Source organism: Engystomops pustulosus, chromosome 5, assembly GCF_040894005.1.
Source record: "Engystomops pustulosus chromosome 5, aEngPut4.maternal, whole genome shotgun sequence".
Lineage (NCBI taxonomy): Eukaryota > Metazoa > Chordata > Amphibia > Anura > Leptodactylidae > Engystomops > Engystomops pustulosus.
The window spans coordinates 180,215,713-180,287,801 of NC_092415.1; the positions used below are offsets into that span (position 1 = coordinate 180,215,713).

The 72,089-nt window shown below is 39.9% G+C and overlaps 1 protein-coding gene across 1 annotated transcript; it reads right to left on the reverse strand.

Annotated features, from left to right (window-relative positions):
* Positions 1-33,601: 33,601 nt before the first annotated feature.
* Positions 33,602-45,662, reverse strand: MNX1 (motor neuron and pancreas homeobox 1). The gene is made up of 3 exons (XM_072154841.1): positions 45,100-45,662; positions 40,859-41,019; positions 33,602-34,374 (listed from the first exon to the last, which is right to left on the reverse strand). The coding sequence occupies exons 1-3, from the start codon at positions 45,575-45,577 to the stop codon at positions 34,015-34,017; spliced, it is 999 nt and encodes a 332-aa protein (XP_072010942.1). The 5' UTR covers positions 45,578-45,662; the 3' UTR covers positions 33,602-34,014.
* Between the last annotated feature and the right edge of the window lie 26,427 nt (positions 45,663-72,089).

Here is a 72,089-nt window from a genome sequence, read left to right on the forward strand (position 1 = left end):
AACAGCGAGCCAGTGATGGAGGAATGCGCTAACATGCCTGGGTCAGGAGAATGGGAGCATTGCTTTTCCAGACTTTACGACAAGACCTATCCAAAAAAAAAAAGTTATATGTTTTCTCTTTTCTGAATATTAACAATGGTTAGGGAACATTCTGAAAGGGGATAAAGGACCTTTGGGCTTTGTGTACCATATAGAGAATAGCTGTGTCACCATCTGGGCACAACTGGAAGAGAATGTTCAGCTGTATCATTTTTGGGTTCAACATTCTCTAGTAATTAATCTCTAATTATATCTTAAGAATTTTGAGAAAATTCCTGTTCTAGAACTCCAAATCCCCTGCAAGCAAATTAGTAAATAATAAAAATCCTGGCTATCAGACACTCCAATAGGGGGAGCTGTTTCCTTTGTGTTTAGACATTTAACTTTAACTAGAGTTTATTATGTGATCAATTAGAATATTCCTCACTTTTCTTTTTTCATTTGTCTCTGGATCTGGTCTTTAGAGACTTCTGTACTATAATTGAGTCTACTGATGTGTCACCTACCACAGACATCAGATTTTGTATGATTGAATAGACAACACAGACTAATAGGTTTAAATAAGTTCACAGCTACCTGATGGTATACTGATGGTAAGCTTTTTTTTAGTTTTTTTAGAGTTGAGTAACAGAGATTTGGAAATAAAATTTATGTATAAGAAAGCCAAGATTATTGTTTATAAAATGAGGATAGTCTCGTGTTCAAAGTTGATGCTACGGAGCCTGAAATTCAAAAGCTAAAATCATTCTTATCCTTTTGCTCTACAGTGTATATTATACATTTTTCATGAAAAATTGGAGAATCTGCTCAAAGAGGTTAAACTGAACATTGAAATTTCAAATACAATGAAAAAAAAACCCCCAAATAGTCGTTTAATTTGAAGCTTCTGGTCCGCAGTACCAAACTTGTAAAGGGAACCTGTCATCTTGCAATCTTGTTTCAGGCTATATTTAGCAGATCCTACTTGGGTTACTCCTCACTCTCATTTGTATTAACTTTGTAAACTGATAGACAGATCTTCACAAATCGGAAGAAGTGATGTACCGTCAATCATATTATCAGTTCTAATTTTGGGCTAAAACAAACAAGACTGAAGAGTTAGGATGGATGCAGAGAGTCCCTGCTTCCCAGCGGAACAATAAGTTCTCGGTACAGCGTGGTTGTCCCACAATATGATGATGAGTTTCAATAGCCTCTTTTTTGTTTATTTCCAAAATGGTTTTGTTGTGCAGCTGAATAATTGTTTCTTTAACATTACCTGGCTCCCTGCCAGCAGCTTGTGGTGAGTCAGGTGGGGGGAGTCCATTTAAAGAAAAAATTGCTTGCGGCATAATAGAGCTGACAAAATTGGGGGGAGGGGACAGGGGAAAGGCTGTGGGAGGGGGAAGGAAATATGTTTGGAGGAGGAAGAGGAGGCATCGAGGAGAAAGCGACCTATGCCGTTTGAACTGCCCCTTCCCAGGACCTCCAAGGTAAAGATAAAGAAACTATTAAAAAGCACTGAAATTATTTAGATGGACAACAAAGGCTTTTTTTAAATCGACATGCCAGAGGCTATTGCAACCTGTCATCATGTAAAATTTACCTTCCGGATGACAGGTTCCCTTTAACTGTTGTGTTATTTTCAGTAGTGGTCTCCTTACTTGGAGCTGAGTCTTTTGGGCCTAGATACAACAAAATCACTACACATTACTCCTATGATATATTTGGGAAATGCAAAAAAAAAATCATCTACTTTTTGTAAAAGACTTTTAATATAGCAATTCTACCTCTTATACATAATGAGGCCATTTACATAGCACAAAGTACAAATTAGGGCTCTGAAGCCTTCCAGACACCCGGCTACTGAAATGTATATCTGTAGTTATAGGGCGATTTCAAGAACAAGACGTGTTTTTGTTTATATGGTGACTCTTTTATAAGGCACAGCTGTGATTTCTATGAGGAAGTAAGACAGCCTTTATAGGGAGGAATAAGAGGATTAAATCATGTCATGAAACATGTGGGGAAATGATCACATATTCTTATGATTATCTTAGAAGCTGGCACATTCTGTATGTTGTAGATGAAACAAGGGTAAAGATTTTAATTTTTCTAGTTAATAGAAATACAGTCCGGCAGATTATCTGCATAGCAATGTCACATGAGCTATTATACACCAGCACGGGCGACCACATCCTCTTAGGGAAATGTGAAACAAGTTTGCCCATAAATAACTTTAGGAAAGGTTTTTCTACATTGAACAGAGTCTTGTGGCCAAATCAATGGCTTTCACATTGATACCTGCAGGGCCGGCACCAGCGCAGGGCATACCTGGGCAAATGGCGGGGCCCAGAGCTTCTGGGGGGGGGGCACTAAGGCTGTACATAAGGAATCCATAGGGGGTAAGTGGGGATTTATATAGTGAATCCACAGGGATTGAAACCATTTGGGATTGTATATACAATTAGGGGACTGTTTGGGATGATAAATTAGGGAATATTTTTGGGAACAGGAGGCTTTTTTAGTTTCGGAATTTTTAATGCCGCCACATGAGTCCGCTGCAAAGGGCCCACTGAAGTTCTGTCGCCCAGGGGCCTACTGAAACCTGGGGCAGACACTGGATTAAAAATCTAATACCTGTTCTTTTTCACTTTTACGTAAAACACTGAAGCAAAATACTGATGAAACACTGACGTGTGATAGTGGACAGAGAAATAAAATACCTTCACAGTATCTGTGATCAAATTGATAAGATAGCCATAGATAAATGAATCTGCCAAAATCTCGATTAGATTTTCAAAAGGAAAGGGTAAATTTGCTCTGAAAATTTGCGTGCTGTTTTTAACAAAATCTGTACAGCAAATTAACAACAATCCAGTTTATTTTCCACATTGTATGGATATATTTCTTAAAAAAATGGGGTCTTTGCTATATTAAAGGTCAACAGTCAAAACCTTTAACACCACTAAACTACCAGCATCCTCAGGTAGCAATCGAAATATCTTTTTTTGTCATCATTTTTGTTAAAACTCAACCATTTACTTATAAAAAAGCACCTCCAAAGTCATATGCAAATAAGCTGAAAAGAGTCATTTTTTGCATAACATAAGTCACTTTTAGAGGCTGGAGGAGGACCACTACTTTAGACGCACCTATCTGGGGCTTTGTTGTATTTAGAACTATATTAAAGTGGATAATCTAATCTTTCAGTAACATCAGGCTTAAGTTTGGAACTACAGAGATACAGACAGTAAAAGATCTAGGTGAGATACAGGCAGTTACGTACAAGATAGGTTCTGTAGGTTTGTTCTTAAGATGAATTTGAATGTAAGTTGGAACTGTATATTTTATCATTGTGACCCCAGGCAGAATTTTTTTGGTCTGGATTTTAAAAATGTTGGATTGTCATAAGAACCAGGATTAATAATAAAGCTTAACACAGACACCTTTGATAACTGTTACAGCTGTTTATTGTAGCCTAAGGGTAAAGTACAGTAATTTAACAATATCCAGAGGTCCGTTTGTAACTAGGGGTCGTCTGTAAGTCGGGTGTTCTTAAGTAGGGGACTGGCTGTATACTGTTCCCATTCCCAACTATGTCATTAACTGCCTGTATCTCTGGTTCTGTTCCTTGCAGAACCACAAGCCTGTTGTAATATGACACTCACAGCTAGTTCTATGCTCCTCTTCCAGTTTTTAAAAGTGACTCTTCTCAGCTCATTTGCATATGACTTGGGAGGCCGTTTTTTTGTTCTATAAGTAAATGAGAGGGATTTATCATAAAAGGGGGAATTCTAGAAAAGATACACTCACCGGCCACTTTATTAGGTACAATCAGCCAATCACATGGCGGCAACTCAGTGCATTTAGGCATGTAGACATGGTCAAGACAATCTCCTGCAGTTCATACTGAGCATCAGTATGGGTAAGAAAGGTGATTTGAGTGCCTTTGAACGTGGCATGGTTGTTGGTGCCAGAAGGGCTGGTCTGAGTATTTCAGAAACTGCGGATCTACTGGGATTTTCACGCACAACCATCTCTAGGGTTTACAGAGAATGGCCCGAAAAAGAAAAAACATCCAGTGAGCGGCAGTTCTGTGGGCGGAAATGCCTTGTTGATGCCAGAGGTCAGAGGAGAATGGGCAGACTGGTTCGAGCTGATAGAAAGGCAACAGTGACTCAAATCGACACCCGTTACAACCAAGGTAGGCAGAAGAGCATCTCTGAACGCACAGTACGTCGAACTTTGAGGCAGATGGGCTACAGCAGCAGAAGACCACACCGGGTGCCACTCCTTTCAGCTAAGACCAGGAAACTGAGGCTACAATTTGCACAAGCTCATCGAAATTGGACAGTAGAAGATTGGAAAAACGTTGCCTGGTCTGATGAGTCTCGATTTCTGCTGCGACATTCAGATGGTAGGGTCAGAATTTGGCGTCAACAACATGAAAGCATGGATCCATCCTGCCTTGTATCAACGATTCAGGCTGGTGGTGGTGGTGTCATGGTGTGGGGAATATTTTCTTGGCACTCTTTGGGCCCCTTGGTACCAATTGAGCATCGTTGCAACGCCACAGCCTACCTGAGTATTGTTGCTGACCATGTCCATCCCTTTATGACCACAATGTACCCAACATCTGATGGCTACTTTCAGCAGGATAATGCGCCATGTCATAAAGCTTGAATCATCTCAGACTGGTTTCTTGAACATGACAATGAGGTCACTGTACTCAAATGGCCTCCACAGTCACCAGATCTCAATCCAATAGAGCATCTTTGGGATGTGGTGGAACGGGAGATTCGCATCATGGATGTGCAGCCGACAAATCTGCGGCAACTGTGTGATGCCATCATGCCATCATATGGACCAAAATCTCTGAGGAATGCTTCCAGCACCTTGTTGAATCTATGCCACGAAGAATTGAGGCAGTTCCGAAGGCAAAAGGGGGTCCAACCCGTTACTAGCATGGTGTACCTAATAAAGTGGCCGGTGAGTGTATATTATACCCTACCTGAGGGGGGCTGGTAGTTTAGTGGTGTTAAAGCAAATTTATGATATAAATTCTGGAGAAAAATTGATATTCACTGTGGATTTTAACTTTTACTGTTCAAAGGGTGAACTTTCTGGCCCCACCAAATTCCTAAAGAAATGTAACTACAATTATGTACTATTACCTTTTGGAAATCCAGCAGATGAATTATGTGAGGAAATGCTCCCTTCATCTATCAGTGATGAGTTTGGAAACATTTCTCTTTGTAGATTTGGGATAAGGACTTTCACACATTGGAACCTAAATTAGAAAATGTGGTGGGGTAAAACCAGTGTGTCAACATGGGACAACAATGTCTTCAAACAGTCCAGGCAATTCTAGTCGACCTCAGAGGTGTTTAACAACTAATTGTAGTGGATTGTTCATACGCTGACACTTTATCCTGTGCGTCCTGATACCTCGGGTTTTGTGCTTCCAATTACATTCCTGTCTAAATAAAGAAACGTCTTTCTAATGGATTGACCGCTCCCCTGACCTTGGAGTGTAAAGTTTCCCACACACCACTGCTAGGCCGAGTGACCTTGTAATCCTGGGGAAAAGACCAGGTGAATCCTTAGATTAACATTTGGGGCATGTTGACAATCCTCATTGAGGCAGAAAGGCAATTGACTTGCTCTGGAATGAGCCCCAGCTTCCCGGGAGATAATATACCAAGGAACCTTTGTTTCTGCACAGCTGGGTAAACTACAGTCACCTCAATTAAAGCACAATCAATAATTGATATTTCTAAATAAAAGTCTACTGTAAGACTATTCTATTGGGGTGTAAAGTACTTACCCTACTTGGAGGTCCACTGTACACAAGTATTAAGGGTTAAAGGACCACAGCAAGTTTGTATCAGGATAAGATGTAGGATCAGAAAATAGGAATACACCCTTATTACAAAAATGTAATCAATTCTCAATGTATATGCAACATCCCCCACCGGGGCCTAGCCCTTGAGGTGCGGCCTGGAGACAGCCTGGGCCCGCGGTACCGGAGTGGCTGGCGGTTGCGGCCTAAGCACGCTATTGTCACGGTGCTTGGTACGGGGGGAACCGGAGGGCTGTCCTACAGCCTGGCAGGTCTCCAGCAGGGTGGTGTTGGCAAGAAATGATGAGGGAGAGGCTGCTATAGCGGATCTCCCTGGGGCAACCCCTTAATGTCCCGAGTGTAAGTCTCTGGGTGATGGACAGGGTGCCCGGTGATGAAGGCAGCCGTATTAGCAGGGACCAGACGGAGGCAGAAGTTGAAGCAAACAACTTACAGTTTATTGCAACCGGCAGGAACTGCAGAAAACGTGCCTTTAACAGGTAGGTAGGGTGCCGAGATGTGAGTTGGAGGGAGCCTCAGGAGATAGTTCACCAGCCTGGAAGTAGAGGGCAGGCTGGGAGGCAGCTGTGTCCTGGTAGGAAGCTTCAGCTTGTCCTGTAGGGCTTCAGGTATCACCTTTAAAGGTAAGATGATACCCCTTTTCCTCACTACACTAACTCTAGTCTAATAGCTCCACTCTTCAGAGGCAGGGGCTAGGCTCTTCCTGCTCTGGTATGGGCTAGACTGAGATTTCTCACTCACTCACTACATAGACTGAGAGACTTCTCTCAGTCTAACTCTCTAAGAGTGCTCCAGAACATTCTGGGCCAGAGGTTTTATTACCTCCCTTTGGTCAGGTGGTGGCTGCTCCTCCAATCACATCTCAGCTTACAAAGGACAGGATGTAACACAGACATTGGTTGACATAATTACATCACAGATTAACATCTGCCTTGCCAGGCAGGATTAACCACTGCAATTTCCCCTTGATCCTATAAGGACCATGTAGTGTAATGTGGTGTTACCTACAGGTGGGACGTATTCGCAAGCACTACCTCGCCATTGCATCGGCGAGGGTGTTGCATACCCCGGGGGCAATTGAAAGAGCCGCCCTCGGCTCGACTACAGATGGTTAGGGGCACAGAGGGGGCTAAGGGCACTTCTGGGAAGTGCAGGCTATGTGAGGTGTAGGGACAAACCGCCCATGGTCCTGGAGACAGGCACCTGGGTTGGTGTCGGACTAAGACAGAAACAACATGTAGCTGTATGACAGTTGGTCGCTGACGCCATTAAACCGAACTGTACAGTAGGAAAGGTGTGGTGTCATGTCCTGTAATCCACTCCTTGCACCAAGGCCTGTATATTTGTTTAATCAACGCTTCTTCCCTGGCGGCAATTATATGGTGTCTATCTGCATTGCATGAGCATATGCGACACGAGTACCTCCTGACTGACAACCTTACCCATGTATGAGTGGCATCCAGGTGCTAGCTGTGTAACACCCCCGGTCCCCTAAAGACCCGCAGTTTACGGACTACCCCCATGTGCAAACCTCAGTTTGAGGGATCAGGTAGCGGTCAGTGTTTTACATAGAAAGACGGTCCGACACAGCCACACTACAACCTGAAAAGCCTATGAAAGGGTTAATGCAGACTACTGGCATATATGACAGTGTGCAAACAGGTAAATTCACATTGGCTCAGGAGCCCAATGGGTACACATCTTGAACGTTACAAACGTTACAGAGGTGGATAGGCTACTCAGGGTAGCAAGATAGTAAATGTCTCTTTTCCTGCAAAGAAAAGGCATAAAAAAGTGCAAACAGAATGTCCGTACCTAAAAGGAAGGCATTAAGTGCAATATAAAAATAAGTCAATGAAGTAGCAACTTTTCCTTGGAGTATCTGGCAAAAGTCTCACAGAAGGTCTCTAGTAACAAAGTCCATCTTCTGGGTACAGCCCTTGATGTGGGGAAAAGTGCACTAAGAAGCAAAGGGTCTCCTCCATGTGTAGAGGGAAAGAGTCCTTTGAAGAAATTCTCTGCGGTGGCAGAGGAAGGGTGCTATCATAGCACATAATCTCTTGACTGAGATAAATAAGGGTAAGAGTCTCAGGACAGTCTCTGGCTCTTTGGGGTAAATGGAGAAATATACAATATGTACATAGGGCATAGTACCTGTAGAGGGCGACAGCCCTTCAGGCCTTACTCCGCATCTTCGCTGGGTTCCACAGGGAAAGGATCCAGAGTCAATAAGGAATCCTGTGCTTCCTCAGCGGGAGTAGGTGCCGGCTGGGGACACCCGGTGGCAGCAGTGGATACTGCAGGTGCAGCAACATCCTCTGGACCTTCAGGGGGAGGAGCGCTGTCGCCCGGGGTGTCGGCTGTTCCAGCCGGGGGCTCAACTGAGCCAGGGACCACAGAGGGGTCCAGGAAGAAATAAATGGGAACCTGCGGCGGCGCCGCGGCTCCTTCCGGCTCCGGTTCTTCTGGGGCCGGGTCATCACCCCACTGGTAGGTGACAATTGGAGAAGAGGGCCTAGTGGAAGCCTCCGGACAAGGCTCACCAGCCGGGATGTCCTCACCCACGGAAGAGCCGCGGGACCTGGCTATGCTCCCAGCAGGGGAACCGGTGGGGGTGGCGCCCTGTATCATGCCCGGCCCATGGATGGCAATGGGACCCGTACTCACGATTACCGTGGATGGGGCATTCACATGGGTCACCGCCCGGGGACTCGCAGCCGAGGAAGAGGAGGTGTTCGGGGACTCCGGCCACTCGTCGTCCTCATACCAGTCATCCTGCGGGTAGTAGCGGTCCTCATCGGAGTCGGGGATCCGGATCACACCAGCCGCCCAGGGTCCACGCGGTCCTTCCTGCAGGGAGAACTCTATGCACTCGCCTGGCTTGAGGTTGTGCTGGCTCTCCGGCAGATCAGGCCTCTTGACGGACCGGCGGGGTATAAATACTTCCCGTCCGGTATAGTCCTGGGTAGCGAAGCCATAGCCCTTCCGCTTGTCGAAGAACCGGACCATGCCGGTGGTGCGATTCTTCTCGACCCAAGCTCCAGCTGTGGATCGGCCGGCCATATACCGCTGGGCCTCCTTTTCTCGGCGTCGCTGGTCCGAGACAGCGTCTCGGAGTCGCCGGCGGGCGGCCTCACCTCGGCCTCGAGGCTGCGGAGATGCCGGTGCTGGGGCTCGTGGCTCCGGTGCAGGCTCGGATCTCCTTGGGCGACAGGTAGGTGCCGGAACAGGAGCAGGAACCACCGGAGGGTCAGGAACCACCCTAGTGGGGCTAGCAGGCCGCGTAGCCGGAGGGGTAGGCCTCGGAGCAGGTGGAGCGGTCGTACTAGGCCCAGGCGTTGGCTCCGCAGGAGTCGGGGCCTCTCCACGTGGCGCCTCCACGTGGGCCCGCGCTACCGGGATGGCCGCCGGGATAGGGACCAGGATCCGCCCGGGAGGAATCGGGTAGTGCGTCACCGTCTGGTAGCAGGTCCGGGTGACGAAAGCCCGAGTAATTCCTCGATGCAGCCGATGTCCAGCGGAAGGTCGTCGGACGGGCTGTGCAGAGACGACCACCATCGTTTCAAAGACTTCGTAGAAGTCTGGTCGCTCCACAGGAGGGAAGGGCGGAGGACCCCACATGATGCAGTCCTCACCGCTCAACATCCACTTGAGAACTGGCGCTTCTCTGAGGCAGGGCAGGGCGTCCGCCTCGGGCCAGGGGGTGGAGTCTGAGTCCTTCCCGCCAAGAGCTGTGGCGGGCTCTAATTTTTCCTGCGCCACAGGAGGCGGGGTTCGCGCCATTCGCGCGTGGGTGGAGCTTTGTGCGTCATCTGGATTTCCCGCCAGTGAAGGTTTTGGCGGGCTTGAATTATTTGCTGCGCCACAGTTTCTGAGGTAAAAATCTTCAGGCGCGGCAGCGCCGGATGTAGCAGAGCGGGTACAGTTCTTGCCAGGATTAACCTCTGGAGTGCTGGAGCGACGCTCGGCAGCACGTGGCAGCAGTATAACGCAGTTCAGAAACACACAAGTCCTTAGGCCTAAACCCGGATGGCAGCAGGGTTAGGCAGCACAGTCTTTTTAATAATAAAGTACAGTCTTTAGTGCCAGGATAAGGCACAGAAGTAAATATCCTGTTCGTGACGCCACTTGCAACATCCCCCACCGGGGCCTAGCCCTTGAGGTGCGGCCTGGAGACAGCCTGGGCCCGCGGTACCGGAGTGGCTGGCGGTTGCGGCCTAAGCACGCTATTGTCACGGTGCTTGGTACGGGGGGAACCGGAGGGCTGTCCTACAGCCTGGCAGGTCTCCAGCAGGGTGGTGTTGGCAAGAAATGATGAGGGAGAGGCTGCTATAGCGGATCTCCCTGGGGCAACCCCTTAATGTCCCGAGTGTAAGTCTCTGGGTGATGGACAGGGTGCCCGGTGATGAAGGCAGCCGTATTAGCAGGGACCAGACGGAGGCAGAAGTTGAAGCAAACAACTTACAGTTTATTGCAACCGGCAGGAACTGCAGAAAACGTGCCTTTAACAGGTAGGTAGGGTGCCGAGATGTGAGTTGGAGGGAGCCTCAGGAGATAGTTCACCAGCCTGGAAGTAGAGGGCAGGCTGGGAGGCAGCTGTGTCCTGGTAGGAAGCTTCAGCTTGTCCTGTAGGGCTTCAGGTATCACCTTTAAAGGTAAGATGATACCCCTTTTCCTCACTACACTAACTCTAGTCTAATAGCTCCACTCTTCAGAGGCAGGGGCTAGGCTCTTCCTGCTCTGGTATGGGCTAGACTGAGATTTCTCACTCACTCACTACATAGACTGAGAGACTTCTCTCAGTCTAACTCTCTAAGAGTGCTCCAGAACATTCTGGGCCAGAGGTTTTATTACCTCCCTTTGGTCAGGTGGTGGCTGCTCCTCCAATCACATCTCAGCTTACAAAGGACAGGATGTAACACAGACATTGGTTGACATAATTACATCACAGATTAACATCTGCCTTGCCAGGCAGGATTAACCACTGCAATTTCCCCTTGATCCTATAAGGACCATGTAGTGTAATGTGGTGTTACCTACAGGTGGGACGTATTCGCAAGCACTACCTCGCCATTGCATCGGCGAGGGTGTTGCATATATTCCTTCCATTCCATCTAATAAACTCAAAACTCTCACTAGAGTGCAGCCTACGCGCACCAAGGAGGTTAAAGCTAATCATTTGAGGGATATTGCTCAGTTAATTCATTTCAATGATGTCCTATACTGCCCCCCAGGAATTTCCATGCACCATGGGAGTGTACAATCATTGTACTATTTCCACTTCCCGCAGCTCTCACCATGGCTAGTGTTAGGGAGCAGTTACCTGGGCATCTGCCTAGGGTCCCCAGTCCTAAAGGTATTGTTCCTTTAATACCCCTTGGTTGAATGTCAGGGTGAAGATGCTTTTCTCCTGTCTATATATCTATCATCTATATTTCCAGTTATTTCCAGTTATCTATCTCATATATATATATATATATATATATATATATATATATATATATATATTTCCTATCTGTAAATCTGTCCATCGAACCATTTATCAATATACCTTCTATCTACCTCCTATCTATTATCTATCAATCAATCAATCAATCAATCGATCTTCTATCTCTCTTCTACTGTATCTATCTATCTATCTATCTATCTATCTATCTATCTTCTATCATCTATCTATACATAATCTACTTTATATTTATACATTTCTAAATCTATCATCTATCTATAAATCTATATCATCATCAATCCCACTACAGTCTTTTCTATAACATTATCCTACAGTCCCATATTACAGATACTTACCTACTACTGTGTGTATCTACAAATTGTTATTATTGTGTAGGGATAAAGGAGCCTCTTACTGACTGTGACTGTTCATGAAATAGTTTTATGTTGCGGCCCCACTTTTAGTTTTGCCCAGGGCCCCACTCAATCTTAAAGTAGTTGTGTAATTTATAATATTCATCTTCTATCCACAGGATAGGGGGATAAATGTATAATCAGGGTCTTGGCTGTTGGACACCCTGTAATCAGCAAAATGGGAGTTTGCAAGTTCCCCTCATCTGCTCTGGACCTCCAGGTTTTGGCCTTCCTGTTAGCTGAACTAGAGTTTAATAGAAATGAATGGAGCAAAGGATTTCCAGCTCAACTAAGATAGGCAGGGCCCCATAGCAGACTTCTAAATGGGGCCCCTTTCCTGCTTAAAAAATATATTACACTCATATATACCCACACATTTCTATACCTTTATACATAAACATACAGTTCTTCACTCATACACACATTTATACATTCTTGCGCACATATACACACATATAGAGAATATATACATCACATATACACACACATAAATACAGTGCAATATGCAGACTACAGAATATATACACACATACAGTATATACACACCATACACCATATACACACACATACAGTGCCATATACAGACTACAGCATATATACACACATACAGTATGGAGACATTATACACCATATACACACACATACAGTGCCATATACAGACTACAGCATATATAAACACATACAGTATATAGACATTATACACCATATACACACACATACAGTGTCATATACAGACTACAGCATATATACACACACATACAGTATATTCACATGATACACCATATACACATTACATATACACACACATACAGTGCCATATACACATTACAGCAAATATACACACATACAGTATATACACACCATATATGTATAGAACATATATACATCACATATATATGTTTTATACATATTATGCTGTACAATGTGTACATCCTCCATTCTTTTGTGTCAGGTCGAATACCGGGGCGCCCTGACACTGTGGGCCCCATAGCGACTGCTATGGCTGCTACCACTGTAGTTAGACACCTACTGGGTACCAGCGTTGATTCCTCCGCTAAAGAGCCAACTTCACACATGCAAGTGAATAAGCAGGAACACAAGAAGAAAGTATATTAAATGACCTAGAACAGAAACATCTTTTTTTTAAAAAGATGTCAATTTATAGAAATGTTAATTATCAACATTCTGACATCCTAATTGTGACAGAGCATCTGTTATGTGTAGACGCTGTAATTGGCCGATAGGAAAGATATGACTTTACTAGACTCAGATGTATACTTTAATCCTACACATTGTGATTTCTCTACCTTGCATCCATTCAAGTGAAGTTTTGTCGGCTGGATTTTCACGTTCCTTTGACTAACACCTTTCCCTAATCTGCTTATACATCTGCATGGCCGGCAATTTGTAGCACATTTTCTTTCAATCACCTTCAATCTAATATATTCCATTTTTTTTCTTTTTTTCTCTTACTTCTGGGAACATCTGGTCGTTCTATAATGATTTATGAAGTGAAAGTGTTAACCGTGGCCCCCAGCTGGAGGAAAGACATGGCTTCAGAGTTTTTATTAGGTGGCCTATTATGGAAAATAAAGTTTAATCCAACCATAAAATTCTGTATCTGAAAAACATCCTTGCAGTTATGACCAGGGACAAAAGACACTTTCTAGCAAGTAACCAGAGATCTTATATTGCATTTGTATGTAACGGGTAAGGAGGAGGGGTATGTGGGGGCTTTTAAGCACAAAGAACAAGATAATATCAATTTTCCTCAACTATGGCGACTTGTGGTTTTTAATAGCAAATTATTTTTCATGTTAAAAAACGAAGCATCTGGCAAATGACAATATAGGCTGCTCAGAAATTGCTGTTATATTAATAAGCTTAAAGCGTAATTACATTTTTGATAAACTTATATAATACAATAATCTAAATGATAATAGTAAACTTTGTATATATATATATATATATATATATATATATATATATATATATGTATGTATACTATATATACATCATTATATCATCATAGAAATGTGTTCTTGTGTCCTTCTTTTTCCTCTGCCTTTCTTCCTTATTTAAGCAGTTTGTGTCAATCAACTTTCTGTCCTGTATCCACTGACAGCCGAGAAATATAAACTTATAAAGTTTCTAATGACTTAAAGAGGACCTGTCTCAGATTTTGCATCCTGACTTACAATGCCTGCTGATAAAGGGTTACAAGTCCTACCCATATTCACCAAAAATTAGCTGCCAGTGGGGCACTGTACCTTAATTACAGACATTTTTCTGAAATGCTAATTAGCATTTGTGACTCATGTCTGGTGTCTGTGACTCTTCTCTCTCTCAGGTTGGCAGTGAACTACACCCCAGTATTCTGACTGACAGCTCTGTGTCTCTTCAAATAACTCCTCTGCCTCCTTGTACTTAGGGGCTGTCTGCTAATATTCACCTACAGATATATAAAGCTCTATGTACAGATGGGAAATATTGTGTCAATTTATTTACACAGTGCCTTGTGTTACATTCTTGTCATGTGACCAGTGACATCATACCAGGTCCTTTAGCCTTCTAATAATAGCAAACTGTACACCATGTATGTGATAACATGAAATCACAGCAGCCTCCATGGAGGATGGAGAGGAGTAGAAGTCCATGGAGGCTGCTGTGACTTAATGTGGTCAGATACATGCATGGGGTACAGTTTGCTATTATTTAGAGGCTAAAGTACCAGAGATGATGTCACTTTGGCACATGACAGGAACTGGGACCAGTAAGGAGGCATAAGGCATGGGGAGGAGTAGATGATAGGGGCCGGCCGAGCAGGACACGAATGTGCCCCCCATCCAGCCTGTCAGCTGAAGGCAGAACCTGCAGGTAAGGCTTAGCTTATTGTTTGCAGAATTGTAGAAATACATGCACCCTCTGCATCTGTAGCTGAACTTGAGGAAAGGATGATAGAATGATGCTGTACATATTTTATAACATATTTTGGTAAACATTTATTTAGTTTTACTACTTGTTAAAAAACTTTAATCTGAAAAAGGACAAAAAAGCGTATTTTTTCACATTTGTAGTCATTTGAGGATGCGGTCACACGTCACGTTTACTGCATGCGTTTAAAAACGCATTGCTACAACTGAAGGGAGATTTGCCTAATTAAACAGCTGTTAACACCTGCGTTTACAAAATGCATGTGTTAACCGCAATGCTAACACATGTGTTAACATTGCGTTAACACCTGCATGCGTTAACCGCGGTGTTAACGCATGCATTAACAATGCATTAACGTGTGCGTTTTGTAAACGCAAGCGTTAACAGCTGTTTAATTAGGCAAATCTCCCTTCAGCTGTAGCAATGCGTTTTTAAACACATGCAGTAAACGCAACGTGTGACCGCACCCTCACCGGCTAATTTTATAAAACAAAAATACAGTATCTAATTAATGAAACTATCTTATCAAGTTAAAGTCTCACATGTCATGAATAAAAACAAAGTAAAAATTATTTTAATATGTAAAACTTTTTCAAAGATATTGTCATTGAAAGAAGCGCATAGCAGAACTTCAAAGATTGAGCTGGACATTCGGCCCCAAAGAGGAGCAATCTGTTGTCTTCCCTTTGAAACTCTTTTGTTCTGATCATGTCATGTTATATATTACAGAATTCTCCGTGTATGTGAGTGCTTGATCTTGCGACACATTTAGTTTTTTAAATTCCGCAGTTTTTCCGAATCCGTCGGGTTGTCCGAAGGCCACGCCCCCGATTTTTGTCGGGTGAAAGCCGGCGGCAATTGCACCAAAATCCAATTGCGTGTGCCAAAATCCCGGTGGAATTCAGTGCAAAACGGAATAATTCCGGAAACCCGACGAAAGTGCGGCTGTGGAGCCCTTAGTAAATGAGCCCCACAAAGTATTACACTGTAGTTAGGTCCTTCAGAGCAAAATATATTTATTGTACTCAATCTCCACATTTAGATAAGGATTCTAAACTTTTCTACCAACTCCAAATTCCTTTACAGAGTATTCAAAAATATTTTTATACACCAGGAAAACCCCATTTAATGAAGAGGCATTTGTAACTAAATTAAGATCACATTAACTAACGTAAATGTCGGATAACCGGATTCTTTTTATCAACCCTTCCAGCAAGATGTGTTGTACAGATCTGTCATTGTGATTACATCCGCTCTTAAACATAACCTTTAAATTCACACTTTGTATAAGAAGACTGTGAAAGCACCTACCCAGCTTTATGTGGCTTCAGAGGCTTCTCATCCAAATGAGACAGAAAATGTGAAAGCTATAAAACTGATACATTGGGGACGTTTTAAGAGCTCTCATTATATGTAAACCTCATTTTATATTTATCTAATGCTCCATTATCTCAATTAGCATTTAAACTTAATAAGATGCTTTAAATCAGGGAGAGGCACCGGTTGGCAAAGTATAATGGGCATTGTAGTTTTATAACAGCTGGATTGCCAAATCGTGCCCACCCTTGTATAAAGAGTGGAGAGACGGAGCTGGCTCTGGTTGACTCTTTTAGGGTGAACAGATGAAATTTCAGGCTTTATCGGCTGACATTATCCAATAATACTCAACAAATGTTTTTTCTATCATCACGTGGATCCTTCAGTTTTCCTTCCAACCTCTTGTAAATGACAAACGTTATGCACCTGACATTTATGGTACATTTTATATAAAGTGCCAAGGTTCTTAGCCGAGAATCTAATATGTGACTTTTTTCCTAAATAAAATGAACCAGACACGAACATTGCACAAAGATCACTTCCAATATACAGCGAAAACATGATCAGTTCTATGGGAAACCTTCCATCTATCTATCTATCTACAGTATATGTCTTTTTACTATTTGTCTATAACCAGATTACATTAATGTTAGCCAAACCCATTGTTTTTAGTAGGGCTTCCTCCCAATTTCCATTAAGAGCTCATGGACACTCGGTCAAGCTAACCAGGCATGTGTATGGGTGAACTTGGAGGCATAGCTCATTTGTATATCCAGTACAATAATAACTCAATCCATGTTAGCTGGATTTTGCTCATCAATCAAGTTACCTGATAGGGTATGATTAAAATATTCATAGCAAACACAGTGATGTCAGTGGTCTATGAGTCATGATGTCAAACTTCCCCCAGCAAATGCACAAACTGGAATCAGGGGATGAATGAATATCGGTAGCATTAATATTCCAGGATTATAGCTGGACTTGGAACAATGGTGAGTCTCCTCACACTGCTCTGTACTTAGATCTCTGACTTCAAACAGCTTCCCAGCCCATCCCCTCTGCTGTAATATCTAACTAGAAGCCCACTGCAGCTCTTATTCAGAGAGGAGGGGATGTGTTGAGTGAGGAGAGCCATTGCTCCAAGTCCAGCTACAATCCTGGAATATAAATGCAGTTCTGCTGCTATTAACAACAAAACTTTCTGCATGGGCTGTAGACACTACATATGTGCTGCCACATGGCTACTCACAATGAAATCACACTTAGATATATTTAGTGATTTTAGGATATATGTAAGAATAATTTTTAAAGATAACATTCAATATATACTGTATTTTTTGTTCATAATTCATAATAAAATATGTACACTAAAACATACAGACATAAGGAGCCTATTGGTGCCTCTGTGACATTGTATTAAGCTGTAATATTCTCATGTCCTAAGGCGTCTATGTGTTTTGGTAATGTTTTCCTTGACTTTCTAATATTTCTTATACCGTGCCTTCAACAATCTCCTATCCTAACAAATGTTATTGGGTAGAAACTCTGATTTCCATATCTGTTGACCCGAGGAGTGTTACATTAGAAAAAAGTGAGATCAAGCAGGGGCAGTAATTCATTAATGGAAATGAATTGTTCAATGAGGCCCTGAGTTAAAAAGGATGAGCAAGTGATTATATTTAAATTTGCTATAATTGATTTGGGGAAGAGCTGCGGTGACAAGAATGAATTGATCATTAAATTTATTAGAGAGATAAATTCCATGGCTATTAAGGCTTTGAATGGAAACACTTTGCTGACTGCACCAGAATATACAGGGCTAAGATATAAATTTAGGGGGGAAAAAAAGTCACTTTTAAAGAAAACCTACCATCATGGACCTACCTACAAAGGTACTATAATGTAGTGTGGATTAAAGCTTTTTTGGTGCCCCAGAACTTAATAAAACTTTAATCTGATGTATAGGCAAATTTTCTTAAGAGGCCACTGGGGGCGTAGAGTAGTTGCGTTGTGTACAGAGAGCTATGGCTACTCCACGTCCCAGTAGCCTCTTTCGATCCCTCCTACCCCAGTCTAAAGCACCTGTCTGAGAAGCTGGAGTTCTGTGCATGCGCAGTAACTTCTCAGATGAGGAGCTGGGCACCCTCGGCTTCGGAGACGGAGCTACTGCACATGCGCAGAACTCCAGCTTCTCAGACGAGTGTGCTGAAGACTGTGGTAGGAGGGATCGAAAAGAGGCTCGGCTACTTCACGCCCCAATAACCTCTTCAGAAAATTTGCATATACTTTAGATTAACGTTTTATTATGTTCTGGGGCACAGTATGTTTTATTACAAAAAGCATTGGGCTACACCACATAACATTAACCTGAAAACTGATCTACCTTAGTAGGTAGCTCCCTGATGGTAGGTTTCCTTTAAGATTCAGAAATGTTAAAGGGAAACTGTCACCAGATTTTACCCCATTAACCTTTCAGCCCCCTCAAGTAGGGTATGAAATTTCCTGCCTATATTTCCCTCTTTTATGTGAAATACCCCCCATTTACCTATAACAAATCTCATGTGAAAATTAGCAGAGAAGAGTCATGTTTTGCCTGAGATAAGTCAAGTTTAGAGGGGGCACTTTGTTCTTTTTCATAAAAATTACTTTGGAGCATCTTTTCATATATTATATATATATATATATATATATATATATATATATATATATATATATATATATATATATGCTAGCACTGTACTACCTCTATGTTATTTCCCCTAAAATGTATTAATAAAATGTATCACCCTTCACAGTCGGACACTGTACAATCAGTGTTGATAGCAGGAACACCCCACTCTCCCACCCACAACTGGTAAAACCCTGTTGTCAATTTATTCATAATGTTCTAGGGGGAATTACAAATAAATAGCAAAATATGCAGCTAGAAGCTATTTGAGAATTGTATAACCAAAACTGAGGAGGAATAGTATAGCAGTCTAGTCGCATTATGGTATACATGTAGAGTTACAAACAGCTGGTTACTCTGCCGTCAGACTTCCACTGATAGAATATTGATGGCCTATCACATATGGATCATTGACTCGATGTCCAAAAATGCATTAAAGGACATCTACCACCATGTTATCTGATTATACTCACCTCCTCATCCCATTCTGAATGGCAATAACCTTCTTTTGTCATCTTTTAGAATGACCGGGTTTCGTGGTAAAAGAACGTTATAAACTTTATAAACGAGAATAAATGTTGACGGCTCTCTTAGCATTGTATCATCGTGTCAATCACATAAGTGCATCAACTACTTATTGGCGGAGACATGAGGCACTTACCGGAGCACCTCAGGCTTATTTGCATAGTTTATAAAGTTTGTTTTTGACAAAACCAGGTCATTCTGAAAGATGACAAATGAAGGTTATTGTGTGGATGGGACTGAGAGGTAACTATAAAAATCCTCCATCAGGTTATCTGATGGTAAATGTCCTTTAAGCTAAAAATGTTTGTAACTTGGGAAAGATGATAAAGTTGGGAGTCAAACTGATTCTTTTGTAAAGTTTGGAGTCAACTAGAGAAAGCTGCTGCTAAAGCAAATAAAATCAAGAGAGGAATAGATTCTCATGATAAGGACATAGTTTTGCCCTTATACAAATCCCTGGTCAGACCACACATGGAATATTGGGGCAGATTTACTTACCCGGTCCATTCACGATCCAGCGGCGCGTTCTCTGCGCTGGATTCGGGTCTGGCCGGGATTTATTAAGGCAGTTCCTCCGACGTCCACCAGGTGGCGCTGCTGCGCTGAAGTTCCCCGCAATGCACTGGAATACACCGAGCCGGGCTGAGTGAAGGTAAGTGCAAGCTTCGCGACACATTTTTTTTTTAAATGCGGCGGTTTTTCCGAATCCGTCGGGTTTTCGTTCAGCCACGCCCCCCGATTTCCGTCGCGTGCATGCCAGCGCCGATGCGCCACAATCCGATCCCGTGCGCCAAAATCCCGGGGCAATTCAGGGGAAATCGGCGCAAATCGGAAATATACGGGTAACACGTTGGGAAATTGCGAATCGGGCCCTTAGTAAATGACCCCCATTGTGTACAGTTTTGGGCATTAGTGTATAAAAATGACATAGTAGGAATGGAACGGGTGCAGAGAAGAGCAATCAAGATTATTAGGGGAATGGGGGGACTAGAATACAATGACAGATTACAACATTTAGGATTTTCCAGTTTAGAAATTATTACAATGTACAAATACCTGAACGGACAGTACAAGGATCTCTCCAAAGATCTCTTTATACCTAGGCGTGTGACCAGGACAAGGGGGCATCCTCTACGCCTAGAGGAGAGGCGATTTTACCATCAACATAGACAAAGGTTCTTTACTGTAAGAGCAGTGAGACTGTGGAACTCTCTACCGCAGGAGGTTGTTATGGCGGACTCTATGTACATGTTCAAGAGAGGCCTGGATGCCTTTCTGGAGAGAAAAAGAAGTTTTTGTGATTGCCATAGATGCTTCTGCCGATTAATATCTCCACAAAAGGGGAACATTAAAATGGAAATGGAATAAAATATCAATAATATAGGAAGATATATATAAAAATTTCAAAAGTTCAAAGTCTGCTCTGAATCAATGTGGATTTTAGTTCAGATTTGGCAGCAGATTCTACAGAGTATTTCTCCTTTCTCATCAAGAGAGGAAGATTCTGCTGTGAAGCTACTGTCACTGGTTAAACTGGGTTTTCCAGATTTCCTATGGAGAGAAGAGCAGGGATGTCAAAAAGAAACTAAGTTTACCCTATTCCAGCTTCTGGTTCCTGGGGTCACAGGACTTGCTTAAGCCACATAGTGAAAGTGCACTTAAGCTCAGGTAGAGATGTCAAAGACCATTTGTGTTGGAAAGATGCAGGAACCAAGAGCCAGCACACAGGGTATGTGTTTCATCTGTGCCAGTGTTTTCTGCAGAATGTGGCTTAAAATGCGTAAAATTTCTCATTTTGTTTTACATCAATAGTGTGAACTGTGCTTTATGCTGCAGCTCTGCTCTGGTCCACTAATAGTTAACTTGCTGTAATGGACAGAGCCCTGCTCCAGTCATCACAGCTATTCCATCACAGGTTATATTTGCAACACTGTAGAGAGCCAGGACACAGAATACTGAAGTGGCTGGCTTATGTGGCCTTGGGCACGATATGGTGATGGTTCTTGGTATTAAGACCGAACCACGGGCCTACAGCCTGTCAGGTCTCCAGCAGGTGGTGTGTGCAAGAATAATGGAGGGAGAGGCTGATGAAAGAGGTTTCTCCCTGGGGCAATCCCTGAGGTGTATATGGGACTCCCTGGGTGATGGAGGATCGGGAGCCTGTGATGGTGAAGCATCCTGATCACAAAGAGGCACGTTGTGCAAATCAACTCATGTTGATTGAACTTGAACATCAGGCAACGGCCAAACATCAGCAGCAGTATTCAGCAGGCTGGAAAGCTTTTAGGAGATAGCTGGTCCACAGAAAGAGTTGCTTGCAGCCTGGGAGTAACTTTAGGCTGGTCTGGGTAAGATGGAGCTGAGTCGGGACAGTGGATCTCTGCTCTGGGGCTTAGTCTCCTGGCTTGCCCAAGGTGTCAGGCAGCTGGCCTGAGACACCTCTGATTCCTAGTAGTGTAGCTCTGCAGTAGCTGCACACTAGACCTGCTTCTAAAATGCTGTCTAAACCCTCAGACCATGTGCTCCACTCTCACTTGGCATCACTCTCCAATCAGCTTCTGGGTTGTTTTACAATAGAACACATCATGTCATTGGTTAAACCTTGTCGTCCCAGGTAGTGGTTCCAGCTGCAGAGGCTCATCAGATAGTTCCTGACAAGGAGGGGGCGCTATTTGCAACAACTACCCATCCTATGCATTGACAGCACCCTATGGTTGTTGCATATTCTCTGCTGTTTCTATTGTTCATATTACTTCTGCTATATTTATGTATTTCTAGTTATCTGATCCTGGCTTACATGTTGTGACTTTCCATTTGTACTATGATTTTGTGCTGTATCTGCTATTTAGTTAGGACCTTGACTGCTCATTTTTCCTCTGTGTTATGTATTATTGTGTCTAGTATTTTGTCCTCACTTTGGATGTAGGGAGGATCTTCTAATTGTCCTGTATCACCAAGGATAGCAAAGGAAAGCAGGCAAGTAACAGTTGGGGGCTCAGTTTAGGGCTCACTGTCCTGTCTGTCCACCCTGTGTGCAGAGTCACTAGTACAGTATGTTCATTTTGTCTCTTTTTGGCCCCCACTCTTGAAAAACCCATGTAAAGGTGTAAAACACTGTAACAACAGTGTTAGGCAATATTAATCGAAAAATGCCTAAAATATAAAAATATATAAATAATATAAATGCCTCAATTACAAAAATATATATATAAATATAAACATATCATGATTTAGTAGGGTTCATTGGTCACAATAGCTCGAAATAGCTACAAGGTAAATGTTGCAATGACTATTAATAACCGGTGAAATAACACATAATGGAGGATAAATAGATTGTAGGACAATGATCACCAGATGTATAACATGTGTTTTGGCCAATGTGTTAAATGCTTGAAAAAAAATATCGGATATTGTACAGGTGGAAGGAGCTGCCACAAACTTTACACAAGTAACAGGTTTCATTTTTTATGAACATGAACACCTGAAGAGTATATGTAATAACCTCACTAGTAACAAGGTTCTGGTGCCTGGAGCCAAATAGCAAACATTGTAAACTGCGAGAATCAAATGAAACCTAAAACATTGAAGTATATTAATAAAACGAAAAAAAAAAACAAAAAAAAAAAAACCAATCATTCATAAAGAAGTGCATCCAATATCTATTTTTGCTATTGGGGGACATAGCAGATGTTTTCCCATCTTCCTTTCCATGGACGGTCATGTAAGCCGAGCACTTCATGAATTACATAATTGTATAGAAGGAAATCGTGTGATAATAAAAGAAGTTTCATAAATGTAACGAATACTGTCAACGCTCGTTGTTAACGTCAAGTTTTACCTTTTACCTTCAGAGACCTTTTAAACCTTACGGCTTATGCACCCACCAAAATGACTGCTCCATAGTGGGTTGTGCAGGGCTGTTTTACAGCAACAAGGTAAGGGATATAGAATCTCTTGTTGTGTTACATGTAAGTATTCATTCTAGAGGAGAATCATTGCCTATACATGTTATCAGTAGTGTCCTATATGTCCAGCCACCTGGGGCCCAAAGCTCTTGGGGTGGCTCATGGCCATCCAAACAGCCTCGTCCTAATCAGCCAGGTGGCAGATTGTACCATTGTAAGGCCACCGACCTAAAGAGCTATACGGTAATATATATATGGTTGAATTATTGTATAACACATATAATGTATGCTGCGTGGCTCCAAGAGGTTGTCTAAATAATATTTGGCCCTTTATCCACAGGAAAGGGGATAAATGTCTGATTTCGGGGTGGTGGTGGTGGTAGGGTTGTGTTGGATCCACAGAATCAGCAGAATATGGGAATCAGATGTCTACCTGCTCTGCTTTATAGCACAGGGAGTCCGCCATGTTGTTAGCTGATTTTGGAAGTTCTATAGTCCCATAGACATTTGCTTTATTGACTTCTATGATACTCCTGGATTGACTAACATCTGAAACCTAAAAATAGTGTTCTAACATTTAGGGGCTATTATAAGTGCCAGTATTACAGAAAAGGAGTATAGGTGTGGGTGGGGGGTATACAAATAAGGTGCAGTAAAAGCAGGGTGTTGACAGGATGGTGGCTAGATAAGTTGGTGGGACACATTATGGGGTCACAGAGGGCATTAGGTATTTTGGGGGGTGGCAACAGTATAGGACAGTGGTGGCGAACCTATGGCACGGGTGCCACAGGTGGCACTCGGAGCACTTTCTGTGGGCACCCAGGCCTTAACCCCAACATAGAGTTTGCCAGACAGGACTCAGGGCTTCCTCCTGCGATCCAATACAGCCCAGGATGTGCCATGCTCAGCACCATTTTAAAGTAACATCCTTGGCTGCCAGGGCTACAGGAGGAGCAAGAAAGTGTTGACAGAGATTGTTGGAGCGCCTGCTCTGGGAACCCTGATTATTCCTATTCAGGGGACCCTGAATCCAAGTTCTCCATCATCTTTCTATTGTATTAGTGAACTCAGGACCCCAATACGATTGAAACCTGTGATACAGCAGGGATCAATAAGTTACTACTTACATTGTCATGTTGGCACTTTGCAACATATAAGTGGCTTTTGGTTGTACTTTGGGCACTCTGTCTCCAAAAGGTTCTCCATCACTGGGTATAGGAGGTATTGTACTCTGTGAGAGCGACAGGAAGGGGGCATTATACAGGCACGTGGACCAAAACTTTTCTGCTGTGCAATGTACACATTATATCCCTCTTTGGGTTTTCAAAAAGTTGGAAGAAATGTCTATTCTTTACATAAAGTATAAATGTTGTCTGTGGGTTAAAAAAATTAAACTAATATGTACATTCTAGAACTTACCAAATTAGCCGCTTTTATCATGACTATTACTGTGATTTCATCTTGAATGACTGAAAAGACAACAAAGGATCTCCTTCAGGGTACAAGGCATGTGCCCCCGTCCTTCGGAAGCTGTATGATTGATGGGCGGCTTTACAGTCGTTTATTAACCTATAACCATTGCAGCCTTGGTGTGAAATGTTTCTGTAGTTTGACTATGCTCCGGTGTTTACTTGTCTGCACATTCACACAGATCCAACAGGACTATTACCAACTGTTCTCAGGATGGGCCTGGGAAACTATAGACATTCCTCATAGTCTGCTAACACTGCCGGCCACACATGGCACGCTGCTGTGCAGGATCCCGGGTTTCCCTCTAATAAAAAAAATCTATTGTATGTATTAACGTTATGTACTGCCCCATTGCATGCACAATGTTGGCCCTCCGTTGGTGCTATACTGATCGATAATTTTATCTATTTTATCTATAACTGGTCGATAATTTTAGAAGCCAAGGGCATAAGAAGCTTAAAGAAGAGCAGATCCTGCCAGTATGTCAGTGTGCTTGGTTTACAATCCTTCATCCTGGTGGTAAATGTCCTATGTCTTTTAAAGGGAACCTGTCATCAGCAACTGCCCTAATAAACCACTACTAGTATATTGTCAGGCAGTGTAACACCTTCTAGTTTCTGTTTCATTCATGGTCCGATGCAATGGCAGCATCCAGAAAATTTACTTTGAAGTGAGATGTAAATTGGTTGGTCAAGGTGGTGGAGATTTTAACACTGATGTCAAGGTGGGGGCTCTGAACGCCTTCTCCTCTGTAACTGACATCATGCATTGGACTTCAGAAGTTAGTTAGAAGCTGGTTAGTGGTGTTTCTGCAGGACCTTCAATTACAGTGAAGTGGACTTTCTGAAGAAGAGAGAGCTTGACTTCAGTATTAAATTCTCCGCTTCCTTGACTTTATACAACTAATTTACATCTCACTTCAAAGTTGATTTTCTGGATGATGCCACTACATTGGGTCATGAAAGAAACAAGATCTAGAAGGTGTTCAGCTGCTTCACAACAGGCTGGTAGTGGTTTATTAGGTCAATTTCAAGGTCAAAGTTCCCTTTAAGGTCCCTTGCCCACAAACAATTTTCTTGTATGACTACTTACTGTTCAAACATACATAGGACAGCAGAGCTATGACTCTCTGACATCAGGTGTTTTTCACCAAAAATGGGTGATCATTAAAAATCTTATTGTTTCTCATGGAAATCTTAAAGAATAATGGTCATGAACTGTTGTATGGATTTCATGTAGCGGATCCTTTAGTAGTTAGGGAAATTACTTGATTCCAAGGGTGAGTGGCGCAGGTTTTCATTAGAACACGTAAAAAAATCTTTTTTAAGACGGATGCGGTGTGCGCCAGTCTTAGTCGCCGGGGCGGTGTGTGTCACACTGGAATTACTATCATGTCCCAAACTCAGCACAGAACCTGTGAACTTGAAACCTACATCAGGTCTGTCCTGATTTCCATTTCAAATATAGCCTGGTAATAGTAAGTTTGGTTTGCTGTGACATCCTCACTTTGCCTGCTTTATACCATGCAAAAAGAGGCATGTGTGGCGCAGAAGTCACATAATCCGGGACGTTTGCAGGAGTTATGACTTTTCTTGCCTTGTACGTCAGAAAACTAGTGCACACGGCATGATATATTGGGCCTAGTGTGTATACTATACACAGTGCCTTGCGAAAGTATTCGCTCCCATGAACTTTTCTACCTTTTGCCACATTTCAGGCTTCAAACATAAAGATGTAAAATTGTAATTTTTTGGTGAAGAATCAACAACAAGTGGGACCCAATTGTGAAGTGGAATGAAACTTTTGTAAAAAATAATAAACTGAAAAGCGGGTCCTGGAATATTATTCGGTCCCTTTACTTTCAGTGCAGCAAACTCACTCCAGAAGTTGATGATGTTGATAAATGTAATGCACTGTTGTGGAGAAGTTTAAAGCTGGATTTGGATACAAAAAGATTTTACAAACTTTAAACATCCTATTGAGCAGTGTGCAAGTGATCGTATTGATATGAAAGATCAGATCTCTGCAAATCTACCAAGACCTGGACGTCACTTTAATGTTTCATCTCAAACAAGGAAAAGACTGGTCAGAGATGCAGACAATAGGCCCATGATCCCTCTGGATGATCTGCAGAGATCTACAGCTGAGGTGGGAGAGTCTGTCCCTAGGACAACAACCAGTCATACACTGCACAAATCTGCCCTTTATGGAAGGGCAACAAGAAGAAGCCATTTTTCAGATATCGATAAAGAGTCTAGTTTAAAGTTTTCCACAAGCCACCGGGGAGACACGAAGCATGTGGAAGAAGGTGTTTCGGTCAGATGAAACCAAAATCAAACTTTTTGGCCACAATGGAAACCAATATGCTTGGTGTAAAAGCAACACAGCTCATCCCCCTGAACACCCAATCCCCACTGTCATACATGGTGGTGGCACCATCCCCACTGTCACACATGGTGGTGGCACCATCCCCACTGTCACACTTGGTGGGGGCAGCATCATGGTTTGGGCTTTTCAGCAGGGACAGGAAAGATAGTTAAAATTGACGGGAAGATGGATGGAGCCAAATACAGGACCATTCTGGAAGAAAACATTTTGGAGTCTGCAAAAGACCTGACACTGGGACGGAGATTTGTCTTCCAACAAGACAATGATCCCAAACGTAAAACAAAATCTACAATGGAAGGTTCACAAATAACCATATCTAGGTGTTAGAATGGCCAAGTCACAGTCCAGACCTGAATCCAATGGAGAATCAGTGGAAAGAACGGAAAACTGCTGTCTCCATCCAACCTCCCTGAGCTCCAGCTGTTTACCAAGGAGGAATGGGCAAGAATTTCAGTCTCTCAATGTGCAAAATTGATAGAGACTTGACACCCAAGCGACTCACAGCTGAAATGGCATCCACATCACAATTGTGTCCCACTTGTTGATTCTTCACCAAAAATTTATAATGTTATATGTTTATGTTTGAAGCCTGAAATGTGGCAAAAAGTAGAAAAGTTTGAGGGGGCTGAATTCTTTCACAAGACACTATATACACTCACCGGCCACTTTATTAGGTACACCTGTCCAACTGCTCGTTAACACTTAATTTCTAATCAGCCAATCACATGGCGGCAACTCAATGCATTTAGGCATGTAGACATGGTCAAGACAATCTCCTGCAGTTCAAACCGAGCATCAGTATGGGGAAGAAAGGTGATTTAAGTGCCTTTGAACGTGGCATGGTTGTTGGTGCCAGAAGGGCTGGTCTGAGTATTTCAGAAACTGCTGATCTACTGGGATTTTCACGCACAACCATCTCTAGGGTTTACAGAGAATGGTCCGAAAAAGAAAAAACATCCAGTGAGCGGCAGTTCTGTGGGCAGAAATGCCTTGTTGATGCCAGAGGTCAGAGGAGAATGGGCAGACTGGTTCGAGCTGATAGAAAGGCAACAGTGACTCAAATCGCCACCCGTTACAACCAAGGTAGGCAGAAGAGCATCTCTGAACGCACAGTACGTCGAACTTTGAGGCAGATGGGCTACAGCAGCAGAAGACCACACCGGGTGCCACTCCTTTCAGCTAAGAACAGGAAACTGAGGCTACAATTTGCACAAGATCATCGAAATTGGACAGTAGAAGATTGGAAAAACGTTGCCTGGTCTGATGAGTCTCGATTTCTGCTGCGACATTCGGATGGTAGGGTCAGAATTTGGCGTCAACAACATGAAAGCATAGATCCATCCTGCCTTGTATCAACGGTTCAGGCTGGTGGTGGTGTCATGGTGTGGGGAATATCTTCTTGCCACTCTTTGGGACCCTTGGTACCAATTGAACATCGTTGCAACGCCACAGCCTACCTGAGTATTGTTGCTGACCATGTCTGAGGAATGCTTCCAGCACCTAGTTGAATCTATGCCACGAAGAATTGAGGCAGTTCTGAAGGTAAAAGGGGGTCCAACCCGTTACTAGCATGGTGTACCTAATAAAGTGGCCGGTGAGTGTATGTAGTATTTGACGTTTTGGACATGTGCACGTGTATGCTGGGTGACAACAATCAATCAGCAATCTAGCATTACTAATTTTATATGGTCCAGTAGGATCAAGATGCTATAGGTTCTTCGAAGGGAGTGGATTGTATAGTACTGGAGTGAAATGGCCAGGAAATAAGAGTATTCTGATGTATCAGAGTATCAGTATATTGTAACCTCTAGGTGCTTCCGGGACTGACACTTTTACATCTCTGCATTGTACCTTATTTATAATTTCCTGAAGCATTTTTATGTTTTTTTTCCATCATCCACATCAAGGAAAGTGCTAATTGATGTTGACATCTAGCAGGGATTAACACCTCTGCAGCGACCATTGCGTTAGGCTTTAGTAAATGTTAGACAATGACTATCCAGAAGAAACAGACATGTGTGGTAGTCACAGCTGTGTGTCAAGTTAATAAACTGAGTGCGTTTAGACTGTATGGACAGTGAGACGTGCCTGCCTACAATGACCCTCTTGTGCAAGTTTGAATGCCCTTTGACCCCATACAGCTTGGGAATCTATCACATGTGTTAACAAGAGTTGATAAAGGCTGCAAATTGTCTTTTATTGGACTAAGAGCTTTTGTCAATTGTATACAGGCTATTAGTTACATTGTGATAATGATGATGGGGAAACACTTGGATTTTTCTAGGATAGTTCCTGTTTGTGTAGTGCGTTGAATGGATATAGGGCCTATTTTAGAACAATACAGTGGAGTAACGGTAGCCATACACCTTTAATAGCTGTGGCTGAATGCTCACATCTCTCTAGTAAAATTACACAACTAAAAGGTGTTACTGTTCTCAATGCGAATGGGAGAATTTTCCGCTGTGGAGACCATTGGAAGTGTCTTCTTTTCCCATCGCTAACCCTTACTGTGATTGAGGGGTGTCAATATTTGTAATTGGAGCCAGTTAGTGTCGGACTGGCCTTGTTGGGCCTTTCAGAGGTAGTGATCATGAGGACCCACCCTTCAACCATAAAATACCATTAAAAAATCATATCATTTAGGATGTATCATGAAAAAGATCTAATAATCTATAATATCGGAATCATCCTATATAAAATAGATCATAATATCCAATGATTACTCCAGTAACTACCAAATGTAGATCTTTTGGGGCCATTAAAAAATGTCATAACCTGGGGCCCACCAGAGGATTCTCTGATGCTCTGGTGGGCCAGTCCGACACTGGAGTCAGATACCATAAAGGTGTTATCCCAGGTTTTATTGTTATTTTGGATGAGTGATTACAATCTGATCCACTGCTGTGACCCACACCGATCATAAGAACTAGGATGTGGTTCTAACTAATTCATGAAGTGTCAGGTCGAGTATGTGTCCTGCTGCTCCGTTCAAAGGGAGTCTATGGGAGTTGTGGAAGTTGCTGAGTACAGCACTTAGCTATCTCTGTAACTCACAAAGGCAGTGGATGGGAATGCCAGATATACTCAAGCGATGTGCTCAACAATTTCCAATGCTCCCTTTGCAATAAATGTAAAGGCAGAACATATCCTAAACCTGCCGTCTCATTTATTTAGTGCAAACTGGACCCCTGTTCTTGTGAACTATAGAGGTCTGTTCTTGTGATCAGTGTTGGTCCCAATACTTGGACTTCCTCCATTCAAATTGGGTATTACAAACCTTTGAGAGGGTGCCAGGACTGCCATGGATGAATTTCAAATAGGACTTGCCAGAGGTTGGAGTCATACATGGAGTTTTGTTGTTTTTATGTAGATTTTAGAACAAAACCAGATATAGATTCAGTAGTTGGACAAGTCCTTCCTTTACTTTTCCATTACATACTAAACTTCACCTGACGTTGACTCAACTGCATTAAATCCTGAACCAATAAAGTTACAAAACTCCATGATAGTGTTCAGCTGCAAGAATTAGTTTACTTCTATTGGCAAAACATCTAGGACAAATTAAGGCCTCATGAACACGACCGTCAATGTGTGCCCTGAGCTCGCTGCACATTATGCGGCCAGTTAGTGGCACACCGGCTTCTATTGTGCACAGTCCTGGGGCTTGCACCTTGTCTTATCACACCCTGAACATGCTGAGCGGCCACCCTGCAAATTCAAGAGCAGGTCGCCACCTGACGAAGCAATAGTGCGAAGCGCGCGTTGGGGTGTATACCTTGGCCCCCCTGGACTTTCCAAATACCTCCTTTCATCATGCTCTCAGGTGAGTGTTAAACTAATAGTGATATATGTTCAAGCTGAAAGATGACCAGAAATGTTGCTCCGCTTGTAACCTAGGTGAGAGCTGCTTTTTCTTGGATGTTATTTATGGGCCTGGTATTTTTCAGCCTGCAACAAATACGTAAACGGGGGAGCTAATATTAATCTGTGATGTGGTCTAGGACTAGGAGCTCTCCTTCACTCCCCAAACACTTCAAATGAATAGTGTCCAAGAGCAAAACTGACCACACAAGTTTTCTGGATAAAATCTTCCTTTTACTTCATAATTTTTCGTAAAACATTCACATTTATTAATACATCGACCATATATTCACTATGATAAAGTTCAAAGAGCTTGCATTTTCAGACCACAAGGAAGTGTGGTCTGAAAATGCAAGCTCTTTGAACTTTATCATAGTGAATATATAGTCAGCACCAGGATATGTGAGTTGTTTAAAAGGACATTCAAAGGATGGTGATTATGCTTATGCAAGTTTACAAATAAGTTTACAAATATGTTAACATACTCACGCTACCTTGTGGTATGAAAATGCAAGCTCTTTGAACTTTATCATATTGAATATATGGTCAATTTATTCATAAATTATGAAGTAAAAGGAAGATTTTATCCAGAAAACTTGTGTGGTCAGTTTTGCTCTTGGACACTATTCATTTTTCAGCCTGCGCTCACCAAACAGCAGGTTTTTTTTCTATGTTCTGAATGTAGATATATAGATAGACAATGATAATGATAGATAATACTGGATTTACTACTGGAACGCTAGACACAGGATCTATGGATGTGCACCCACACATTTATTAGTCATTGCTGCTCTGGAGTATCCTTTTTTCTTTCTAATAGATAGATAGATAGATGATAAATAAATAAATAAATAAATAAATAGATAGATACATACATACATACATCCATGAGGCCCCATTTCCTAATACATTATTAAGCAATTTTCATCCCACCCCCTGCACCTAACCTCCTTATCCAGTATAAATTAAATAATAAAGAAACTACTACTGATTATTTCATCAGAAGCTCTTAATATAAATTTACAGATTAGTTGTGTATTCCTTTATGTGGCCCCTATGGGGGACGCCATTGTTCTGGCTCCAACATTGCCACAGCACATGAGCAGCCCATCAGCCGGCCAAGCCCAGCTTCAAGAGCCTGCGCTGCGCTCAGCATCCCAGTCTGACCTCTCACCTCTTCTGATGTACTAAGATCCCTAACTACAACTATATGTATATATTGATTTATTAGCTAGCTATTCCGCCTTACTGCTATTCTCTGTTATTTACACTGGCTATAGCATTCAATCATTATAGCTATCCACATCAATTCACCATACAATCGGACATCAAAATTGTATTGTTTAATTCATTCACTGCCAATCCCACCATGAATTTTTCCTTTATGAATTTCCCACTACCTAAATTACGGTAATAGCTTTTTATCCATTGACTGATGTATCTATGTATTATACATTTTTTATCTATTTATGTAAATATTAACAATTTTTCATCACTGATTTTTGTTATTTCGCTATTAATATTTTTTATTTATGTATACATTTCTGATATGTGTATATGCATTGTATATATTCCATCCATAGTTTCATCCTTGCCTTTTACCAACATATGACCCCACTGTCCTGCTTTATTAGTTTTGTCGTTCACAGAAAAAAATTCCACTTGAAAAAGGGGCATGGTATATCCGAGAAATGTGTTGTGGTTCTGTTTGATGCATTTTATCCTAATTTAATAAATTATTACACATATTTGTTACTGACAACCTGGAATTCAATTTGGTGTGTGCCCACCTCTTCCATTCCTAATTGCCTACACTCCAGCTGGTCCAGCAATCTAGACTCGAGGCAAAACATCTAACAAGCCTCCACTAGAGGTGTCCCTTACGTTGTGCACAACCCCTCTAGGTGAGCAGGTTATATATATTTATGTAATATTTGTTCCCTTCTACACAGGGTTGGCTCCAGGTTTCAATAGGCTTGTAGGCGACAGATCCTCACTGGGCCCCTTTACAGTGAACTTAGAAACTAAAAGAGTCTCCTGTTCCCTAAAATATTCCCAAGCTTATCATCCCAAACATTCCCCTTATGGTAATTTTATATACAGCCCCTTCAACCCCACAAATTCCTTATGTACAACCTTATGTGGCCCCCTCCCAGCAGCTCCGGGCCCCGACACTTGCCCGGGTATGCCCAGTGCTAGTGCCGGCCCTGCCTCTACAATAATACCCTATGAGCACTCTCATAGAGAAGGTGCGGTTTAGCACCGAAACGTCGCTGTGTGATGGAATAAAAGATCACCACTTTTCTACAATTTATTGATTGCTGCCTCTTCACTACCTAGATAGATAGATAGATAGATAGATAGATAGATAGATAGATGATGGATAAATAGATAGATAGATAGATAGATAGATAGATAGATGATGGATAAATAGATAGATAGATAGATAGATAGATAGATAGATGATGGATAAATAGATAGATAGATAGATAGATAGATAGATAGATAGATAGATGATGGATAAATAGATAGATAGATAGATAGATAGATAGATAGATGATGGATAAATAGATAGATAGATAGATAGATAGATAGATAGATAGATAGATAGATAATGGATAAATAGACAGCTAATTTAATGAAAAGTCTAGGTAAATAATTCTCATATAAAACAAATTTATTTTACACACCATCACTCAGATGGAGAAAGCTAAATAATAATTTAGCATGCATAAGTAGAGGTATCTTTTTCTTTTATAAATACAATATACAAAAATACAGTATATAGTCGTAGTATCTCCAGGTTTACCATTCAGAAAGTAAACATATATAGAGAATAAGCACAAGTGGTTATGACACAGAGAATCCATGTCCTGTTATTATCTCCCTCTCCTCATAGTCTATTCATACATATAATCCCTATCTAGACCAGAAGTGGGGCCATGATATCTCACTTATTGGTGAAAGCAGAGGGTCTCGTTGAGCATCATGGGAAAATAAATTCGACACTGGATGAACTTGACCAGAGGGAGAGGAAGAAGTCTCACTGTGGATAAAATGACATTTTCTTAGCAATATATCTCTCCTTGTCTTTCATAATCCTAGTAGATATGACGAGCGGGAGGCTGGCTCCCATTAATAACACTGTGGCGATGCGCCTTTCTGAGTTCATTAGAAGATGTCTCTGCTTCCTGGCACAAGAATCAGTGCAGCTGACCGTTCTGCTGATGACTATTCTCCTCCTCTTCAGATGTACAATCAGATGAGTGATGGTAGAAGTGCTTGTCATCTCTATGCTCCTCATCATCTTCATCTTCCCGGTCCTCCTCCTCTTCCTCACTGTCTGTATAGTCTCTGGGGAGGCGACTGCCTGCTTTAAGGGGTTCACCCCTTGAGTGTACGTGGTAGGTAGACGACTTGTCTTCCTGATTGTCCTCTGAACATTTCTCCTCACAGCCTCCCTTGCTTCCTCTCTGTTGCTTCTCTGTGTCTTGGACGGCCTGTTCCTTGGCCTTCTTGCTTCTCTTCCATTTCATACGTCTGTTTTGGAACCAGATCTTTACCTGTTGGAATAATAGAAAAAAATCTTTAGTCAACTTCAGACATAACCTGAATATGATTGTAATACTTGGAGGGAGTCGGATGAACAGATTTAAGAAAAAGTTTAAACTCTGTGAAATAATCAAACACAATAGAGTAGAGTACATCCTAAATCCAAAAATTAAGAGTATATAAACCACTCTTTTTTGAGACTTTTTTGGTGCATTGCAATTTTTGGGCCTTTTTAGGACATTTTGAAATGTCTGCCGGACATTTGTTTTATGTCAGCAAGACAAATTTATCTCATATTCCAGATGTGCTAAATGTCGCAAATGACATTTACCATTTCATATTGTCGGAAATTTGTGACATATTTTAGCGCAAAAAACATCAGAAGAAACCATGCTTAAGGCTACATTCACACAATGTATGCCAACTATATTGTAGTACGGTGGGCATACATCGGTGCCCGCGAGAGGAGTAAAATATGGCGCACGGCGCTGTATTCCGGCGAAATATAGGACATATCCTATCTTTCTGCCGGCTACCGAGCGGTACGGTGCAGCGTGTGCGGCACCATACCGCTCCCTTAAGGTGCCGTGCGCCAATTGCCCATACGTTCATGTGAATTTAGCATTAAGGAAAACTTTGAAAATGGAAGAAGTGACTTCAGACATTTGTGTGACATTTTTGACACATATCTTAAAAAGAGATCTGAAAAAAATGCCCATTTACCACAAGGAAAATGTGAGATTGATAAATTACCAAAGAAGCAGACGGAAACAGACAGGCAAAAACTAGGCAAAACATACAGAGATAAGATAAGTGACCCCATAATGTAACAAATCCATCACAGGATGATGATTTTTGTACATATTGCTAGAATTTTTCTAATGTATTCCACTGGTTGGTTTATTCTGCTCCATAATATTGTACTAATATTTTGGCACTCGGGGTTAGATTCTAAGTCATGGCCTTTCTTCTCAATGCCAAGCCCCCTTCTCACAAATCCACTCTGCAAGGTATCAAAAACACGTAAGCCACTTATTGATGTACTATAATTACGAATCCCAAGTAAGTTTTCCCCTCTCTGCCAGCAAATATTATTTAATAATTCTGATAAAAAAAAATTGTAACAAAATGACCCTTCATAGAATTAACCTAAAAAGTTATTTTCCATTGTTCATATTTTGGGTCAAACTTAGTCAGGGTTACATACAGCAGAGTAACATTATCTGGTGTGAGACAGAGAAAGCACTTGGCAATGGACTCACCAGAGTGACTCAACCTCCAGAGCTTGGATTGTGTCCTAGTATGACTGCTGTACTGTACTGACTGGCGTCCCACTCCTCACTACATACATCTTATTATATTCTAAGGTAATAAACTACACAGCACATGAGAATATTTCCCCAGAGATTCTACCTGTGATGTTATGATAAATGAATCCTACAAATATAGAAGATATTTGGTAAACATCCCAGGAAATATTGCAACAATGTAACAAGTGTAGCCAAGTGTGAGAATAGGAGCTTGAGAAGAATAACCATTGTATGTGATAAAATCTAATTTCTCATTGTGTCTGGTTTTCTGAAATTGAAGAAAAATTCTTCATGTCTCGCCAAGGTTATAGAATAATTAGTATCAGCTGCAATATAATAACATTTATGACTTATTTCTGACATTGTAGAAAGATAAGATTAACTTCTAACCATAACATAGGGATGGAATACATCATAGTGTTGTGATTCTGCAATGGACGGGTTTATTTTCCACTTTTCTAACTTGAATAATTAAATGATGCTTACATTGTCCTCAGTCCCATCAGTTTTATATCATCAACCTACATTCTTGGGTCAATTTAGTCTAGGACAAGGTATAGGTTTGAGAATATACCACCATTGCATCTTTTAGGCTAAGTTCACACCACCCTTGAAAGATCCGTTCCTTAACTCCGTTAAAAAAAAGTAACGAACGGAGGTTAAACGTATGAACTAAAAATCTCATTGACATCAATGTAAATGTTATGTCATCCATTATGTTCTGTTTGACAGGTATCAGTTATGCTTTATTTTTTAGGATGGGATTTTTGACTGATACATTAAACCTCCGCTCTTTACTTTTTGTAGCAGAGGTAAGGAATGGAGGTTTGAGCACATTGGGGCACATTTACTTACCCGGTCCAGTCACGATCCAGCGGCGGGTTTTCCCGGGTCCGGCCGGGATTCACTAAGGTAGTGCGCCCGATGTCCACCAGGTGTCGCTGCTGCGCTGAAGTCTGCTGGAGTTCACCGGAGTTCACTATCCTATCCTGGGTGCAAGTAAGCGCATGTCAAGCTGTCGCATGCATGCCGGCGCCGATACGGCACAATCCGATCGCGTACGCCAAAAACCCGGGGCAATTCAGGGAAAAACGGCGCAAATCAGTAATATTCGGGAAACGTGACGAAAAATAGCGATTCAGGCCCTTAGTATATGACCCCCATTGTCTATAAATCTATTATAGTGAACAATGTGTGTGAGAAAAGGGTTGGTGGGAGTATATATGAAGTTCTCCTCCCACCATGACATCACAAGGTTTGCTAAGGAGGGGGAGAACTTCGATCCCACGGGGGCACCTTCAACCGGCAAGAAATATTCATCATTAAATGAAAAATAATTGTATTTTTTTAATAAGTAACTTATTGCCAACAGAAGAAATTCTTTTAAATTATTGTCATATGCACTTAATTTTGATAGGTGGAATTGTACAGCCTCTAATGCAACATCATAAAGGTATACATGAGTATAAGGACACCACATCACATGTGGCCCACTTATACTCAGATTCAAAGTTTTCAAAATTACTTAGGACAGTAGAACTGGCTCTAAGGTAACCTGGCACTCGTTGGACCAAAGGCTGCAAAAGTATGTCCACCCAACAATCTTTCTCCTAGTGATCCTATTCCTGCTATGATTGGACGTAAGGGTGGAGGAAACACGTTTTTTTGCAATTTGGGTAGCCCATGGAATATGGGAGTTATGGGTGCCCTAATGTCATGTCTATATACCTTGCCTAGAGATATTCTGCCGACCAGCAAGCAATTTTATACCTGAATTAGATCAGGTGACAAATTAAGGAAGACTCATAATATACTACTGCTAGGATCCAATGCAAAATCTATACCAGGTTCCCCCCAAAAAAATCTATGTGAGAGTAAGACAACCATCGACCCCCAAGGCACCTGGGCCCAGAGACAATTCCATTTCAACAGGCGAATTAATGTTCTTCCAAATTCTTATTCCTGATCATCGGCCTAAGTATTAGGGCCATTACTAGGATCCCATTAAGGCTTTCTACATATGAAGTTGAAATATTTTTGAACATTTGGTCAGTGTGTGGATATAATCGACTTATCTATATTTTATCTGTCAATTTTTGAATCGGTAATATGAGTTTTGTAAAATTAGAAAAAAAAACAACAACATAGCAATGCCAAATGTGTAAGGCCAATATTTGATTAAAAGTGAATTTTTGTATGAAAATATTGAATGTAGAAAATACCCACAATTATCCATCCTCTATTCAACCATAACCCATCCACCTCAGCCTAAGGCTGCATCTAGACCAACGTATGGCCGCACGGCTACAGCTGGGCGGACATATGTTTGCCGTGATGGAGAGGAGGAGGGGGATGCCTCTCCTCTCCATAAAGATGCATGGCATATGGGCCGTGCTATAGGGAAAGATAGGACATGTCCCATCTTTTCCCCGGCTACAGAGTGATACGGTGCCGCATATGTGCGCCACTGTCTCACTCCGTGTGGCCATCGCCGTCTACAGGGGACGTATGTACGGCCACAAGGTTTCGGCCATACAAACATCCCCTATACGGTAGTGTGAACGTTGCCTTACATCTATTGTATGCCATCACCCAAGATTCGAACCAGAACAATATTCTGGATCTGGGACTTTGCTACTTTTTTCTATATTCTGTATATAAAGGTCTTGTCCTTTATTCCACACCCTCACCCCTCTTTGTCCTATACGATTCTATACTGATACAGCTCACTTTAATACATGAAATAACCACAAGCACCGGAATTTCCACATTGTTATACATATTATAAGATACATGAAATCCAGAGAATAAATACAAGATTCAGTCACTCTGGACTCCAACAAAGACACAATGATAATAAAGATGAAATAAAATCCCAACCTATAGGGGGCACTGTTTCCATAAACTTCTCTATGCAATATTATGTTCCTGTTGTAATCACAGCTGTGCCCATGACTTGTAGCTATTAGCTTAGATTGTAATAGTGTGTGAGAGCTATTAATACCATTAGTATTATTGTTATTATGATCTTTACCATACTCATCTAATTTATTTCTGTGATCCATCTATTTATTAATCAATTATCTCTACTTGTCTCTGTTTATATATTGCAATGATCTATCCATCTCAATATTTTAAGTAGAGATTATATATACAGTTCCTATATCTCTCTTTCTGACTCTCTAAATCTCTAGTATCTATGTATCTCATATCTATAACATCTGATATCTGTATATCTTTTATCAATTAAAAATGAATGTGTATTTTATGTCATCCATTAAGCGTGTGTTTTTTGACAGAAATTATGATGATGAAAAAAGATGATGCCTAAGGCTCATTTCACACTACTGTGAAAAACTAAAGAATGGAGGATTAACGGAGGTTTAACGTATTAATTAAAAAAAAAATTTACGGATGTAAATTTTATGCCATTCATTATGTTCTATTTAAGCAGAGATCCGTTATCCAATGGTTTTCTTGGATGGAAAAAATGATGGAGGCTGCAGTACATTAAACCTCCTTTCTTTATATTTTTATTAACGGAAGAAAGGAATGGAGGTTTGAACAGTAGTGTGAACTTAGCCTTATTGATAATCTATTAAGGGTTAAACCTTAACTAAATTATCTTTTTTTATATATTCTAAGATCATATATGTACAATTGTTTGCAAATAATTATCATCATCTCGTATAATATGCCAAAATTATACAAATAATAATAATAATAATAATCTCTACATGTAGGTAAAGAATACTAAGGGTATAATGCCAGCCTTCATATACTGGATATGAGAAAGAATGTGGAAGGAAGAATTGGTGTCTGTGTACCACAGAGCTGGCACTCTACAACAAAAGGCCATGTAATTATAGGAACTGATGTCAAGCTATGAACTATGACATCATACATCAATAAAGTGATCCTGCACAGTGCACTGCAAGGAGAAGAATACAAACACCACCCAAGAGACTTTGGAAAGCAGATTTTCCTACTGATTATGAAAAATAATGTATAAATGATATTGTAGTAATAGTTTTCCACTTTTACATAGCAATATACTTAACATTTACAAAATAGTTTCAAAGGTTGGTAATTATTGTAGATTGGGACTACACTTGGGTGAAGAACTGCAGTGTATCAAGACTTAAGTGATATCAGGGATGCAACACTTACATGCAAAACCACAGAACATTGTAACCATTGGTCTCCAGCTCACTCATCCAAAATGAAATGAAATGGGGAGATAGATGAATAGATAGATAGATAGATAGATAGATAGATAGATAGATAGATAGATAGATAGATAGATAGATAGATAGATAGATAGATAGCAGGTAGATAGAATGAGTTGATGCAATAAATAGATGATAGATATAGAATGATATAGAATGAATTGATGATTGATAGATTGATTGATTGATACATATAGATAGAATGAGTTGATGAGATAGACAGATGATAGCTAGATGGATAGATATATATATATATATATATATATATATATATATATAGACAGATAGATATAAAAGAACAATAAATAGATAGAAACAGATAGATAGATAGATAGATAGATAGATAAATGGATATGAGATAGATAGATAGATAGATAGCAGGTAGATAGAATGAGTTGATGCAATAAATAGATGATAGATATAGAATGATATAGAATGAATTGATGATTGATAGATTGATTGATTGATTGATACATATAGATAGAATGAGTTGATGAGATAGACAGATGATAGCTAGATGGATATATATATATATATATATATATATATATATATATATATATAGACAGATAGATATAAAAGAACAATAAATAGATAGAAACAGATAGATAGATAGATAGATAGATAGATAGATAAATGGATATGAGATAGATAGATAGATAGATAGATAGATAGATAGATAGATAGATAAATAGATATGAGATAGATGATATATAGATAGAAACATAGATGATAGATAGATAGAAACATAGATTACACAATTGCAGTTATTACTACACATTGTAGAACACAACATTATATAGGTTTAATCTGTAATCCTGTATCAGTTATGGATCTAATACCCCTAACCAGCCCTGTACTGCCAACCAACCAACCAACCAGGATTCTTACTTATAGATGTACATAGAAGGGAGTATATATATGGTATTTTGGGTACAGGACACTATGTAATTTACCTGGGTTTCTGTAAGCATCAATGATGTGGCCACCTCAAATCGTTTAGGTCTGGAAAGATATTTATTCAGCTTGAACTGATGCTCCAGCTCCAGCAGTTGTTGGCTGGTGAAGGCGGTGCGGGGTCTCCTGCACTTCCCCAGGAGATTGGACTGAGCCTGAGCTGCAAAACAGAGAGGAAAGCTAATGATTAATGTATGTGTATATCATATAAACCTTATAATAACCCATCATAACAAGAATAATATACAAATAACATACACAGAGGAAATGTAAATATAAAGACATCTATAAATCACATGAAGATTGTAGATGGTCATGATAATGATAATAATAATACATCTAAATGTATCACAAAGAATTATGACAATACTACTATTACTACTACTATTACTAATAATAATACAGAGAAGAAAGGTTAATATATATATATTACATCAACTTCAATAGAAACCCATCCACATAATACTACTGATAATAATGACATTATATTAATATATGTGTACAATGTATAGTCTCCTACGTATACAGTATATTGTTACTTTCTCTACCCATGATTCTTCTCCTTCCCTCTCTTAATATATAGATGAATCGCTTTACTGATTTATTAATTATCCTTAGTCTACGTTTCCCTCTATATTCCTGTCTCCTCATTTATATATTGTACTCATTTTCTATCATTATAATTTCTTTCTCCTTATTTTTCTTACAAATATATTCTGTTTTCTTTAGTCTGCTTATCCCTACCCCTAAATTATTATTAAAATTACTATTGTTATTATTATCATCATATTATTTCCATATATACTATATATTCTCTGTCATTCTCCCTCCATCATATTCTGCTTTCTCTAGAATCATTTTTATTATTCTTTTATCTTAAACAATAAACATGTATCCTCTTTATATCCTACTATTATTATATTTATTCTTTTTACAACTGTGTTTAATTCATTTTCTGTCTCTCTATCCTTCCACGACTTTTTCTCTATTATTACTATTATTATCCTCACCCAGTTTACATAGTTATTCTGTGACCTCTGTAACATATATCATTTATCTTTTATTATTATTATTATTATTACTGTTGTTACTATTATTATCCATTGTACATATATGTTTTATGTATCCAACTTTTTCCTAGATGTCCCCTTTTATTGTTTATTATCTCAATCTTTTGTCAATGTAATTATTATCTTCCCCTTCACATAGTCTATATTCTCTTTCTTATTTTTCTTCCTTTCTTTTCCCTGACTACATATCTATATATATATATCTGTATGGTATAAATGTCAACTCGTTCATAGTCTGTGTTCACTTTCTTTATTTTTTCTTCTATTATTTTATTGTATTATTATAATTTGTTTATCTGTATTGTCTCTGCCTTCCAATTCTTTTTTCTCCCTATTTTTTCCACATATATATTCAGGACTCTTTTACTTATATCTTCTACTCTCTTGACATAGATAGAAAGGTAGACAATATATATATATATATATATATATATATATATATATATATATATATATATACAGTGTACTTCACTATATGTGTTCTCTTTTATTAAAGTATTATTACTCTTGATACTATTATATCACCACTTGTATAGTTTGCATTCTCAGTCTCTTATCTTCTTTGTGTCTCTGTATAGTTTTTTTCCTATTTAATTTCTTCACATACGTTCTCTACTTCCAATCTCTCTTCTTATATAAACTATTATTATTTTATGAATGATTCATTGTCTTCTCTATATGATAAAATATCATTGTGTTCCCCACTTTTCTGTTTCTCTCTGTGTTTCCCCTTCCTCTCTATATCGTTGCCCCTCTCTCATTTGTATTCTCTCTGCCTCCCTCAGTAATTTGTGTATAGGATCATAGTTCTTTGCATCCATAGTATAATCTATTATACGAATCTATTATAATCCTGGCTCATCTGCAGCCATAATACACCTGTGTGTCACTTTAATAGGAAATAATATTGCCACAGAGTATTACCACTTTAATTTAAGGAGTTGAGATCACAATGAAATATATAAGATGTTCTCAGCCCTGGAAGGTGATGGTGATGATGATGGCTGCTGGAATCTGTCTCAGGGCCATTACAGAACATGAAAGGGAAGGATGAAATGGAGCAGTGATTTGTAAGCAGCCTGATAAGTGGCACAGAGCCTTGTTCCAGCATGTAATCCCTACTATCTGATAAAACTGCACTCTATTTACCTGCGAGCCTTGGAGCTAATCCACACACAACAGCCTGCAGCTATCTTATTACCCACCAGAGCAAACAACCAAGACATCACCATATGCATAGTCAATAGATGGGTCATTATATCAGATCAGATAGTACTGACACCATCTACAGGATACAAAGGGGCGATAGAAAACCCAGGAAATACCATCAGCTCCAATATATTGATTGCATATTGATATTCATGGAGAAATAAAGGTATGCAAAATATATATGAAATGGATGTGAGAGGTATATAGGAGAATGATATAAAAGAAAGAAAGATCAATTGGATGGATCGATAACTACATTCAAACATAACAAAACGAAGGAAAAACAGAAAGAAAGAAAACAAGAAAGAAATAAGAGAGTAAATCAAGAAAGAAAATAGGATGATGCCTATCCTAATAAAACCTATCTATCGATCTTTTGCACATTATATACCATAGTATAAGAATACACAATATGACACTAATACGATACCATAATTACTTATATGCTAATGCCCCCTGATTTCCATACATAACTACATGTTAACCCCCTCCCACATACAGTTCTATTAAAATATAGAAGAGACGACTACAATTCATTTGAAATCTTAGGCAATTATGATTTACTGTAATTTCAACAAAATAGTATATATATATTGTTTTGTCAATTGGGTTTAAGAGTTTGCTGCACTGTAAATGTAACAACTTTCTTGTCAATATATTTGCAGGCCCATGAATCTATCTATCTATCTATCTATCTATCTATCTATCTCCTATCTAGGTCTTGTATGATATAGATATAGTATACTTCAGTCATGTTGTTGGTATTAATTATAGGTACTTTCTAGGAAGCTTCTATCTACATTGATAAAAGCAGAGGAAGTGGTTATGGCCTTGCGGAAACATTATTAAAGCCAGGAAGATTTTCATCAATTTGCAATGTAGAGACGTGAGGTATCTGAGACACCGAATCCTCTGTACAGGGACATAACCTCTCAGCTGTGTAATGTCCCTGCATCCTGCCTACTTACCCCTGATACATAGGAGAATACAAGGTTATCACCCACACATATCTACCTTTCTGTAGTCTAATGCAGTTTATACAGTGTCTTACATCGGTCTATGAGCTGTGTGCATTGTTACAATGTATATAAGCATTGCTTGCTTAATATTCTATATTACAATACATCTCCACGTATACATCGACATTCTGCCTCTCAGAAGCAAATTACAAAAAAACCCCAGAATTATACAGAAAATAATAGAAAAACCTCATATCATAGGGAGGTAAATGAATCGAAACAATACAGTAAATATTTATATACCTACAATAGAAATAGATACTAAATAAATAATGGAAAAGTAAATAGTAATATAATTATATTAGTGTATAAAAAATCTATATCTAATCTATATATAGATGGGCAATGTATAGCTGTATAACTACATCACTGAACATCACTATATAATTCGTAACTAGAGATTTATGTATGTATGTATATATATGGACAGCTGATTTTATTATTATATCTATGCATTTCCTATCTATATGATTATCTATCTATGTCATGTTTACATCTTACCTATCTACTGTTACTTAATCTACCTTCTCCATTGTTTCTCTGAGATTATTTTTATGTATCACATTGGCCTATCATATGTATGTATTTCAAATCTATCTCCCATCAGATATATCTCATATTTATATCTACTTTATCAACTTTTTCTTTTTCCACCTCTCTTTTATCTTCGATTCTATCTGTATATCTTAAACTAATATCTTATCTATCCCTATCTAATATAATATCTTATCTGTCTACTCTTTCTTTATATACGTGTCTATCTGCCTGTCTATCTTTCTATCCATATCTATCCATCTTGTAGGAATTTTAACAAACTTGATTATGTCAGCTTTCCTCCCCCCTCAGTCCCCCCAGGTCTCTGGCACTGACATAATACATGTATATTACTACACATTGTGTACACTGCTAGGCTACACATGCCATAGTACATTGGGTACTCACCGTTGAAGTCTGCCATCTTGGGCAGCATCATGCCAGCAGTGGAGGCTCTTAGCCACTGGTCCAGCTGGAAGGTGCCGGCACTGATCTTGATGGGGTCCATGGCATGGTGGGCATGGTGGGCGCCTTGGAGCTGGCTGCTGTAGGGGTAGGGCAGTGCTGGGTGCTGTCCGGCCGCCAGAGCCGCTGCTGCAGCAGAGTAGCCATAGACAGGGTGCCCGTACAGAGCCTGGTGCGGGTGGTGGATGCTCATCATGCTGCCAGGGTGCTGCTGGCTGCTCAGGAAGCCGGGCTTAGGGAGCAGTCCGCACGTCCGAGGAGGTGATGGGCTCTCAGTCCTCAGGTCTGGGTGCTCGGATGGGGGACTGCTGGACAGGGAGGACGAGGACAGGGACGTGACCAGGGACAGGGGGGAGCTCTGCGGCTTCGGGGGGTCTATGGCCAGGAGGGCGTCTATCCGGAAGTTCTTGGACTTCTCCATGGATCCTCTGGGACGAGGGAAACTCCTGGAGCACAAGCAACAGTCAGTCCTGGAGAGAAGAGGACCAGGAGGAGCACAGTGTGGCCAGGAGGAGCACAGTGCGGGCAGGAGCTGGGCAGGAGGAGCACAGTGCGGCCAGGAGCAGAGGAGCAGCAGCACAGTGCGGGCAGGAGCCGGTCAAGAGGAGCACAGTGCGGGCAGCAGAGTGAGAGCAACACGTCCAGGTGTCCCGGGACCAGGACTGTCACTTGAAGGCCCGACACTCCTGTCTATTGGACACCTTAGTCCCGAGCAATGATTGGAGGAGCAGGATGGGAGGGGTCACTGGTCACTTCTCAGAGACCTGCGGCTGTCAGTGAATGAGGCTCATGGAGCTTATACTAATAGCAGAGAAATTCATAGCCCCGCCCACTCCTGTGCCTCCAATCATCGGTATGAGCAGTGGTGATCAGTGCAGCATCATATACACATCACTAGTGTATACATCATACATATCACTATCGTCACTACATCATATACACATCACTAGTGTATACATCATACATATCACTAGCATTACTATATCATATACACATCACTAGTGTATACATCATACATATCACTATCGTCACTACATCATATACACATCACTAGTGTATACATCATACATATCACTAGCATTACTACATCATATACACATCACTAGTGTATACATCATACATATCACTATCATCACTACATATACACATTACTACATCCAGGGCCGGCGCTATGGGTAGGCAAAGGTGGCAATTGCCCAGGGCCCCCTGCCCCCTGGAAGAGGAGAATCTCTTCTTTCAAATTAATCTTGAATTTTGTTTCTAGGTGCTATGGATCCAGAGATATTCAGGTTTAAAGTGAGAATATCAGGTGTCATTTTATATATAAAAATCACTCCCAATGGCAGTTTAACAGTAATTATCTCCGTTTTCCTAAAACATAGAAACACAAATTTAAATTCATATAAAAGAGGAGACTCTCTTCTTTCATAGGAAAAAAGAAGTGAGGTTCTATGTGCTACAGAGCCAGAGATACAGCCCCCTGAAATGCCCCCCCCCCCTCCAGATTCTTAGCCATCAGGCTGCAGGGAGCATTTGCTGCACACAGGAGCTGCTGCACCTCACAGATAATGGAAATAATCACTTTATATGTTACTACATTTTGAGAATGGATAATATCAAGTAATATTCATGTTTTTAACCCTTCTCTATGCAGAACTATCGAAGAACACACTTTGGGACACATGTATCAATCGGTTTTTTTCTGTTGTTTTTGGGCCTTTTCATTCAGGCGCACCGTTTTTTGCGCCATTTTTGCCAAACTAGCTGCGCAGCAAAAATAAGCAGCTTTCCCTCATTTATCCTAGCAATCCAGATGTTTTGCTGCGCCTTATGATATTCATCACTTGCAACTTTTCATTTAGGCGCAAAAATGGGCGCAAAAACACTCCAGCACGAAGGTGGCGTTATCTGAGAAGAAAGCACTGAGCCCCTTTGCAGAAGAGCTAATTTCTAGCAGCAAAGCTCAGCCAGACACTAGAACAGATCATACAGACATTAGATACTCTGCAGACACTAGAACAGATCATACAGATATTAGATGCTCTGCAGACAGGAGCTGCAGACTCTATTTACAGTTCATCACCTTCTATTTACAAAACATTCTGCAGAATCCTGAGCTCAAAGCAAGAGAGCTGAGAACGTTGCAGAATGTTGCAGATACGACATACAAGTGTCCCCCATGTAATTCTGCACAGTATCACCAGTGTGTCTGAGGGGGATACTGGCCAGAATTACAGGGTGCAGCAGGAGCCCAGCACTGGGGGATCCCCTCCAGGAGAAGCCCCTGCTGAGGAGGTCACTGGGTGCAGGGTGTCACACACCTGGGTGCTGCTGTGAGTGTTATCTTCATTCTGGGCTGTGGGAGAAGCAGAGAGGAGCTTGTAGCAGGATCACATGTAAGTGCCTGAATCTAACATTACGCCGAAACTGCGCCAAAACTGTGTTAAAGTAAAGTGATTAATAAGAGGCAGGAAATTACCTTATCACAGATGGTTGTAGCTTGTGATAATTCTGGAAAACAGTGCGCCCGAATTTAGGCGCAACTACTACACTTAGGCGCACAAAAGTGATAAATGTGGCCCTTTCTCTCTTATTCCCTTTTATTTTGTGATAGTTTTTTCTTGTTGGGAAAATTGACTGATACGATGAACATTCGATCCTCTTCGCCTAATGTGACTACACCGTGACCAGAACATGTCCATAAAGTTATATGTAACACCAAAAACACACACATGTTCTGGAATAAAGTTTTTATTTCACACCATCCTCCATTATTTACACCTGACATTCTCACTCTCATTCTTATGAAGCGCGGAGGGATCTGTTATTGTGCGGCTAATACAATGGCGCACATCTAAAAGTGACTTTTATTATCTAATTAGAGAGGTTTAGACTGTCTAAAAATGTCTAGCTGAAAAGCAGATATCTAGTTATTACAGTGTTAGTGATATTATGTGGATTTATTTATGTGAACATATCAATAGGGCACATTTGTGAACTCTACACATCTCCATGCATTACATTTAGGAGATGTGAAGGTAAACATTTTCTGTTTGGATCAAATTTTTTGCCATCAAAGTCAAATTTTAAGTATTTTTTTTTATAAAATGTTTCAATTTGAATCAAAATTGCATGAAGGCGCCTATGTCTATAAACTCTTTGATGCAATTTTGAAAATGGGGCAAGTGTCTGCTTTCAGAAAATATCGGTCCCTCTCCCCAATGGGCCTCACAGTCTAATCAACCTACCAGTAATTTTTTGGAGTGTGGGAGGAAACCGGAGGACCCGGAGGAAACCCACGCAGACAAAGAGAGAACATTCAAAATCTTTGCAGATGTTGACCAGCGCTGCAAGGCTGTAGTGCTAATCACAGAGCCACCATGCTGCCCATCAATCTCCCTATCATCTATCTCCTATAAAATTCTCCCATATTACAGTTTGTTTTACCATACTAAAGGGAGCCTCTTGCTGACTGTGACTGGTCATAAAATAGTTTTATTTTGGGCCCCACTTTTAGTTTTGCCCAGGGCCCCACTTTGTCTAGAACCGGCCCTGACTACATCATATACACATCACTAGTGTATACATCATACATATCACTATCATTACTACATCATATACACATCACCAGTGTATACATCCTACATATCACTAGCATTACTACATCATATACACATCACTATTGTATACATCATACATATCACTATCATCACTACATCCTATACACATTACTATATCATATGCATATCACTATCATCACTACATATACACATTACTACATCATATACACATCACTAGTGTATACATCATACATATCACTATCATTACTACATATACACATTACTACATCATATACACATCACTAGTGTATACATCATACATATCACTATCATTACTACATATACACATTACTACATCATATACACATCACTAGTGTATACATCATACATATCACTATCATTACTACATATACACATTACTACATCATATACACATCACTAGTGTATACATCATACATATCACTATCATCACTACATCATATGCACATCACTAGTATCAATACATATACATCACTAATACGGTAATACATTACTAGTAATACATCCACATATCACTAATACCACATATACACAACACTAGTAATACTACATATCCACATCACTAGATGTGATACTATACACAAACATATACTTTTCAGGGATTTTATATACATCCCATTCCCTAGCAATGTGTACTCTGATAAATATAATATATTTGTATTTATATATCATATAGTTATAAATTATAACTGTTAGAATATACATATACACATAACTATTTATATACAGATAATAACTATAATCATATCTACACATATAAACATTACATGTACATCACTAATAGGATGCAAAATATATAAGGAATCAAAACTAGTGAAAAGCCAAGTTACGTTTGCAATGGTAACCGGGGGTGGCTTTTTTTTTTTTTTAAACATAGATCTGCTAAAAAAAGAATAGATGTCATCTTATTGGCTGCCAGGCACAACCTCTTGAAAGACCTGAAATAATATCTGATGCTCTGCTATGGACAACATCTCCAATCCTCCACAGGTCTTATGCAGAAGGACTTTTGGGGTATATTCACGGGGGTCAGATTTGCTGTAGAGATTTCTACATCTCTGCCATTCATCTGTAGCTTGCAGAAATCTATGCACATTCTGCATGACTGGGGCTCATCATGATTGGGATCATGTGCAATATACATTTATATATATATATATATATATATATATATATGTACTACATGAACCCTGTATATCCTGCAAGTATCTGTATGATACTGGAGAGAAAATATGCCAGTTTACAGGACATATGTTTTTGATGGTATTTTATGTACACAATAATAGTATATATGTATACCTCCCAACTTTTGTAGTAGAAAAAGAGGGTCAAAAGATGTGGCACGCTATGAAAATATCATCGTGTCCCCCAGCAGCTCTCCCTCTTATTGTGCCCCCTCGAAGCATCCCCCCCTCCCACTGATTAAACCCCCTCTTACTGTGCCCCCACAATAGTTCTCCCTCATATTGTGCCGCCAAGCAACTCCCCCCTTATTTTGCCCCCTCCCCAGAAGCTCCCCCTCTTATTTTGCTTGTTTTAGGGTGGCACAGAGGTTATCACTACAGCCTTGCAGCGCTGGGATCCTGGGTTCAAGTCCCAGGTCAACATCTGCAAAGAGTTTGTATGTTCGCTCCGTGTCTGTGTGGGTTTCCTCCGGCACCATCGGTTTCCTCCCACACTCCAAAACATACTGTATGTGCTATATAAATAAAGAATTATTATAATTATTATTATTTTTCCTCCCACCAGCAGCTTATCATATTGCACCCCTCTTATTGATCCCCCCACGCAGCCCACCCTCTTATTGTACAGCACCAGCAGCTACCCCTCTTTTTGTGCCTCGAGGAACTCCCCCTGCTATTGTGACCCCACAGTAAAATAATAAACACATATACTCACCTTTCCCCGTTCCCCCGCAGAAGCTCCTCACTCTACTCGGTTCCTGCTGTATGCAGCTCTGAAGCCGACAGGCAGATGACATCATCTGCCTATAAAAGGCAGAAGCAGAGGCACAGGGAAAGTGTGGAGAGCTTCCGGCTTTCTGCATTATAATCGTAATCAGCTCTGTCGGCGTCTGGAGGACGCATCTACACACTTTGGCCCAGATATATGAAAATTGGTGCAGTTTGCCTCACTCACTTTTACTTCATCTTGTCTATTTTCAGGATGTGATATGGTTGCCCTTCTTTTTTTATTGGTGCATGGTGCTTCACGCTGTTGTGACAAAATTGTTGCAGTGATAAATGTGGCGCAAACTAGGAACACACACTAACACTCCCCTTTGGGTGCAACAAAATGCAACCGCAAAACTAAAGTGAAACAAACGCTTCATAAATACACGTTAAAGCACAAAAGACCGGATAGGAAGTGCTTAGCTACAGTGAATCCTTACAATGCAGACCCACAGTATTGCCGCATGTATAAAGTCTATTAGAGGTATAACTTCTAGCTGCTGGACCAATGTGCAAAATCTCTACCAAACCCCTGAACTATATTCTATTGTTTATAGTGCTGGTTTCTTCATCTGTACATAGGGATCCAAATATGTATTCATTTCACAAATATCTATACCAAGAGTAATAACGATAATAAATAATAATCTTTATTTATATAGCGCCATCAAATTCTGTAGAACTTTACAGATTCTGGTAAACATTTACAAGTAAAATAAGACACAACAGAGTAATAACAGTCATGAAACAATAGTAAGAGTCATATTTCCTAGTCGTGGATAATATGATGCCTAATATACTATACTGTTTTCATGCCACATTGCTGAGAATTGGGACACAGGAAGGAGTCAGGGATACAGCTCACCCGGGACCTTACAGCAAATGTCTTCTGTGTTATTTCTCCTGCTCCAGCGCTCCCTACTCCATCAGAACCAGAGCCAGGGGTGATGACCCGTGATCAGGACATTTGCTGCAAGTCCTCACCTCTCCCTGATGTATATGATGAGCCCACAGCTACCTGCACATGAGCGTGTGCTGTTCTGAGGTCCATATGTCATCAGTGTATAATAGGTTTCTGAGCAGTATGTTCGTAAAAATGTTATGGGGCTCATTTACTAAGGTCCTTGCGCCAGTTTTTTGGCGGACTTTGCATGTTCTTTCATGTGCAAACTGCTGGCACATGTATTTAAGAAGTGTCCGCACCACATATGTGCCGCACGCGATGCTTTTGTGTTGTGTTATGGGCGGCACGGTGGCTGAGTGGGTAGCACTTCTGCCCTGGGGTCCTGGGTTCAAATCCCACCCAGGTCAACATCTGCAAAGAGTTTGTATGTTCTCTCCGTGTTTGCGTGGGTTTCCTCCCACACTCCAAAACATCTTGTTAGGTTGTTTAGATTGTGAGCCCCATGGGGACAGGGACTGATTTGACATGCTTTGTGCATCGCTGCATAATCTGTGTGCGCTATATAAATAAAGAATTATTATTATTATTGCGGTTGCACAATTCTTCACACTACGGTGCTCAGTTGGACCAAGTGCCACATTTATCATGCAGAGTCGGACAGAAGTGTTTTGCACAGCCCATGTTAAAGGTGCACCAAAAAAAGTTGGTGCACTCGGTTGGAGCAGTGCAGGGGGCACCAGATTCATGCAGAACGTGCACCAGAAATCCTGAATCTGGCACCCCCTGCACACTACACAGGGAACTGCACATAGTGTAGTTTGCACTGTTTTTAGTAAATGGGCCCCTTTTCCTATCATCTGTATTTAGCGAATTCACAAAAAAAGGCTGGCAAATGATGTCACTAGCTTGTCCAAAACCCTTGAATGGTCATATGTTTGTGTTACCTACCCACAGTCCGTATGTGGATGAGACCTATGTGTCACGTTTCCAATAGACTTCTATGGGAATGCATGGGCTGCTAACATGGGCAGGAATTGTAGGACTGCTCTGCATTTTCTACAGCCTTTACATAGATACCTAAAAAAAAAGAGAAGGAGCAGAGAAGGAGCTGTCTTTATAAGTATGAGCTGGTATCCTGCAGTAGTGGTACTACAGGGGCCTCTCAATAAGACAACCTTGGTGGTCTAAAGAAGGGTTAATGATAGTCAAATGGTAATTAGTACTAGGCAAGGGGTGCAAGAGGTTACTGAGATCATAGCAGATCTAGAGGAGTATTGTTCCATAGTATATGTTCAGGCATCATATACAGGGAAATGTAGGCTCAAGTTCTATAAGCAGGATATAGGAGATAGACAGATAAACATAGATAGATAATTAGATACATAGATATGAGATAGATAATTAGAAAGATGGATCAGTTGAGAGAGAAATAGATAGGTAGATAGATAGATATTGATCGTCCTAGGACTTTGACCAGTTGCCTTAAGGGGATAAAAAGCAAGACAGACACGACTCCAAAGTGTATCTATCTATCTATCTATCTATCTATCTATCTATCTATCTATCTATCTATCTATCCTTCTCATATCTATTTATCTATCAATCTATCTATCTCATATCTATCTATCTATCCATCTATCTCATATCTATCTATCTATCTATCTATCTATCTATCTATCTATCTATCTATCTATCTATCCATCTCATATCTATCTATCATCTATCTATCTATCTATCCATCTATCTATCTCATATCTATTATCTATCTATCTATCTATCTATCTATGTATCTATTCTTCTCATATCTATTTATCTATCAATCTATCTATCTCATATCTATCTATCTATCTATCTATCTATCTATCTATCTATCTATCTATCTATCTCATATCTATCATCTATCTATCTATCTATCTATCTATCTATCTATCTATCTCATATCTATCTATCTATCTATCCATCTATCTATCTCATATCTATCTATCTATTTATCTATCCAAGAAAAAAATGAGACTGCACTCCAAGGTAAAATGTGAAAAAAACGGATGGGAGCTTTATTAGCCCAAGCACTTGGGCTAATAAAGCTCCCATCCGTTTTTTTCACATTTTACCTTGGAGTGCAGTCTCATTTTTTTCTTGGATATATTTGTCTGGTGTGTCAAGACCAGGATATTGGGGTTTGCACCCACAAAATTACTTGGCAATCTTGGTGCTGCTGGACTTTTCAAATGTTGTTTATCTATTTATCTATCTATTCATCTCATATCTCTCTCTCTCTCTCTCTCTCTCTCTCTCTCTCTCTATCTATCTACTGCGCGTTTGGCAAGTAGGGTCTTTAGGCATAGTGGCAAGTGGATAAGTTGATGGATGATAATATGAATGTATACAGACAGCACCATAGATAGATAAAAGATAGATAATTGGTAGATGATATATTTATATAGATATATAGATAGATAATAAATTGCAGGACAATATTTTTATATATCTATCTATCTATCTCATATCTATCTATCTATCTATCTATCTATCTCATATCTATCTATCTATCTATCTATCCTTCTCATATCTATTTATCTATCAATCTATCTATCTCATATCTATCTATCTATCTATCTATCCATCTCATATCTATCTATCTATTTATCTATCAATCTATCTATCTCATATCTATCTATCTATCTATCTATCCATCTCATATCTATCTATCTATTTATCTATCTATTCATCTCATATCTATCTCTCTCTCTCTCTCTCTCTCTCTCTCTCTATCTATCTATCATCTATCTACTGCGCGTTTGGCAAGTAGGGTCTTTAGGCATAGTGGCAAGTGGATAAGTTGATGGATGATAATATGAATGTATACAGACAGCACCATAGATAGATAAAAGATAGATAATTGGTAGATGATATATTTATATAGATATATAGATAGATAATAAATTGCAGGACAATATTTTTATAGAATAGTAAATTCTGGTCTAATCATAATAGAACATTCTTGCTATTTCTAACTTATCTATCTGTCTGTCTGTCTGTCTATCTATTCTATCTTATCTTATCTATGTTATCCTATCTATCTATCTATCTATCTATCTATCTATCTATCTATCTATCTATCTATCTATCTATCTATCTATCTATCTATCTATCTATCTATCCAGCTTTCATCCATTATCTAGTCCCCAAGGAGAGTGTGGAGGGTGTGATCAGATATTCCAGACAAGTCTCCCATCTCTGTGTCCTCCACCCTTTGCTTTTGGGACACTTATTGCAGAAATCTCCTCTCACTTTATAATCTGTTAGGAAATGTAGAGTCTTGCCTCTCTATCTCCTGAATGTAAATGCAGTTAATTAATACAATCCACTATTGTCATCCCCCTATTGTCTCCTCAATTAGAACTTCACACGTCAAACAGCCATGAATAACACGGAGCACCATATAACATTAACCCCTTCCTCCCCGCCCGGCACACTGATCAGGGAGACTTTATGACGTGTCAGGGGGTTAATATTTATGAACCAGCTGATGAATGTATTGTATACAGGGGTCACCTGAGGGGTGCACATCCTATTATACCCCCGAGAGAGCCCAACATTCTGTCTTAAAGAAAAAATATGCATATACTTGTATATGGCTGTAGAGAATTTGTATCTGGTGTGGACAGGAGTTATATAGAGAGAAGAGAGGGATATAATGCTTTGTATTATAGAATGTACACTTATAATAAGATATATATATATATATAAAATCACAAGTTGTGATGTATTTGTATTATTTTGTAGTATTATAAATGAAAGTATAAGCAATATCGTAGAACTATTACTATTGTAATCACTATAGTTTTGCTTAACTGTATTATCTAATATAATTTATTTGTAATAATATACATTTATTATTATTATTATTATTATTTTGTTAAAATGGTAAGTTTAGTATCAGTAATATGAATTGTATCCTTGTAGTGGGATACTAGTTTCTTCTCACTTTATTATTATTGCATTGAATTCTGAGTATTTTTAATATTATAATGATAGGATAATGTAATTATATATTAGGGATGCCAGGAGAATTAGTTGATTATCACTAGATTATTAATGTAGTAATATACTGAGTAATATATTAATGTAGCACAATGTAGCTTTATTATATTAGGAATATAACAAGAAGAAGTTTATTATCACTACACTAGTAATGTATCATTATTATATGTGATAGTACAGATTCTATTTGTGTATTAACTTTATATTATGCAGGGGGTAATATATTATCACATGATTAGGAATGTGTGAATATTATTACTTTTAGTCGTTGTAATAGGGTATTAGAGCGAATAGTATTTTATTAGTTGTGGAAGTAGCGTGTTATCATATGATTGTTAATATATCAATATAATGATTATGTATTAGTGCTATTAATATGAGCAGAGTGCTAAGCATTAGTGTATGAGTACACCATGATTAATATGACCATACAAGGTATTTTTAGAATTCTTCTTTCTTTTAGTATTGTACTTAAATAGTGTTTAGTATTATTGTAATTATGTATTAGTTTTATTGTTAGGGTAGAATGTTGTATCATTGCGCTTTACATCATCAGCATACTTATTATTATATTTATTATACTTAGTATACTACTTTTTATTATATTATAAATGATATGATACAACAATATATAATTATTTTCTATAATATAACAATTATTATGCATATTATCTCTTATTTTCTTTTGTATGAGATCCCTATAGATTGAAATTTCCTATATGGTGTCCTTCTGCACACAGGATAAAAAATTCACATAGTAAGAAATATCATTATCCACAAGCAATAGCACCGTGTATATGTTTTTTCATATTACTTTAGTTTTTCATATTATTTCTTATTTCATGCTATATTTTCTTTTCCGCTCTCTAACAATTTTTCTAATAGTTTTGCCTTCCAGGACATAAGGATTCTCATTCTAGTGACAACTTGTTTATGTATTTCAGCCTTAATAATTATTGATTTCCCCCTAACAGGTTCATTTAGTAAAAGTTTACATTTTAACCTGAGATATTTCTGCTAGATTTCTCTGAGCAGCTATAATGTAGAAATCAGCAGTGGTTAATGACAGGAAGGCTCATTTAATTGGGATATTTAGTGGTGCTGATACAGCTAAAAGGGGCAGCAGAGAGTTGTAATAGAGAGGATGAGTGTCTGTCACCTATCACTGAGCAATGAGGCTGCTGCACAATTAACCCCTTATGGTCCTGCTGCTCTCAAGAATTGTATTCATTTTTATCAATGATGGTGCTTTCAAAATATTGTTTCCAAATTAAATATTTGCATCTTTTAAAATATGATTGGTACAATTAACACCTGTATGTGATGTCCCAGCAGAAGACTATGTTGATGATTCCTTTAAACATTAATGGCAGAAAGCCTGAAAAAAGGATCTATCAGGCTATGTGCCGATAATGTATCAGAAAACAGAAAATAGTAGCACAGCCATGTGTCATATCCTGCAGCAATTGTAGCCCTGGCAAAAAAACCCCCAAACAAATAAAAAAAAGGGTGTTTTTTCGTGGTAGTTTTCAGACTGCGTTCACACGACGCATCTGAATCACATTGCAAATGCTTCAGGAAAAAACGCGTAGTCACCAAAACGCAGGCACTTTATAATCATCAACAAGTGTTTTCCATTTTTTAATTAAGTATTATTCTGATAATCGAAAGGGAAAACATGTTTTTTTTTGTCAAGAGGCATATGTGTTATGTTTCCTGATGTGTTTTTGTGATGTTTTTCAAAACACAATGCATTCTATGAGCACAGCCACACTATTGAGTGGTCCTGAACCCGTAATGTTGGAATCTGTGCCGAGCCCAAACCTGTTCTTCAGTCAGTTAGTTTTTCTGCAGCATTTAAAGAGTTAACACCTGCCAATAGTTCCAGCACCTTTCTCAAGTGTTAAATAGCGGGGTCAGAGTTCATTCCCATGACCCGACCTTGAACTTACTTTTGAGGTTCAGGTCAAGCCAAAGCTGGCCAAGCCCAAAACTCACTGGGTCTGCTCAGCACTACTCATGTCCCAGTGGCAGGAAGCAGAGTTGAACCTAATCCCATCCATTGTGCGTTCACTGTTAGTTGCTGCGGATAAGCAACATTGGGCTACAGTATTAAGTTGTAGCAGCGGATTTGTATCTCTTGTAGCGGCTAACACACTACTATCATGCCCAGCCTAAGGGGCTGTCTGTGTTTTGAATGGACCAATTCATTTAAAAGTAGAGAATGTCCTTGTCAGAACTGTTTTTCGCGGATCACTCATAGACTATTTTTTATGAGGATCTATAAGAATTATGCCAAGCTAATGCAAATTGGGTCTAGAAATGGAAGAAAACATCCATTTATTACAATCAAGATTCTCATGTAGACTCTAGGGTCAGGGGGGAAGAATTCTCCTTACTAGGACTTTGCCAATTAAGGCTGCCTTGTAGGCATGTGGAGACTTATAGCCATTGATGCTCCACTGGGGTATTCTGGAAAATATACAGGGAAATACAGGCTGTCCCCTACTTAAGGACACCCTACCCCTAGTTAAAGACAAACCCCTCTACCCCCTGTGACCTCTGGTGAAGCTCTCTGGATGTTACTATAGTCCCAGACTGCAATGATCAGCTGTAAGGTGTCTGTAATGAAGATTTATTGATAATCCTTGTTCCCATTACAGCAAAAAAATGTGAAACTCCAATTGTCACAGGGACAAAACAAAAAATTTGTCTAGAAATACAATGATAAAATATACAGTTTTGATTTACATACAAATTCAACTTAAGAACAAACTTATGGACCCTATCTTCTACATAACCTGTATACAATTAAATTTTCCAGGATGGGTCAAGGAAGACCAGACCTTTTTTGTTACCTTGTAAGGCAGCCCCCTTATTTGACATCTATCACCAGGATGAAGGATTGTACACCAAGCACACTGACATACTGGTGTGTGCCCCCTCTGGCAGGATCTTCTCTTCTTTAAGCTTCCTATGCTCTTGTTTTTAAGAAAAAAGGCTTTTAAATTATACAAATGAGCCTTCATGCCCCATTAACACATATGGAGCCTGGAGCCAAACAAACAAGGGCATAACAAGCTAAAAGAAGAGCAGATCCTGCCAGAGTGTGTCAGTGTGCTAAGTGTACAGTCTTTGATCCTGGTGGTAGATGTCCTTTAAGGTGCATTTACCTGCTTGTATAAATGAAGCACATTAAAACTATAGACCTCACCTGTTCAAAGAAGCAAGCCAGACCACCATTCAGCAGAACTGCAGCAATTTACAATCAAATAGTGCAGTTTCTATGTGTTTTTTACTCTTTGGTTCAAGTCCCAGGGTCAAAATCTGCAAAGAGTTTGGGTTTCCTCTGGGTGCTCCAGTTGCCTCCCACACTCCAAAACATACTGGTAGGTTGATTAGATTGTGAGCCCCATTGGGGTCAGGGACTGATTTGGCAAGTTCTGTGCAGCGCTGTGTAATCTGTGTGCGCTATATAAATAAAGAATTATTATTATAATTATAAAATATATATAAAATAGCACATCTGCCGCAATTCAAGAAGATCGTGTGCCCGATATCCTGCATGTGTCGCTTCCCTGATCAAGTCCGCCGGAATTCACCTTCTTCTTCCTGGTGCATGTATGTGCTTGGCTTGCGACACAAATTTAAATTTTAAATCGTCCGGATCCTGATCGTCGGAGACGACGCTTAGTCAATAAGACCCAATATCGGTAAAAATCACATGATTTTTTCAGATAAAATCCAAAGGTCTGTCCTAGACCAGGGGAGCACATTGTGGTATCACTAGTAGTAAGGAATTGCTGCAGAATTCTGCAATGTGTTATTCGGGCTCTACAGTTTCGATTTGTGGTACATGTACTAGACAAGAGTTGCATGACCTTCTGTAAAACCCCTACATACATACATACATACATACATGCTTGGGAATGACAAAGATGGTCTTTTTTTCAATTTACTTTGATATGTGACACTACGTTGCAATGAGGTACAAAGTGTCTCAGAAATAGAAACAGCAGTGTGGATTGTAATGAGCTTCAATGCATCTTGGAAAATGCCAAGTCAGACTTGCATGATGTGTATATTGCACTGCCTATATTGCTTGGCTGTGGAGCACATCAGTCTGGGGGCACGCACATTAATCCTAAACCTGCAGGCCTTGGTGCAATTGATCAGCCCCTGCATACACATACACCGTAATGATGCATAGATACTGTGCCCTGTGTCCCCAGGCAATCCAGCTAAGTGACTGTCAGCTCCCTGTGTATACTAATCACTTGTAGCAGCTCCAGCATATGCTGGTGATTTGTTTGCGGATGAATTGTGTGTACTCTCCATGACACTGCCGCCTGTTTATTACAGTCCCGGCTAATCTGACTAATGAACTCGTTAAAGGTGCCCCAGTAACCCTGCACAGAGCTGAGCTCTTTAGGGAAATTGCCCTGAAAGGTTTGTACTTCTGTTCTGTCCCTCCCCGGCCTTGTATCATCTGCATTATAAAGAGAACTATTATTCCTGTGTGAGCCCCTCTGCCCCCAATTCACAACCCTCTCAACATCTGCCGGACTTGGAAAGGTTCACGATTCTTAGATCCGTTTATTCATGCGGAAAGAAACTCAGAGACTATAACAGAATTCAAACTGTCTATCTATTATCTATCTATCTATCTATCTATCTATCTATCTATCTATCTATCTATTTATCACTTCATTACAGACACCTGTGATAACTGTTACAGCTGATTATTGTAGCCTAGGACTAACGTACAGTAAATTACCAACATCAAGAGGTCCGTTTGTAACTAGGGGTCGTCTGTAAGTCGAGTGTTCTTAAGTAGGGGACCGCCTGTATAAATATCTCACATATATGTATCTATATACAATATACTGTCTTTTATGTAATCTATCTATCTATCTATCTATCTATCTATCTATCTATCTATCTATCTATCTAATATTTCTCTACGTATATAACTATCTATCTAGCATCTATCAATATATCTATGTAATAACTATTTATAATATACAGTCTATCTATCTAATCTATATCTAATATTTTTCTACATATATATATATATATATATATATATATATATATATATATACATAGCATCTATCTATGTAATAGCTATCTACAATATACATTATCTTTCTATCCATTTCTCTATCTATCTACGTACGAGAAAGAAGCAACTCTCCGAGGCTCAGTTCCCATTTCCGTTTCTAGTTTCCGCTTTAAAAAGTAAAATACTAAAATAGAATGGATCAGTTTTAAATCCCATAGAAATCAATTTAAATTTTTATGTCATCTGTTGTCATCAGTTTTACAGGGATCCGTTATTCTTCAGTTTTTTTCACGGAAAAAAGTCGGAGCTTGCAGTACTTTTTTTTTTCTTACGTTTAAAAAAAAAAAAAGAACGGATTGTGCCAAGCTGACCACAACGGATGACATTAAGTTATTTTTACATTGAAGTCAATGGGGATGGATAGTGCTGTTTCTTTATATATAATCCTTTATAACAGGTTCTTTTTGGTGTATTGGCGTTATTATCTAACTAACTACCAGGTTCTATAATTTATGTACAAACTCACAATTTTCCAAATATTACTTATTACGATGAATGTTGCAGATTTAATACATAAATATCTGTTACATAAATTAAAATTAAGTTGTTTCTACAAAGCCCTATACACATGGTCGGCATCATTGCAGCACAGCGGGGTCCCACCAGATAAATCCAGCTTTCATCATCCCAGTGACCCCACTAGCCTCCAAACTAAGTTGTCTTCTCCTTTTCCGATGGGATCTAGTTTTAGGTTACAGCCTGATCCTCTTCTTCTCTGGCTGGGCAGTGCAATACTGCAGCCGTACACAGCTAAATGGCCAAAATCGTCCTATTCTTGGACATGAAAAACAGACAAGTTGCATCTGTTCAGCATCCATTTTTCATGATATCTTAATGAACTATAGTCTATGAATGATCCGTGAAAACGCAAAACCAGGACATGCTCTACTTCTTAACAGAACGGACTCACAGTACATTAAAGAAATGGACATGCGCATTGATCCATGTAATGTGTCATAGTAAAAGTTACAAAACATCTTGATATGAGACTTTTTTGGACACAGTAAATGTAAATATTATACTTTATGCTTCTTCTATTAGATGTGTTTCAGGTTTCATATGTATCTGGAAGGAAGTAATCTCTTAAACTCCGGGACTCCATTGAACCATGACAAAGGCTATTAAATGAACCCTGACACCAGATTTTACCCTCCTCAGGTAGGGAATGAAATATCCTTTCTAGAATAATAAAAATATGCAAAATTTCACCCATTTACCTATAAAAAATCGTTTCCACACTATGTATTTGAGCAGAAAAAAGTTATATTTGCTTAGGATGAGTCAAGTTTGGCTGTTACAGGGGGAGTCTCATTTCAGATGCTCCTATATTTGGTTGTACAGGATATAGAAACATATTTTTGGTGTCATATTAAAGATAAGAATCAGATCTTTCAGATTGCATCAGGCTTGTAGGCCTGTTCTACACTTGCGAGTGTGATGTGATGAACTTGCATCACACTCGCAGCGCATCCTGCCAGATCTCTCGGCCCGAACGCTGCAAACCGGGACTGAACTGACATGCTGAATTCAGTTCCGGTTTGCAGCGTTCGGGCCGGGAGATCCCGGCAGCATGCAAGTTCATCGCATCACACTCGCAAGTGTAGAACGGGCCTTAGTAGGCAGCTCACATTTCCAACTATATCTTTAACTGCAGATCACAGAACTAAAAGCAAACTGAAAGATGAGATTCTTAACTTTAATATGACACCAAAATCTTGTTTTGAGGCGCTATGGCACAAAAGATAGGGGCGATATATTGTTTGTAATACACAAATCCTATTCACATGTGTAAAACACCTAGATGGTCCCAAAGTTCCTCAGAAAACACCTCGGTACATAAATCAAAAGAAGAACTTTTTGAAGCCCAACTATAGGAAATGGACTACCATTTTGTGTGTCTTCAAATGTTCCAGTTATAACATTGTCAGATACTTGAAAATAAATTTGGTACATCTTCATACTTTCTACCTTTATTTTGCGTATGCCCATTAGATCTTGGTTAAAGGAAACCTACCATGAGGAATCTACTATCAGAAGTAGATCTGATGGTAGATTCCTGATGATTGCATCGAGTTCTCCCTGCAGGAAGGACCCCGCAGACCTTGGGCACCTGGTGTCACCCGGATCCCCGATCCGGAGGAGGAGGCCTTTGAGACCTATGAGGATCTCTTTGAGGACAACGTCTGGCCGGAGTCTTCTGCTTCTTCCCGGGCTGCTAATCCCCAGGCGGTGACCCACGTGAGTGCTCCATCCACTGTGATTGGATGGTGATCACCAACACAGAGATGACCTTGCGAGAAGACTCTTTGGTTATGAGGTCACCAGTCACTTACTGCAATGAACCTGGAATTTAAAACCTTGGTATGTTATATGGAATTTTGTGGTGTCATACATAATATATTGTTTGTACTAATATTATAAGAGGAAAACATGAATATGGAAATCTCAGTATTCTGAACGTTCATGGTCAATGGGTGGTCTTATAGAGAAGATAGATCAGGTCCAGAAGATAAAGAAGGTGGTAATAAAGCTCCAGTTTAGACATGGACTTACGTTTGTCTATCCTTTATATTAGGCCAAAATTTATGGATACTGGTAACACAGGTAGTGACACGGCAAGACGTCATTCACACGAAATCTTGAAAAGTCTCCTGGGAAGAATCAGTCTTGGAGATGAGTGAGCTTAAAGAATAAAGTGTAACAGGACAAGACATGATTGTCTTAAAGATGTGTGACCCGCACAGTTCTCAAATTATGTTCATTTTCAGCTTTATCAATAATTGGACAATTGGTTGAAAGATTTAAGCGATCGTAAATTTCTGCACAAAAACCTGTTGTCATTTATCTTCGTTTCACGTTTGGGATGATGACATTGTCATGAATCAAGTGGAGAAGAGACGCTCTGGCACGTAATATCCCATCTGGTCACTCCACCATTGTCCAGGCAGTGATGTAGTATATTAGGGAATTCTGCAGAATATTGTGCTATATGTTAAACTTCCTATCATTAATATATTTATATATGTTATTATATACTATGTCCACATAGAGGGGGATTCTGCAGGACATAATCCTAGTCATCACATAAGGAATTTTTTCAAAGTTTGAAAAATTCATGGAAACAAGACTGAGGTTGTTTTTTTTTTTTATCACTACTGTACCAGTAAATTTTAGTAAGTAAAATTTCATAAAACACAATACTCATCTTTTCAGTTGTCTATTGATTTAATGCTATCTGTCTTGAGGTCTCTACTGTTTATTTTCTGCAGAGGTGGCACTTCCTACAAGCACATGACCCCATAAGCCAATCACTGGTCTCAGCAACAATGTTATAATGTACAGCCAAGGCCAGTGATTGGCTTTAGCAGCCGCGTCCATGTATTATTGTAGAGCATCTAAGTGATGGTGCTGGTGCAGTTTGGAATTGGAAAGGTAAATATTTTAATTTTATTTTTACTTTATCAAGTTTCAAGGGCAGAACAGTGGCTCAGTGGTTTGCACTACAGCCTTGCAGTGCTGGGGTGCTGTGTTCAAGTCCCGTCCAGGTCAACATCTGCAAAGAGTTTGTATATTCTTTATATGTTTGCATTCGTTCCCTCCCACACTCCAAAAACATACTGGTAGGATGATTAGATTGTGAGCCCCATTGGGGACAGGGACTGATTTGGCAAGCTCTGTGCAGCGCTGCGTAATCTGTGAGCGCTGTATAAATAAAGGAATTATAAATTATTACTGGTTTTCAATGTTGTCAACCACTTTCAGGGTATAGTAGATATAGTCTTAGACTCAGTTCGCACATGTGTAAGGGGTTTTTGTTACATTCTCCATTTTAGGAGAGCCTAACAGAAACTAAGGTGAAGGAAAAGTCTCACTTTCTGCTCGTATCTGATTTTATCAACAATATCTTGGCTGTCTGCAGCACTCACTAGGGGGAGCTCAGGAGCTAAATGCATACTATTATGCTCTACAACAACACAAGAGGAGGAAAGCTTCTAATCTCGCTTTAGGGGTGTTAGTAGATAGTCTACCCATTGGCTTAAATCTGACTTGCATTAAATTTATTTGTATTTAAGTGGATGGGGCTGTGCTTTAATAACAGACATATCCCTTGGGTAGTGGTGGTACTATTTTTCTGATATAAAGAGGACTATTTTACTGATCTTGGACAACTCATCCTAAGAATATGTGTTATCCCAACCTGACATGGGTGTTGTATATTTCCCATTTATTTTGTCCTTTTGATGTTCCACTTAAATCGCACCTAGAATTTATGTATTGGCAACTGGGTGTTACCATGTCTCTTGTCAATGGGGGTGTGTCCCTTACACAGACAGCACTGATTGGACAGGTTAATATTGTGCAGTTCCTCCCTAACACTCAGCTACCAATTTATTTTAATATTTTTAGCAATTCTACAAATATATAAGAAAATGTTCCACAATGTTTTTTTTTTTTTAATTTAATGAAGAATACAATACCATATCCAATGCAGACATTTCAGGATCTTTCAGATTCTCTTTAAGAAACTCTTACTAGTCTTTTTGAAAGTTGAGCCAAACATGAAGGCCGCCCCCCCTTGGCAAACAAAGTGTTAACCATTAGAAGGTTTCCCCGCTGTCTCTTTAACAAGGTCCATGCACCTGTGTTAATAAAGTCAACCATCCAGGTGTTCCTTGAAGGTCCGGTGTCTTTATCTCCAGAAGTCAGGGTGGTCTTTCAATCTTACGGCTATAAAGAATTCACTCCTTAAATTGCCATAAGCCTTGAGTAAGTCTGAGAAAAGTCAGATCCATTTCAGAAGAAGATTACATGTAACGATCAATCTTCTACATTCCGGGAGACAGTCCCCATTGATCCAATCCTGGGATTGTAGGGTCCAAATTAGCTCATAGTTTGGAGATACTGTAAAGCTTAATTTGCCATTTAATTAAAATGTACAGTGGGAAAAAAAAAAGAAGCGGAAATCATGGTATAGGCTCATTTATTAAGCCAAGGAGCCATATAATCCCTGCAAACATAAACAGGCCTTTGTCAGTCCATATATTGATCCCCATGTATAAGGTAATCAGGCTGAGCTTTAATGTGTCACCTATTAATTACCACGCATTACAGGCTCCTTCTACAGTAAAACGACAAGAATGGCTTCTTAGACTTATTGCTGAGACTTCTATTTTTCGGACTTATATTTCTTGCAGGTGGTAAATCTCATATTCCATACACGCTATTCTTAATTTATGGGATATTTCAATCCCAATTGTTTTAAAAGCCGTCGTCGACAAAAAAGAAAATTATGTATCAGCTGTTTCTATGCAAAAATTAAAAAAAAAACACAAAAAAACGGAAGAGTAAACAGGCGGCACCCGGCCAGTGATTTAGCCCAAAACATTAGCCAGAGACATTCTGCAAATGAGGAAATGATACATAAAGCCGCATGATAGATGTGACATCTCTGGGATGTTCAGGGTAAATGAGCCGTCTGCATTGACTGCTAATAATGGTGAGTTTATGAAAGCAATTTCAGTACAGAATGCAAAGGGTCTCCGGGCTGCAATCAGCCACATCTACTTAATGGATGAGGGGGTCAGGACAAGAATTATTGACACTCGGCTGCCCTTAACCTGTTTCCCAATAAAGCTGATTAGTTTTTGTCAATTCATCAGCTAACCACTCTCCCAGGGACTGCATCAAAGCCTTATTTGCTCAAGGGAAATCAACAAGTCACCAGTCCGCCTCATTAAGCTGTAGTACTGCTCCGGATAGGGGCGAATTTCACTCATTTTAGGTCATAAGTGGTGGTACAGGTGGATATTTAAGAAAAAGCTGACGATGGTGCTCCGCTTTCGTTGCGTTTAGTCTCCCTTGTGTCTCCATTTTGCTTCCGTTTTGTCTCCAGGTCCGTAAAAAAAAATTTAACATCACACCTGGGTTTTCAGCCTCGTCAGTGAAAAAACTGGACGTTTCATGGTTTTTTTTTTTTTACTGACCCATAGACTTTTAGGGGGACGTTAATCATAGTGGGTCTCAGGTTCGCCTATTTTTGCGCCTGGTTTGTCCTATTTTTTGGCTTGTGATCTATGATGGATCTAGTTTTGACTTAGTAAATGCGTTTTGGAATTGTCGCATGTCCGATTCATTCATTGCGCCAAATTTGTCTCAAACTATTAGATCTCATTTGAGAGCAATAATGAAAGGAGACTGAGTAAAGGTGACAGAACGTTCAGGGCTTCATTTTTGCACAAAAAAGTATCATTATGATGCAAATGCAGGGACTAAAAGTTACACAGATGTCGAAAAAAAAACCAATTCTTGTCCAAATGAGTATTTGCGTTTTTATTATAATGTACAGGAAATGGAGACTGATAATATTATCAGATCTGTACAATAAGACAATAATCACTCACAGAGATGATCTATAGAAAATTCATTACTTGAGAAATTTTACATTTTAAAACTGCGCTGAAGGATTTTTTATGTTGCATAGAGGGAATTTTTCATTTGGGAAGCGAAAACCTATGTTTTTAGTAATGAAAAGCGAAGTTTTTTTGGAAGTGCACCTGCTTAGAGTAGGTTCATTTTTGCGCCTTTTTTGCATCTTTTTAGGCACAAATTTGTGATAGATCCTGTGCATACATCTGTATAGCAGCCACTCACTATGTCAGATAAGGCGCAGGGACTCAAAAACACTAAGTGCCGGACTTCGCTATGCACCAGAAAATGTTGCAAAAATAGGTCAAATCAACGAATTGAGCCAGATTATTGTGCGAAAAACCGCTAGAAACTGTCTAAAAAAACTATGACTAATGTCTCCCTTATTGCCTTCTGTGATCTGCATCCGTAAAAAAAATTGTCCAACAGCGGATCAGTGAAAAAATAAGCCATTGTGAAAACACCCACACATTGTGAGGCATCTGCGGAAATCACTGAACCACCGATGTGAAAAACAACACCAATGTGAAAGAACCTTTTGGATCTTTCACATATGCAGAGTCCAGGGTTAATGGGACTGCAGAGCAGCCTGGAACTTGGTACCTGGTATATGCCGAGTAACAGATGGGAGGAGGACACAGGACCGGTTAGTAAAAAGGGAGTAAGGCTGGATACACACGGCAGCGCGCAGGGAGAGGAGGTGAGCGCTGCTCACCCCGCCCCTCTACATTGGAATACATGGCGCACGCCGCCATATGCCATGAAAAGATAAGACATGTCCTATCTTTTCATGGGGTAGAGAGCGGTACGGTGCCGCACGTGCGCCCATTGCCGTCTATGGGGGATGTATATCACTGTATATACGTCGGCCGTATATACGTCCCCCATTCGGCAGTGTGAATGTAGCCTTAAAGTTACATGCAGTTAGCTAATATCATAGGCTTTCTTAAAGAGATGGCTTGTAGAGCACGTCTGAAGCTTTGGAGGTTGGGTATTAGTCTGATAGACCGAAGTAGGGCATTGTTGGACAGGGCCACCAGGGCACCAGAGGATCTTTTTGTGAGCCCAGTCTTGATGCCATTTTGGTGTATTTTCGTAGGAGTTGCTGTAGAGTGGACACCCAGGATAATTTCTGGTGGGCCCAAAGCCCCCCTGACCCAAAGGTAAAGAATAAAGCAAAACACAGAGGGGAAAAATGGCCAACATTATATTTTATTCAAGCCTAATGCATAGTTTTGGGGGTGAAGGATTTCATTGGGTTAAGAGCACTAATTACAAAAAATGGCAGAGCATTCAAAAATAAACTAAAATTAGATAAAACTGTGAACCTACAAACTTACCAGCTTTTCATTTGGTAAAATAGGGACTTTTTAGTCCAGCTCCCATGGCCATACTGCGACAGCCCCCCTACTGTCTCTGGATTGTCTCTGGGTTGTTACATTCCTTAATTTGCTGGTATTCACACATTTGTCAACAGAGAGACACCAGGGGGGCAAGTTAAGGGACTAACAGGTTAAATACAAACTCATGGACACTCCATGTGCCATCAAACAGGCTTATGCATATGGAAGCTTCTACTAAAATACAAGTGAATTCCAAACAAAACTAAAGGATAAGAGTCCCTGACCACAAAATCCACAGCAAAAGTCCAATGCTTTAAATTCATGTGTAACACATATGGGTTCACATACATTTTTCATGTAGATTTTGTAGCGAATTTCAAAGAGGATTCTTTATTTTCCATTGAGAGAAGGGAAATCCATGGATAATCTACGGTCAAAAATTTGTACCCTGCAGTTGTGAAAATCTGCTACTCATGTAAATGTACGTCCAGAGTTTTCAAAGTAACCATGAAATAACATCAATTTTTATATGTACTATAACCCTCAATGCATTTTCCACATGCAATTTCTGACTGTGTGCAGTTTTGTTAAATATTTTTCTGGGAATGTTTTTGTCATGTTGTGAAGCAATTTTACTTTATTAATTAAAAAAAGCATTAAAAAAGTATTTAAAAAACCCTTATACCAGTAGGTTTCCAGAATTTCATCCATCTTGGGATAAAAATTAAGTTCAATCGGTAACACATTGTACCAGTTCACCGATTGATTCTATACTGGTTAATATAAGGCTAGGTTGACATCACGGTTTTGCCATATTTTGTAAGGAAACGATAGGACAAATTATGATCAAATCCTGACAAGGTGCGGTGCAGATGTGTCCCACTGTATACTTATATGTTGCGGGATGCCTCCTCCTGTCACCTGAATGAGTTATGTAATATGATTTATTATGTACCGTAATTAATAAATATTGTTCGGGGGTATCCCCAGTGATATCACTGCCCTTTTATGGGCACCTTCTGCTAAGCGACGTTTCTGAGCAGTGGAGGTCTGGGGGGGGAGGGTCTGCAGTACTGCTGCATCTGTCTCCAGATCACTCAGCCAGACCAAGAAGGATGGATAGACAGAGCTTGCTACCTCTATTCATCCTGCTTTTTCCACGGTAACCAATGTATACTGGGCAGATGGAGGTAAAAATTATGTCTCCATCTGCCAATAAGTCTAATTTGATCTAATAAATATGTATACGCTAGACTGGCATTGGGGCATGACGAAGTGGGCATATGACCAGGGACGCCAACCTCAAGAGGGCCGGACTGGCCCACCTGTTTCAGTGGTTAGTCCCGACACCAGGCACTATGGCAAGGGCCTCCGTCTGTATCCACAGGAGTCCCCTGTCAGTGGCTGTAATAGTACTTGATGCAGACACTCGTGTACTAGCACTTTAGGATACAGTTTGTACAGTGCAACAGAGCCTTCCCGGCACACGTCACACTCTGAACCCTGATGCTTGTCTGTGCATCCCTTCCTGTCCCTACATATCCAGCAGCACCAGCAGGGCCCAGTATCTAAATTCATGGGGGGGGGGGGCAGTACATAAAATTCATGCAGTATATAAATTCATAAATTATTAGTATATAAATTATTTTCTGCGTCACAAATTTTACTTCTCAGTGGCATTATTTATTATTCTATGCAGTGTACTGGAAAGCTGGCAAAAAATCCAAACGTGGTGAAATTGGTAAAAAACGCATTTGTGTCACATTGTTGTGGGTTCAGTTTTTACGACTTTCACTGTGCTCTCCAAATACCACCTCTGCTTCATTCTATGGTTCGGTATGATCACAGTGATAGCAAATTTATACAGGTTTTATTGTGTTTTAATACATTTTCAAAAATTAAACAAATGTGTACGAAAAAGAACATTTTTCGCCATCTTCTGACGCTAATAATTATGGTGTACAGAGCTGTGTTAGGTGTCATTTTTTTGCGAAGTGAGCAGACATTTTCATTGCTACAATTTTAAAGACTATGCGATCTTTTGAGCACTTTGTTATGTAAAATGGTGTAAAAGTAGCATTTCGGACATTTGGGTGCTATTTTCCGTTATGAGGTTCAACGCCTGTATTAACTGTTTTTATATTTTGATAGATCCGGCATTTTGAGACGCGGCGATACCTAACAAGTGTTGTGATTTTTACTATTTATTACTTTTTATTTCAGTTCTAGGGAAAGGGGTGGGGGTGATTAAAATTTTTAGGTTTCTAAAAAATTTTTCTAATTTTTTTAAACAATTTTTTTAGACCCTCTAGGGTACTTTAACCTTAGATGGTGTGATCGTTCCTACCATATACTGAAATACTACTGTATTGCAGTATATGGCATTTTTACACAGTATTCAGTACAATGAGCCAATAACAGAAACTGCAATGAGCCACTAGAAATTAAACTGCAGAAACCAGACAACCTCAGGTTTGACAAAGACCCGAGGCTGTCATGGCAACTGATCGCGGTTCCCTAATGACGTTCCCGGGGAGCAACGATTGGAACAAAGATGGCGGCGCACATGCTGGATTAATACCAGCGATCGGGGCTAGTACCGATAGCATGTATTAGCGATGGGTGTTTGCTGCAATATGCAGCAAAGCCCACCTCTGTATGAAGAGGGCTCAGCCCTATTCATATAGCTTCCAGACTATACGGCACAGAGCGTGAATGAGTTCGATATTTGGGGACCCAGAGCGCCACTATGCCTACAACTAGCCCTGGCTAATCATATGGGTTTGGAGTTTTCCTAGAGTATACTGAAAACTAGATGTGAGTCCACCTGGAGTCCAAACTTTCCTACATGATCAAATAAACTACATCTACTAGAAATGAGGCCAAAACATCTCCCTCCATGATATTGCTCCTGACACATCTTACACAAGAAATGACCCCTCCAGCAGCGACGTGGTTAAAACTTGCCTTTTCCCTTTAAACGGCAACAGACAATCCCAATCCTCCCCCTCAATTTAATTTCATTAAAACAGCCCATGAATATTTCTATTAAACCTAAAATGAAATATGAAGCCATTTAGACTCTGCCTGCACCAATCACCCAGATTTATAGCTTTTATGCATCACATCAAGAGCTGAGAAAATGAATTTTCCTCACCCAGGAAGGAAATAAAATCCCAGCCTTGGTCATTTCCAGAAAGCTGTTAATTTGACCATGTGGTAATTACCTTCACAATTAACTAAAATACAAATCAACTTGACAAATTGGGCTAGTTTATATATTAATTAGCCGGCCTAAATTTATTCATTATGAAAAGACAATTTAAGAGGACCTTCTGTGTCTGTTTTATCGCAATAAATTATCGTTCGGAAATGGAGGTAATAAAATAGCTTAATATTTTAAGGATATTGTGTACGGGCTACGAGGCGGTGTTGACAATTTCACTTCCCGATTAGCGGTTTATTATGGCTCTATGTACAGCGCCGGAGATAATTACATCAGTTCTCAGATCACTGTCCACTTTGGAAATATAATTGTGC

What these genes read in the sequence shown, in the direction of transcription:
- MNX1 (XM_072154841.1), bottom strand. Translation starts at nt 45,577, where the DNA reads ATGGAGAAGTCCAAGAACTTCCGGATAGACGCCCTCCTGGCCATAGAC. An exon ending in CAAGATGGCAGACTTCAACG is followed by an intron (nt 41,020 to 45,099) that starts GTGAGTACCCAA and finishes TCTGTTTTGCAG; the next exon opens with CTCAGGCTCAGTCCAATCTC. An exon ending in TGATGCTTACAGAAACCCAG is followed by an intron (nt 34,375 to 40,858) that starts GTAAATTACATA and finishes TTATTCCAACAG; the next exon opens with GTAAAGATCTGGTTCCAAAA.